General features: G+C 42.6%; 6 protein-coding genes and 1 long non-coding RNA gene across 12 annotated transcripts; 3 read left to right on the top strand and 4 right to left on the bottom strand.

The window, feature by feature from the left end:
- Positions 1–91: 91 nt before the first annotated feature.
- Positions 92–2652, bottom strand: LOC108129322 (uncharacterized). The gene is made up of 3 exons (XM_017247285.3): positions 2243–2652; positions 747–2184; positions 92–681 (listed from the first exon to the last, which is right to left on the bottom strand). Exons 1-3 carry the CDS (start codon positions 2551–2553, stop codon positions 196–198), a joined length of 2235 nt encoding a protein of 744 aa, XP_017102774.2. The 5' UTR covers positions 2554–2652; the 3' UTR covers positions 92–195.
- Positions 2653–20604: 17952 nt separating this feature from the next.
- On the bottom strand, positions 20605–22202 carry Or83c (Odorant receptor 83c). Its single transcript, XM_017247204.3, has 5 exons — positions 21639–22202; positions 21346–21584; positions 21103–21292; positions 20896–21051; positions 20605–20841 (listed from the first exon to the last, which is right to left on the bottom strand). Exons 1-5 carry the CDS (start codon positions 22200–22202, stop codon positions 20794–20796), a joined length of 1197 nt encoding a protein of 398 aa, XP_017102693.2. The 3' UTR covers positions 20605–20793.
- A 13634-nt stretch (positions 22203–35836) lies between these two features.
- On the bottom strand, positions 35837–43385 carry Gasp (Chitin binding Peritrophin-A domain-containing protein Gasp). Of its 2 annotated transcripts, XM_017248018.3 has the most exons (5): positions 43199–43385; positions 37012–37221; positions 36757–36945; positions 36482–36692; positions 35837–36133 (listed from the first exon to the last, which is right to left on the bottom strand). In XM_017248018.3, the coding sequence occupies exons 1-5, from the start codon at positions 43239–43241 to the stop codon at positions 36013–36015; spliced, it is 774 nt and encodes a 257-aa protein (XP_017103507.1). In that variant the 5' UTR covers positions 43242–43385; the 3' UTR covers positions 35837–36012. The 2 variants fall into 2 exon arrangements, with proteins under 2 accessions (XP_017103507.1, XP_070137100.1); XM_070280999.1 differs by lacking the exon at positions 43199–43385 and having other exon boundaries at positions 36482–36690.
- Positions 37851–50328, top strand: Obp83cd (Odorant-binding protein 83cd). Its single transcript, XM_017248328.3, has 4 exons — positions 37851–38322; positions 49293–49443; positions 49499–49828; positions 49890–50328. Exons 2-4 carry the CDS (start codon positions 49393–49395, stop codon positions 50253–50255), a joined length of 747 nt encoding a protein of 248 aa, XP_017103817.2. The 5' UTR covers positions 37851–38322; positions 49293–49392; the 3' UTR covers positions 50256–50328.
- Positions 50329–50334: 6 nt separating this feature from the next.
- LOC108129996 (general odorant-binding protein 99a-like) lies at positions 50335–53213 on the bottom strand. Of its 3 annotated transcripts, none has more exons than XM_017248331.3 (2): positions 51828–53213; positions 50335–51131 (listed from the first exon to the last, which is right to left on the bottom strand). In XM_017248331.3, exons 1-2 carry the CDS (start codon positions 52311–52313, stop codon positions 50439–50441), a joined length of 1179 nt encoding a protein of 392 aa, XP_017103820.2. In that variant the 5' UTR covers positions 52314–53213; the 3' UTR covers positions 50335–50438. The 3 variants fall into 3 exon arrangements, with proteins under 3 accessions (XP_017103820.2, XP_017103818.2, XP_070137101.1); XM_017248329.3 differs by lacking the exon at positions 51828–53213 and adding an exon at positions 51192–51307; XM_070281000.1 differs by lacking the exon at positions 50335–51131 and having other exon boundaries at positions 51811–52193; positions 52257–52415.
- A 1074-nt stretch (positions 53214–54287) lies between these two features.
- Positions 54288–57729, top strand: LOC138926529 (uncharacterized). The gene is made up of 3 exons (XR_011443080.1): positions 54288–54634; positions 56334–56486; positions 56683–57729. It is a non-coding gene; the product is annotated as an uncharacterized lncRNA (long non-coding RNA).
- Positions 57730–61895: 4166 nt separating this feature from the next.
- Vha14-2 (Vacuolar H[+] ATPase 14kD subunit 2) lies at positions 61896–63541 on the top strand. Of its 3 annotated transcripts, none has more exons than XM_070281851.1 (4): positions 61896–62049; positions 62101–62182; positions 62242–62447; positions 62505–63541. In XM_070281851.1, the coding sequence occupies exons 1-4, from the start codon at positions 61981–61983 to the stop codon at positions 62538–62540; spliced, it is 393 nt and encodes a 130-aa protein (XP_070137952.1). In that variant the 5' UTR covers positions 61896–61980; the 3' UTR covers positions 62541–63541. The 3 variants fall into 3 exon arrangements, with proteins under 3 accessions (XP_070137952.1, XP_017102844.2, XP_017102845.2); XM_017247356.3 differs by having other exon boundaries at positions 61897–62049; positions 62508–63541; XM_017247355.3 differs by having other exon boundaries at positions 62242–63541.
- Positions 63542–69126: the final 5585 nt, after the last annotated feature.

The following is a 69126-nucleotide window of genomic DNA, read 5'->3' as shown; positions in this document are numbered from 1 at the left end:
TTCCCGTTTATGCCAGCACAGCACTTTACGGCAAGGGTTTAAAGTGACCATTAGGTCGAACGACCAGCGGAAGACTTAGTCCTCGAAAGCTACAGACTCGGCTGCCGGCTAAGTGGCGTCTTTAATGCTCCGAAATATAGTCAGTGTACAATGTTAGACAATTATTCCGAGGACTGATAGCAAAGACAGTAGGAATTAGGGCATTTTGTTCTTCTGCAGGTAGAAAAATCGATTTCCAGGACCTGGCAAATAAACAGACTCTCGAAACTGGTCAAGATTGAAGGAGTTGGGGTTGTATTCGAACGGCGCCAGCCTGATGGATGAAAAGCGTTCGGTCTTCCGCTCCTCCACTGCCATCACAGACGCTTTCGGCTTGGTTACTATCCCAAGAATGGCCCAGATGTCGCGCTCCTCCTCCTCCTTCTTCTCCTCGACCACAACCGGCGCAGCTTCTTCAGTGGGAGGCAATGGAGGCGGTCGTTTCAGAACGCACTCCTTTCTGGCAGAATCGTAGTCCTCGATCCGTTGGACAATAGGATGACGTCGATCCTTCACGACGGCGCACAGGTTCTCCCCATGATGCATGTTCTTGAATATGTAGTTGTTGCGACGCACTATAATGTCGGCCTCAAACTCCTGATCGTTATCCAATTCGCATTCCCGGCAATCCACATATAATACCTGTAAAAGGCAAGACATGAAACTATTTAGCCAAGTTTGAAAGTCATATTGTTTTTTCAAATTACCCTCTGATTTGTCTCCAAGCTTCTCAAAAGCAGATATCCCTGAGAGACACCGATGTTGATTGATGCCATTTCCAGACTTAAGAGCGGCGCATGATTTCGCAGAAAATATCCGATTTCTCGGCCCAAGGCGCCCACGCCCTTGCCTCCGTCGATCCCAGAAATGTTCAGGGCCAGCACGTGCGGTGTACCGATAATGCCCTGGAAGAGCGTGTGCAAAGCTGCCTCGTTCAGGGGGTTGTGGGCCAAGCCGAGATATTCCAACACACCGTCCTGGTTCTCCTGTGTCATGGCCTTGCTCAACACCGCCGCTGTGTTACTGCCGAGCCTGTTGTACTCCAGCTGGAGCATGCGGAACATAACAGGTCGATCCAACAGGTATCGCAGTGCCTCGTGGCAGTCGTCTGGCATCAGATCATAGCCGAAGTCCAACTCCTCCACAGACTCCATTGCTCGCAGGCTGCGGGCCAGGATTCGTAGTTTCCGAGCATTGAGACGAGAATTCCGAAGCCTGAAGGTTTTGAGGCAGGACAGGCAGCGCAGTCCCCGACCCAGGCGCACCATGTCGCCATATGAAAACTTTATGAGGCGTTTATGATAATTATGAACATCTGGGGGTCCCAAAAACTCCAAGGTGAAGGACACCAAATTCCTAAAGATCCTCACAATACCCAAGTCGATGTGGTGACAGTGCTCGTCGGGATAATTATATCGCTTGATCCTGTCCAACAGCAGCGTCTTGTTTCGGTGATCCGGCTTTGTGTCCTCGTCGTCCTCGGGCTCAGCCTCCACTGGAATATTGAACACATCCTGTATGGGTGGTGACTTTTTCTTCTTTTTCTTTTTTGGTTTCGGTGGGGGATTGGCTAAAGCCTGTCGGGCATCCAAGAGTTTCTGTCGTCGCTCCAAATGCTCCAGTCGCCTTTGGGCAATTTGATCTCGGGCTTCCTGACGGGCAGCATTTCTTTTCCGTCGCTCAGCACGACGGTCATTGCTTTCGTCATTTGCGCTGCCCATCCGCCAGAATTGTATCTCAGGCACCTTAGTAACGCTATCCCCCTCGTCACCCTCCTCCTCATCCAATCCCAGGTCAGTATCCGGTTCGTCGCTGGAGATCGACTCCTCATCGGACGAGGAAGAAGTTATGTCCTGATCGACATCGCTGTCCAGATACTTGGCGAACTTGAAATCGGGAAGTGCCTGCAGCTTCCGCACGTGCATAGAGTTCACATATTCCCATACCTTGCCCGCTAGCCGGGCGAGCTTCATCTCCGGTTGTATGTTCACTGGACAGACCTCCACAAGCTCCACGAACTTCCGACTCACGCCCTCCGATTTCCAGTCGAACTCGTTCCAATGCTTCAGGTGCAGCGTCTTGTCCAGCGTCTTGCTGAGAACCACACGACGCCAAAAACGCTGGTCTTCAATCACATAACACTCCCTAGAAAAAATCCATAATTTAATGGACATCTTTGCGAAAAAGCTCTAGGACTACGCACCTTAGAGGCAACTCCACGTCGAGGGCGTCGTAAAACACTCGCATTAGCTCCGGATTCTCCACCAGCATTGGAGATATGCCGCGAGTGCCCAACTTGGCCAAGCTTTTCACGCACAGGTGCTCCAGGGTATCCAATCCACCTTCGATGAAAGCCTCCGCGAAAATCTCGCGGTTGTGTTCGCTGTGCAGATTCAAGGTGGCCGCGGTGGGCTTAAACAGCTCGTATTCGGCCAAAAGCGTGGGGTCGCTTGGCATCCTAAACTTGCGAGTATAGTGTGGGGTCACCACTTCTTCTTCGTCTTCAAAGTCCATTTTGCTGATCGGATCTTGTGTGTTTTCTTGCAAGTGTTTTCTTCTTCCAAAAAAGGAAGTATTATCTTGAAGTTTTTCTCTGAGACAGTCTTTAGTAAGTGAATAAATCTACAGTGAGCTTGTTGGGAAAAAGACGACTGAAACGCCCACTCGAGGAAAACTTTAAGCATTTGCTAATATTTGCTGCTAATGTCTCGCAACCACTTGCCAAGCACTCGAAGCAAATTTAAATTAAGCAAACGTAATTGAGGAGCGGAAAACAGTTTCTTTTTGTGGCCAGAACGGTGTTTCCGCCCCCGCAAATGTATGGCGCTTTGTTTTGATGGCCAAGATGCCGGGGGCTTCACCTTGCCGGCTATTTTTCTACCTAATGAAATAAAAATAGATGTTGTTAGTGCTGCTCGTTGAGTGAGCTCTTCGGTTTAGTGTGCCTTTGTGCTCGGAGAGCCATCTGCCCCGAGACTCGGAGAGATTTCTATAGAGCATCTACATGGAGCTCTTGGTCTTTCAGAAGGATGTTGCACCGTTGAAAAAAATAAAATATAAATTTCAGGCTTTCAATTTTATTAAAATTAAAGCTTAGGGCGTTCAAAACTTGTTCTTTGTGCAATTGAGGAACCTTTTTGAATATTTTTCATGGCTACTTTTCTTACAATGTTGCCTTTTGAAAACTTTTAGTTTTATTCAACTTATTCAAGGTTGAGTGTCTCTCGCCCCAAACTCCCAATACAAATTAAGTGCATGGCAGGAAGAAATCCGATTCTCTGCACAATCCGCACTTGGCAGGACTTTCGTCCTTCTTCGAAAACGACAACTGCATTGCTAAGTGGAATTTCGGCCATGACTTTTGCTTTCGCTTCGTCAATCACCTTTTTATCTGAAAGGACATTACCAAGCCAGCTCAACTCGGATTCGGTCTTACCAACTTGTCCTTCCTCGCATGTCCTTTATTGCGGATTGTGTGTCTGTGTGTGTGTGGCCAGAAATTTATTACAACCTTTGGGAATTCTTTTAAGTAGTTGCTCGATTCAAAATAATTTTCCATTTATCACTGTGATAACAAAACAGTTTCTCCCCCAACCATGAAGCAGCGCGAAAATGGCAAAATAACATCACAAGCTCCAGTACCGATACCAGTGGCCGGCATTATGAGTGTATGGGTGGAAAAGAGTGCCAATGGGGGCAGGGGATGGGGCAGGATGGGCAGAGGGCGTGGCAATGGCTTGGCCAAAATAAAGTGCTCTTTCGCAAATCTTGCTCTGGCTGTAGTCGCCCTGGGAGTTGAGCTGAAGACTTTCTGCGGTCGTTAGGGAGACTGGCTCTAATGATAAATGCCGGGCAGCAGGTGATTTAAAATAATTTCGGTCAGCGAGTGAAAAATATTTCTGCAAGCTGCTCCTCTTTTCGTGGCTGTTGTTTTTAAATTTTTTGAAAATTTACGACCTGCCGTTCGTCTCCGAAAAAGTTATGTCCATTGCCTCGAGGCGGAAAGGCCAAAAAGTTGGGGCAATTGCTTAACGAACATGTTTGCCACATTTGCCCAAGGGATGTCGAAAATAGGAAATGGTTCTCTTCAGTCCTAAAAAAAAATAGAATAAAAGTAAATTGTAAACTTTCAGTCGCGACACGTCTATTATTTTTTTCTCTCTGTACGGTTGCCACAAAAGAGTTTAGGAGAAACTTTGCTTTTGCATTTGCCGCATTCCCTTTTCGGGTTCTCTCCAAAGATTTTTGGTTAGTTGACTTTACAAAGCCGTTGCCAAAACGCTTGTCAGAGCCAGGCCAGATGGGCAGGTACAAAATGCCAAGTTAGTAGACTGCCAGGTAGTCAACGTCCAGACACCATGCATTTTTCATGGCTGCGGCAAGAAACTTTCATTTGTGTTCGAGCCAACTTTGATGAACTAGACCGACAAGATTACACTTCAAAAATAGGTTTTACTTTCAAGGACATAAACTTTTAGATTATAAGGATTATAGAAAGTTAAAGCAGAGCTAAAAATATTGTAAAATGTTTAGTTTCTTTCAGTGTGCTTGGTCCTTAAGGACAAGTTCAGAACAAACTGCAGCCGCAAGTGCGAGAATTATGTACTCGGCCCATTGAGCAGCGCGTGTTGCGTCATTAGACGCACACAGGATCTCAGGACCTTCAGGAATCAAGTGGACTCCATTGAAAGAGACCAGCCAAGCTATAGCCAAGTGCATTTGCATAATTTACAAAGTTTTCTGCATATTCGGTCGACTTCGTACTCTGTTATAATTTATTTTTGGTGTTGTATGTTTATAGAGTCATCAATTATAAGAGCTGCGCTGGCGGGAAAAGTTTTATTGATTTCTAATGCTGCAGTGGGGCAGACGGAAGCTTCTTGGGCTTGTACATGGTCCATTGTCCACTGACCTCAAATGTTTGAGCAGACTTAGTGCTGCTGCTCTTGAAATTGTGCTTCATCAAGTGATGATATTGGTTTATTGCTGCATTGAGTCGAGTGCTCGATAAATAGCTCAAAAGCCTTGTGAGAGCCTTGACTCGGAACTCGTTGTCCTGGGATGTAAGTGATGCCTTGTTTACGCAGCCTCTTCGGGCCTGGCCAGAACTCTTCATTTGGGCCACATTTTGTTGTGTGCTTAACTAGCTTTCTATGTAGATTGGCGGATTGGTTGGGGGCAAAGGGTCGGTCTGTGGGGAGACCCTTGGAACCTGGCACATAAAATCTAACGACATCGGAGCCGTTCGATAGTGGCTGTCGGCAACATTTACATACTTTTTCGAGGAATTAAAATTCAACCAAAGACAAAAGGACCAACGAAAAGAATCTATAGAAAATGGCAAAAGTTTAGCATAAACTTTTGGCGCTTTACATGCAAAACTTGCAATTGGCAGTGGCCGAGGCGAACATGTTTTCAGTCTGGGACTGCTCCTGATCCTGCTGCTTCCACTGCTGCAACAAAGTTTCCGTAAGCCGATAGGGTTCTTTGTTTTAACGACTTAGTTTGCGGTTGGTCCTCGGAGCTGGCTTCCGAAGTTTCATCGCTTCTCGCTTGTCATTTCAAATCCGATGACCGACGATGACTACACGGAAAAATGTCCCCCATAAGGACAATTGAAAGGTAAGCCCGATTGGGCGAGTAATAAATATTTTACTTAGATAATCGGGCCCCGACTTTGATGGCGCACTTCAGAATAAAGTGCATATCTCACTTTAAGCTTTCATAAAAATACCATTTTATTCCTTTTCAGTTTGCCTTCAGTTAGAAGGGGGGCTTTATAAAAATCAATTTTTAGTAAATAAATCCTTTCAAAACTATTACTGAATGTGTTTTCTTTTATATCTTTTATAGGAAAACTATTCTTACTTTTATGGCCAACCAATCTTTACAGCTTAAAAAGGGAGAGGTTCTTACTGGTAACCGCATTTTTGCATTTGAGGTGCTTCTTGTGGCAAAAACCCTTTTTAAGGCAAAAATTGAACACCTGTCTCAGCTGGCTAATGAGCGAACATGTTCTGCTTAAACGGGGCTTGTGGTTGCATGGATGTGCCATGTTGTAGTTAATTTCAAGCGATGTACTTTCATACGAAGAAGTTGCATATGTATGGTACATACGAGTGTATGAAAACAGAGCCACATGTGTCGCATATTTTTTTCATCATCAAACCTGATGCAATATAATCTTCTTAGCCACAACGCATTTGAAATGTCATGCTCGTTGTCCCCATTGCTGCTTTGTTCGGAATTCCACTGATGAGGGTCGCAGGATAGCAGCTGACGCTCAGCGAGGACGCGGACGAGGACACCAAAGGATTCTCTGCAACGTATACAATAAAGGTCAAAATAATAGGCTTCAGAAGGTTAATATTTTTTTGCTTTCAAAAAAGCTATGTATGTTTATGATGTATTGGGAGTATCTTACAATTTCTTCTTTTAATTATTCCAATATTTTAATAGTTTATTGTAACTTTTGTTGGTTATTTAGTGTAAAATTGAATTCCAAATTCATAAAATAGGCAGATATGAGATTTATTTCTAAAATTTTGAATAGTAGTGTGCCTATACGAGTGTGCGAATAAATGAGTACGTGTGAGTGAGTGTGGTCGGAGCTTTCAATTAAAATTTCAACGTGCACGTAACAACTTTTATTGAAATTACGATTGCAGGCAGGTGCACACAGAGGGACAGAAATGGTGAGAAAGGTGCAAGAGAAATGGCTAAAAAGAGATGCAACGAGTGCAACAGAGAGGGAGAAAGAGAGAGCGAGAGAGGTACGCCCACAGGCATACAAAAGTGCGTCCAGGGGCATTGCATACTTTATGGCATACTTTTCAGCGCAGAGCATGTTACATAGGCATGCCATACGGGTTGGCATTTGGTGAACACGGTTCTAATGAAGCCCGAATCCTGTTGGCACAATCGGACTACTTTTCAAAAGCAAAAAAAAAAGCGCAACAAGCGAATTTGGAATATTCTTCAAATAAATATCAAATTTTAAACGAACATGTTACGGTGCGTATACTTTATAATTATGAGATGAAAATCTATATTATGCATTTTTCGATTTTATTTTCCTGTTAATTAAAATCAGAATAACACATTTTATGAAAAGCAATTCATTTTTCTGTTTGGACTTTCCTTACTATCATGTGTGCATAGTGAGCTCAAATGGCCAGTCATTGCAGCCGGCAGCATTACCTAGGACTATTAATTATGCGGATATTTGATTAATGTGATCCTGGATGGACAACACATTGAAATGGCTACAGTAGGGAAAGTGTGGGGGCAAGTCCATAGGAAACGAACTTCAACTGTCACAATAAAACTTTCCATTCTTCTCGCTTCCTATTCATGTATTCACATAATCCAAGATGAAAAATAGATTTTACCAAAAATTTCACTGCGCAAAATGCTGACAAGGACATTCCGCAAGGCGGATGGTGGGTGGGGCATCTTCCTCCATTTTTTTTTGCGAGTCTGGTGGTTGGCCGACTGAGTGGTTGGCTGCTCGCCTGGGCTGTTACATCAGCTAAATGGTTAAGCGCACTAGTCGAAGTCGGGAGTGGACAAAAAAGACTGCTACAAATTTTATAAAAAACAAAAAGGATTGCAGACCGGCGACTGCTCTAAATGCTCCTGAAATTGCTGTTGGTTTTTGCTTTCGCTGTCTCCCCTTTTTCCCTCATCTCACATTGCTCTTTCTGGGCCGAGTGACTTTGCTACATGACAATGAAAATCTGCATTGCTTTTATTTGGTTGCCTTTTTCAAATACTCTTGGGAAGAAAAGGCATCTCGACTTTTATATTCATTTAAATTTAAAAAGAGAAGTAAATGCTAGGGTTGTTAAAATATTTGAAAGAGTCGTATCTCGACATATATATCGTATATCGACAATAAAAACTGGAACATGTGAATTTTAAGCTGAAATAAAGCTAATTTAACATTAAAACACGCGAGTTCGATGCCAAAATTCATTGGAGGAATAAAAATTATAGCCTTAAAAAATAGTTTAAAAAAATTGATAGTAAGTAAAAATAACTTCTTGATAGTAAGTGCATTTGCAGTATGGCCCACAGCCAGTCTCGATTTCATGGCCTTGTTTTTGTCGGTTTGGGTGCTTCGTTTCGGAAATTGTCATTTTAGTATTCTGTGTTCAGTATTCCCCGTTCTGCTGATTTTCTGCTGCTTCTGCACTTTCCCAGCTTCGTTTTTTCCAGATTTTTTCTTGGCTCTTTTTTATTGTTGTAATGCCAACACCCACCAAGAACCACTCAAGCACCCAACGCCCATGGCCCACCAATCGGTCCATTTGGTTGACATTGCTGAATTAAACCAATCACTACTATTTTCACACTTAACTTGCAATTTGCATAAAATATTACCCAAGACCCAACAGTCAAGCAGCCGTCGCCATGGAAGACGCTGGTGGGCGGGCGCGTGGGAACGCCCAAGTGGGTGGCACGGCGGCAACCTTCGACTGGGGACGAGGCAGAGCCTGGGGTGTGGGACGCAGAGTCCTTGCAAATACACAACCATTGACAGTTGCGTGTGAATTTATTTTATTCCTTTATGTATATTTTACGTTCACACACTCGCACACACGCGCATTTGCATTGAAAATGTATTTCGTGCATTTCCCCCCACAGAGCGGAAAAATATGTGTTGCCTTTTCTTTTTGTCCGCGACGCCTTCAGAGGAGTCCTTTCCTTTCCTTTTTTTTTGTGCTTATCCCATTTCCATTGAAAAGACATGAATTTCGTTGCTGTGGGAATTCGCTAACTCGGATTATCAGGCGAGTTGAAAAGATTTTTAATAACCACAAACAGTTTTTAAGCTCATTCTTAAAGGTTGGAAAAAATTTAAAAATAAATTTACTATAGGTTTCTTTATATATTTAACTTGTTCAGATATTTTTTTCGATATTTTATCAGAGCTCTTGCTTTTTTTTTTTGGTTAATGCGAGTCTATGGTGTGTGCAGTCATTAGTGAATGTGTTTGCCCAAAAACTAAAAACTGAAAACTAGAAACTTAACTAAACTGAACTCGAAACAAAGCTTTACGCTACATTTAACAAATGGGTTAGGCCCAGTTGCTGGCGAGAAGAAAGGGTCTGAGCGTGTGTGTCCTGACAAAGGGCTTTGAGAAAAAGGAGAGTTCCGTGCCCGCGCACAGGACATTAAATGCCCGTTTTGCACATGTCCGAAACAGAGAATCGGCACCGTCTTTACGTTCTGGGTTCCTCTTTTTACGGAAGCCGTTTGTACCCCGTGGGGTGAGTGTGCGGTGCGAGTGTGCGGATGTCCGGATCTGCGAATGGGGGGGTGGCCGTGTGTTTCTGTCGTAGACAAAGGTAAAGTGCGTACGAGTGCGGCGAAAACCGGGTCCGGAAATTTGCATTTGATGTCCGCTTTGGGCAAGTGGCTTTGAACGGTTTGTGGCACTTTTTCCCAGAAACGGTCGAGAACTCTTTGACAGAACGGAAGTGGCTTATGCTACAGTCCGAGAACTGGATTAAGTTCTCAAAGGCTTGTATTAAAATTAATAAAAACACTCGAATGCCTCGTGCATCTCTAAAATATATAAAAACTTGTTTTAGCCTTTGGCTCACAGAAGTTAATAACAGCCGGGACCATTGTGAGCTTTATTTAACAATAAATATGGGAAGAGACATAATTAAAATGCACAAAAAACGACTGGCCAACAGAGATGGTGTCGAGAACTGTTTAAAATGTTGAAAATTGCATTGTTACGCTTACATGCACTCGAGTGCTCTCACACACTCGCGGCGGAGGAGGGAGGACGATGCGATGGAGGAGCTTTTGGCATTGTGTTAACAAATACACTTAGGCAAACACATAATTTCGAGTATTTAACTAAAATAAACAGGATGTAAAACATTTTATTGCATGCGCTGCCCCGCAGCAACAGCATCGCTTTGCATTTTAACATTCCCCCACCCGCCCACACACACCCACTGAAACAGACAATTGCACACATTCTCGCACACCCACTCTCGTTCCCCCAAACACACACACATATCCCTCCATTTGCATTTTAGTCACTTGCACTTTTGGCTGACGATGGCTGCGATGCTGCGTTCAAAGAGCTCAAAGCCACTGAAGCTGCAGCTGCAGCTGGCCATAGGGTCTGTCTATCTGTCTGTCTGTCTGCTTGTCTGTCAGTCAGTCAGTCAGTCAGTCTCCGCTATTTGCCGTCTCTTTCCAGGCTTTTGTCTCTATCTCCTTCAGTGCCTTTCAGGACCTCCCAGCTTCTGGCTGGCACTTATGCACATTTCCATTTGCAATTGTTATTTCCTTCTTTGTGCACATGTATGTGTATGGCCCGAAGTCCTTAGCTGCTTGCTTCAATTTAACACTGAAAAAAATGGGTTTAGTTTTACACAGAGAGCTAGTATTATATTTTTGTGGGGTTTGTTTGAAGTAATAAAAATTCAAGATAATTTCTAAGGACACCATTTGTTATGCTCCTTTATTTTAATTGATGAATTAATATGATTTAGAGATGTAACCCTAGCCCCAACAATTTTTTCTGTGTTCAATATGCCGCTTTAAGAGCACGCGTAAATTCTCATAAAAACTTGGCATGCAGCTAATTAAAAGAGCTGTAAATTACCCAACTGTGCTAGTGTGCTGTCTCTAAACTAAATGCAAATGCAAACGCCAACGTTAACTGGAAGAACGAAACGTTCTAGCTACTTTTGCTGCTTCGCCTGCTTTGGCTGCTGAGGAACGGTCACCTTAATTAAAATGCACAATTTTGCACTTTTGGCCAGCGCCGTTTTGTGCTGCATTTGCATTAAAAGCGGCTCAGAACCCTTGACGACACCATTCCCATGTTGCCCTGCAATTTATTTGCCGTCTACTTTACACTTTGGCCGCTGCCTTCGAATCGCGTTTCGCTAGTGCGGCGAGTGTTTTTTATATTATTTTTATTATTTACAACTTTGTCCGGCACCCATCGCCCCAGCAATTGCGAATTCGGTGGGTGCGGTCGGCGTTCATTTCGCGTATGAGCGAGTTCAGAGCACCCATTCCACCCTAGAGGGGCGGACGCCTCCCTGTGCGACAATATTCACAATTAAAAAGCTCAACACAAAATTTACATTGTCGCTTGATGGTCTGGCGGTCCAAACTCCATTCCATGCCCTGCTCCACGGACCAGAAACCGGGAGAGACATCGTCATCATTGCCATAGTCGTTGTCTACCGCAGGGGTTTCCTCAGATGTGGCAGGAGATGGTTTTGCTAGACATTTGAGCTTTGTTAAAATTTACTAAAAACTATTAGCAGTTCGAAATGGTTTTGTACAGCAAGTGTAATAATGCTGGCGTTATTGAAACCTTTTAAGAAAAAATATAATAATTCTAAGAGTTGTAAAAATGTTAAGTGGTAAGTCTGATTCGATTTAAACCCTTGATATCCTTCACTATTTCGTTGTTTTTTGTGCGGTTCGACTGTGACTTTGGTGCACCATAAAATTGTAACGCCACTTTATGCGTTTTATGCTTTATGACCACAAATGAGTGCACACAATTCACCAGACAGACAGGCTTTGCACGAGTGTGAGTGTGAGTTTGGGTGGTGCTGGGGGTGCGTGTGAGTGCGTGGGTGGCGGTGGTGCAACTTTTATGCACGCTCACATAGAACTTGATTATGCCAGGCTTGGCATTTGCACAGCACTCATTTTTTGTGTTGTATAAATGCTGAACTTTTTAATTTTAATTGTTAAAAGCTTTTTTGTTAACGTGGACACTCGTCTTATTTTCATATATTTTTTGTACTATTTTGGTTGCGTTCCCCATGCAATCCTTGGCCATAAAAATTAAGCAAACATTAAATCCATTTAAACGCGTGCCCGCAATCGCGGCCCCCAGAAAAGTTGGCCATATGGAGTAGAGTGCCACAGTCAAGTTGAATGGAGTCGACTGGCCATGTGCAACAGTTCTCCTTGTCTGATAAATTAAACAACAGAAGCAACCAGCCGGCCTCCAGCCTCCACCAGTGCCACTGGGCTGCTCTTCTCGACTGTGCCACTGCAATTCTGTCGTTAAACTTTCGGCTGGCCATAAACCACGCGAATTGGGCCACGCCCCCTTGCCATCGTATTTCCATAGCCGCCCCTTCCCTTGTCGGAGCACCTGAATCGGAATCTGAATCTGGCTCGTGGCATATTTAAGCGTCGCCTTGCCTGCACTGCCATTCATAGATAAATTGTCGGCGCGTTTAATATGAAAAGTTATGGTAGAGGCAATTAAAATGTGGCAAGCGAGCCGGCTCTTAAAGTGCAACAAACGCCAAATAGTTGGGCCCAAAAGCGAATATAAATCCGTCATGCTGTTGAGTTTTTGCAAAATATTATCCTCATCACGGCCTACAAAAAAAGGGATGAAGAAGAAAAAGTTTTTGTAAATGATATAGGGGCAGTATCAGGCTTGAATCCTCACATCAAATATTTTTATTTTAATGAAATTAATGAATTTATTTGGTGAAATAAAAATGATAGCATGTGTTCTGTTTAAACTAGTTTAAAGTTTATACAAACTTTAATAATAGGAAGGGAAGGGTATTTAATTTTGATGTATTTCCACACCCCTCACCATTGCCTACTTTTTGGGGCCACTTACATTTGCCGTTTGTCTGTTGTCATAATTATCTCGGAGCTCTTCGTTGGCATTCATAACGAATAACTACCCAACTGACAGCCGCAACACACCATATTCCATATAAACGCGCACACATGCTCGTAAGGCAGGCGCGTGCTTACAAATTTCGTAATCCTTTAACAAGCCCGCCAACTTCCGCCCGTTGCTTTGGTCCTTGCGCACGATTGCCGAGGATGTTGCTTCCGTTGCCGCTGGTGCTGGTGATGCTGCTGTTGCTGTTGCTGCTGTCATTGTCTTCGGCCTCATCATCGCATAATTAATCTTCAAAAAATCATCAGCCGTCGCAGGCATTAATCTTTGTTAAAACGTTTCACGCAACTTTTAGTCCATTGTTACACATACGCCGTGTGTGCCGCATACAAACGAGCGAACGAATCGCTATCTGTCTTCTGTCTCCTTCCGTCGGACTATCTCCGTCTCTGCCTCCGTTTCATAATTTTCCAGCCCTTGTCGAGCTAGTGGCGTAATTTAATTTGTGCTCCGAGCCGTGCTTTGTTTTTATTTACTAATTTCTTTTGACAAAAGACTTAAAGCCGGCGAGCACCCCAAACAAAAACAAAGACCTTTTAAGGACCTTTTTTTTGTGTGGATGGAAGTGGTAGTGGGGGAATTCGCGGCATATGCAGTCGAAGTCAACTGAGTTCACTCGACTTGACTTGGCTGCAATGATAAATGATATCTCCGGCATCATAATAATGCAACTGCTGAAGGGCGCGAAAAGGGGCGATGTCAGCAGCTTCGATGCGAGGCGAGGAACGTGTGCGTGGCCTCGGCATTGTAATAGAAAATAAATGAATGATATGTTTTTGACACGTCGCTGCTGTCATTGCTCCCTCTTCATTTTTACGTCGCACAATGTCGTCGGGTCCCGCCTTTAAGTTTTAGTCGAGTCAGTTAAAAAGAAAAGCCATCTCCGACATTGACAAGCAGCATCTGCAACAACACCGACAACAAGTGAAACCATCTCCATCTCCTGCCCTTGCTCCTGCCCCAGCTCCAGCTCCAGCTCCTCATCTTCATCATGCTCAATTTGCGCGAATTGTGTTGTCTTGTCTTGTTTTCTGTCTGCCGACTTGTCTTGGCCCTTTGTTCGTCACTTCCCCAGCTTCCCTCCTCTTTCCGGCAATTGATTTAAATATTTTTGACACTTGTGCCAGATAATTGCTAACATTAATCACGGCCTAGCAGCTGTCGTTTGTGCTCATACTTGCCGGCAACGATATGTACCTCATTGGTTTGTTTATAAAGGTTTGCATTAAAGTAAATATTAAAGATTGGATTGGACATTTATTTCTGTGTATCATCTCATCCTAAACACTTTGCCTTGACCTTTTTAGCCGTCGATGCTGGCAATTAGTCGCAGGTTTCCGACTATCCCACTCGCCTGACTTCACCCCGGCAGCAATCTGTCCGTCGCTTCGGTTGCCACCTCGCCAATTTATCACCAAATCAATCAAAAGCTTTAGGCAAAGTGAGATGAAGCTCCCACACGCCGGTCCACACGCCCCCTAACATGCGAGTGAGTGAAAAATGCCGGCAAGCAAGTCCGAGTGGAAGGTCCTTCGCTGCATTCGCTGCCTTTGATCGTTTACCGTGAAAATTTATTTGATTGCCTGCTATAAGCAACTTCGCCTAATATGATACAAGCCGATCCGCTGCTGCTGCTACTGCCAATCAAATAGCGAATGACTAATGTTGAACGTACACATGGGGGAAATGGTATGGTATTCTATGATAGACAACTCGATTTAAAATTATTACTTTTTAATTGAAATGAGACACAGATAAAATTTACAAACATACATATGTTTATATTCTCCACCTTATAAAGTCGTTGTGGTTCAAAAAGGTACTTGGCATTTGTTTCCCGTGTATGTGCATTTTTGAGGACAGGGGCATGGCTGTCGTCACTGTTAGTTGAGCTTTATTAACTGTCTGTGAAGTTCTGCGAAAAGGCCCACAAAGCGGGTCGGGGCGGGACGAGGATAGGCGGGGGATGCCGAGGCTCAATCTCGGCAGAGCATCTCTATGCCCTGGCTTTGGATTCCAGCCCCGTTTCTGTTTCTGGTCCTGGGTCCCCGATTTTCAACTCAGGTCCTGTGGACTCAGGAATGGCTGTTTGCCGGCCAAATTGCTTGTGATGAAGACAGTCAAGCGTCAATCAGTCAGTCAATGCCTCTGAGCCTGACTGTGTCTGTACCGCCCGCTCCGCCCTGTCTGTCTGTCTGTCTGTCGCCCTCTGCTTTTTCTGAGTCGCATTCCCAGTCGCCGTTTCCGTCGTCTATGTGTGTCCTGTCCAATGTCCTTCTGGCTGTCAGTTAACATGCCTTTTGCGTTTGCCATCTCGGATCTTTACTGTTTGCGAGGGGCGAGCTGGGCGGGGCCAGTCTCGTGGAGAGATAATCACTTTGGGAAATTGCTCATGAATGATTTGTTGGCATAAATCAATTTGATTGATGAGCGTCAATATACTTATATGCCGCTTTGATGTGAGCAATTCCAATACAGTGCACCCACACACATGAGGGTACGCACATCACCAGACATGAGGGCATCTCTTATAGTCGCGGTGCAAATATCAGTTCCAAAATAAATTATAATTAAATTTTACCTTTATTATTTATAACTCATTACTAAGATATACATATTTTATAAGATTTTCTAAACCTCATCATAAGTAACATAATTTATTCAAAATTAAAGGCATATTTGAATACCTTATTTTTTTATCCTCTGCTGGCTATTTTGGCTTCTGACGGTCTGGATTCTGTATTTCGATGGCAACTAATTGATCAATTAAACATCAATTGCTTGGCCACTGAGCTGCGGGTCTTTCGGTTCTTGAATTCCGAAGTTGCTTGGCTTTTTTCTTGCATTTATATGGAGAGGAATGTCCTTCGTAAACCAAGAAACTGGTGAAAACTTTTCGCTATTTCAACTTGAGTTGTTATGACACTTTTAATAACTTTATTATTGCATTTACATAGTAGCAAGCGGGCACGCCAAGCAGCTCCAGCAACACCAACTTGTCCTGGTTAAGTGTGCCGCTGTGAGTCCTGCGAGCCCTGGTTCACTCGTCCTGGTTTCTCTCCCCTTGCATATGTCGGGAGTTTTCTTGAGGTGTGCTGTGTCTGTGTGTGTGTGTTAGCGTGTTTCTTAGCTGTCTACGCAATTAAAAGTTTAATATAATTAAATGGTTTTATGACTTTGACTGTGCACCGAGTTTTGCAGTCACTTGCTCCCTTTTTATACTCCTATACCGAAAAAAAAAATATACTTGAACATTTTTTCTCAAATAATTTAGAAAAATATTTTCTAGCCAAATTTCATTGCTTTTTTTATTTAAGCACTTATCTCCTATAATATTTTTGGTGACTTGCCTTAAATAAGTTTTTTCCCGTGCAATTTTTGACTACTCTCAGACACGTTTTTAGAAGCAGCATCTGAAGACGCTGGCTGGTAAACACGTGCACTTTAAAATCCCCCAAAGCAAATAACAAGCTGATAGCAAACTGGAGCAAACATTTGCTCCTGCTATCCCACGACTCCTGATTCTCCCCTCAAAGTGATTAAGCCATCAAAGTTTGCTTTCGACACGCAGCATTAACGCTTCGACTTTGCTTAGCCGTAGATGTTAGCCAAGTGCAGCGTTCGGGGCCGAGAGCCCGGTAATTACTTGGCCAGCGAGAAGTTTTGGGCCGACATCAGCAGAAATTGGCTAGCAGGAAGAGTCGCCAAATGGGCAAAGAGGGCCCGTCGCAATTTCGTCGCCGTCGTCGTTTTGGAAAGTCAATGTCGATGTCATTGGGACTCCGACTTACGTCCCCCAGTCTCCGCAAATCCTCTGCGAAAACTCAAGCGCCAACGGCACTTACAAATGATGGAAGCCGCCACGCCCTCTTCACATGTGGACGCGAAACTACATACGTTGTTTATATATATATGCCCAAGTCATGAGCAATTTTGGAGCACGTAAATGGCCGAATTGCCGTAGTTAATATTGTACTTTCTATGGATGCTTCACGATTTGAAATAGTACAATTGTTAAGAAATGTTAAAAATCGTTTCAGGTATTCCGCACAAGAATACGATTGTAATTGGCGAAGATATAGCCTTCGATGGGCGCCACACGAATATTCCCCCCATAGGGAATCGATCTAGAAATCGTTTAAGGTATTCCGCTCAAGATTCGGGTGATTATTGGCAAAGATATGGCCTTCGATGGGTGCCATATTTTCGGTCCTAGCATTTTCCCCATTTTTGAAAGGGACCCTCCAGAAAATTTTACAAAAAATGTAAAAAATATTTTGTTTGTAGATTTTTACAGAAATTAGTATAGAATCGATCTAGAAATCGTTTAAGATATTCCGTTAAAGAATCGGATAAATATTGGAAAAGGCCACTTCGGCTTGAGGCCACTTCGGCGTTCAGTGGATTTGCTCCATTTTTGAAGGGAACCATCCAGAAAATTTGACAAAAAATCGAAAAAATATTTCGTTTGTAGATTTTGATTCAGATTGATAGAGAATCCTTCCACAAATCGTTTAAGATATTCCGCTCAAGAATCGGATAATTATTGGCAAAGATATGGCTATCGCTTGAGGCCATTTCGCCGTTCAGTAAATTTTCCCCACTTTTGAAGGGAACCATCCAGAAAATTTGACAAAAAATCGAAAAAATATTTCGTTTGTAAATTTTGATGGAGATTGATAGAGCATCCTTCCACAAATCGATTAAGATATTCCGCTGAAGAATCGGATAATTATTGGAAAAGATATGGCCATCGCTTGATGCAATTTTTCGGTTCAGTGCATTTTCCCCATTTTTGAAGGGGACCATCCAGAAAATGTGACAAAAAATCGAAAAGATATTTCGATTGTAGATTTTAATGCAGATTGATAGAGAATCCTTCCACAAATCGATTAAGGTATTCCGCTCAAGAATATTAATGGGGATGATATGGTTTCCGATGGGCCCATTTTTGAAGGGGACGCTGAAGGGGAAAATTGAAGGTTTTTTAAGTTTTTGGTCTTATTGACATTGTTTTGGAAATAACCAAATACCTTCAATAAATTCTGATACCAATAAAAGACCAATTTAAACAGGCCTTTCAAAAACTATCTTAAATTTATTTCAACCTATTTTTTCCCAGTTTAATCACTGTAATTAATGCAGCATTTAAGGCTTAGTTTCATCCTGCTTTGTTTCAAATACCGTTTCCGAAATATTTGGCTCATTTGCATAAGCATTCTCTAATACACAGACAGACAAACCCTCACAACGCCGCATAATGCAAAAGGCAATTCTGGGAACGGACAGCCTGGCAGGGCCAGTTCGGTCCCAAAAGCGATTGTCCCATCAGAAAAATGCTACAAAAATCATGCATAATATAAATTAATAGCCATCAACTCTTAAATTTCGGTAGCATTTTTAAACCGGGCCTTCCGGGGCTTTTGCCAGCCAACCCCCAACCCCCAACCCCCAACCAGCCACCCGCCACGCCGTTTCATGGCAAATTAGTAGCTCGTGGGCATTTTAATTGCGTCCAGCAGCGGGTTGTGTTTTACGGGGGCTGGAATGGCGGATTGGGGCATAGGATGGTCAGGGTCGGTTATGTGCGTCAAAAAATAAAATGAATTCATTTGTACCCTTTTCAAAGCTGTATAAAAGAAGGCTAAGACGCGGCACGCGGTCCCCCAAATGACTTAACTCATTTAATGTGGCTCTAATGGGATACAATTTAAATTTAATTGATTTGCCCGACAAGCTTTTTATGGCCGCAAGAATTTCTCTAAATTAAAAATGCCTTTTCGCAGTGTTTGTGTGTGGGCTGTTGGGTTTCGTAAAAATGCGCACCGCTTTAAAGGGCGTCAAGATTAATTCATGTTTTGTGCCCTCCATATTGATTAAATATGCAGAGCAACGCCGGGGCCTCAAAGAGTGCCTGACAACAGTTTGCTTGGTTGGATTTTTTTTTATTCGCAGTGGCTCGCTGATTTATTGGTTTAATGCACCCAGGAGCGGCAGCAGCAGCACCACCACCAGCACCACCCGCATAAACAGAGCGCAACAAACCACAGCGGGGGAGTTGGGACAACCTTTGCTGCCCGCCGCCATTTCTTAGCCTGGCAGCTAATTTATGTGCGCACGCGGCAAGAAAATGCTGGCGAAAGGATACGCCAGGAGCCAACCGAGGTCCGGGACAGGACACGGAAAATAATTTTGATTTTTCCACCAAAAAAAATAATATGGATTCTCCTAGGAAGTGGGTCGATACCATGACTTATGTTGATCTGAAATTTTGATTACTACCTAAAATCTCTAAGTGTAAGAGTCTCTTTGTATATTTTATTATTTGAAAACATGCTAATCCTTCATTTAACTCACATCTTAAAACAAGTTTCTCTCGGTGCTCAAAACAGAGTACATTCCCTCATTTTTTGCATAGTGAAAATTATGCTTCCTGAGGAAATTGGGGGAAAGTGGGAGGCTCAGATGTCAGCGAGCGTAAAAATTCGCATTTTAATATTTGCCAGTAAGCTGGGCTGCGTTGGCAGCTGATTTGCCATAGGTCCTTCCGCGCCCGTCTCGAGGTCCTTTTTCCTTCCTTCTCGCTTCACCATTTCACCGGCTCTTTTCTCCTTCGACTTGTTTGCCTGCCACTTTATCTGCGCCCAGCAGCTGGCGTTTGTTTGCGGTTCCATCGCGCGTTGCGTGTTGACTTTTGTGTCTGAGCCACCTTTCAACTGCAACTAATTTATTTTATTTGCCAGCTGACGGCACTGGCCCCTCTCACCTGCCCTGTCCCCTAAATATGATTCAAAACAAGCATTAGAAAATGTATTGCACGGCCCGGGGCTGAGTTGCATTTGATACAAAGTGTTTTGACGTTAAGAGCTGCGAGTTGAGTGTCGAGTGCCCGCCATTCTAGCCAGGCCAGGACAGGCTGCAAATGAGTTTTGTTATCTGAAAGCCAGCAAGCAAACAAATTACATTACTCTTCTGCTGAAAAACTTGCAGCGGCCTGGACTTGATGAGAAACCTCTTCTCAAGTGGCTTTTAGACTTTTCGGCTTCAGAGTAGGAAAATATGTTGACCAAAAAATTTAATAATAATAATCAGCTCAGTTTCACCAGCAGTGTTAGATTATTTGAATTTCAGTTATTAATATTTCAAACAAATTTTAATGCTTCTTTTTGGATAAGAGTAATCATTAACGAAATTTGTACGGCTTTCGGTTTTATGATCATCGGGCATAAATAAGCAAATAAGTACTCAGCCCCTGCGGCCATTATTTAGCGTAATTAAATTGCGCATGGAAAATAGGTAAATTATGGAATGTGAAACGGTCGTAAATTTCCCGCTTGTTGCGCTGAGTTGGCCGTGTCCGTTGACCAAACTGTTGCTCTGCCTCGCACTCTCTTACCAATGCTGCTGCTCCTGCCACTGACCTTCCGACTGTTGATTTTATTAAAATCATTTCCTTTTTTATGCCCATTGGGCAGCAACAACGGTGCACTTAATTACAACTGCATTATAATAACGTTACAATTATTGTTATTATTTTTTACCGAAGCATCCGAGCCATTGTCCCGACCACATTTATAAAATGCCCATTATTCATGGCCTGGTCAGAGGCTATTAATGTCGGCTGGCCAAACATCAGGGATGCGAACGGACGAATTTCAAAATAAATTAAATTTTTATGTGTACATGCGAAATGTATTAAATGTTTTGTGCATAAGAAACTCCTCTTAATGAGACGCACAATTAATGCATTCGAGTCGGGGGCTCCATAAAACCGATGCCATAAATTCAGCTCTCTGCACTGGTAATTAGTGGCCAAGGTTAATGGGCAACAGGACGACGGGTTCATCAGGAGGATGGGAGAAGACAATATCAAAATTCAGCTAAATCGGGATGAAGCAAATAATTTCGTTCATTGCAGAGTTTTTTTATTTTATTCCATATTTGTGCAATCTTGTGATAAAAGCATAATTTTTATTTTGAATTGGTGAAAAGGTTCTGTGTACTACTTGACCACAAATAAAAAAAGATAAGCTTTTTTATTAGCCTCTTTTCATCAGCATAGATGCACTATAAATAAGCTTTATAATCTGTTGAAAAGTATAATGTATTTATGATTAAATATGTATAATCCATATATTTACCTGCAAAGCTGTTCTTACGGACAAGGACCAAACTCCAAGCAGCTTAATATTATGAGGACTCTGCGATTCTCGTAGAGTCATGCCAAAAATCTTCCTCTGTTCGCCTGACAACTCGTACCAGGAAACATTGAAAATGTTTTCATAGACCTCGTCATACTGTAATATAATTAAAATTATCTTTAATTCTATTGAATATTGAATACATACAGAAAATTCGATCTGAGTTCCCATTACGCAGTATACTGACATGCAATAGGCGGCCAAAAGAAAATTGATTGCAGATGGTACGTGCAAACCGTTTAAATTAATGCAAAAAGTGGCCAAGATTTCATAAGCCATGGCCAGAACTTGAGTGGTAATTAGGGGATTGTATAGATTATTCACTCTTTGGCAGTAGCTGTAAGAAAGAGTTAATTTTTTCAAAGTTGTTCCATTGTTACTGATTCTTACTCTGTGAATAGCTGATGCCATTTTATCATTTCTATAAGCAACCTCTGACGATCTTCTTCGCCCCCGATCTGTTCACCGACTGGCAGCAGAGCTCTCTTTTCCTCCTTGAGTTTTAAAACAGAATTCAGCTCCTTTATTTTTAGTTTAAGGATGTCCGAAAAGGTTAAAATTTGTGTCAAACCAAGCATAACAAACAAATCGCCGGCGTAAAAACCAAAACCTCTAACACATATCGTAAGCTGGAAACATCGGTATTAGATATTTTTAAAATACTTTCGAAAATATCAACAAACCAAATGGATCAAGAACGTTAGAAAGTATCCGAAATTCTTCTGAATTGGCAAGCCAGGTATCTCGTACATCAACACAGTCATCCGGGAGTCATTGTAGGCAAACATTGCTAGCGGAGTAAAAACCATTAGAAAATTTGTTACCATATATCCGTATCCAATTCCTTTCATAAATCTCAGCAGTCGATCGATGTTTGCATCTAAAGTGGAGGAATAGGAAGGATTCCTTTTCTCGTACTCATCGTAAATGTCTTGGGTAAACAAGGTCAAGCTTCGCATATCTTTTTGTCTCACAATGCAGGTCAAGAACTTTGCCGTGCCGTGCGTTACTCCTCCTATCATAAGACCGGCTTTCAAACTGACTAGCCAATCACCTCCGTTGTCCACGATCGAGTATATAGTAAAGACCGTAAAGTTAATAATGGCGAAGATCGTGGTCCATGTGCGATAGTTAAATTTTAGTACTGGGGCCAAAATATCCACGCCCAGCAGGTCTGTCAAACTGTTAATATACTTGGCTAGATCGCAAAAGCGATTTGCGGGAGTTGTTGACACAGGATTGCTCATTTTGTTTGTATCTGATTTGAAAAATAAGGGCCTTACCTTTTATAGGGAAATGTTTGTTTTGGTTCCCTTGAATCAGTTGCACATGTCGTTGCAATTATCGTCATTAGAAGCTAATGATGGCTGGGTTATTAAAAGTCTTTTTAATTGATAGAGGGGCAAAGTAATTTCATGAACGGTAATATACCAATATTATTTCTTCATTCAATGTCTTTTTTAAATTTAATTTCTTAAAGTCTTTTTAACAATGTATATCAAATTCTGAGTCAACCAAGACTAAGACTTCCTAGCCCGATGTTAGGTAACGTAATATTAATACAATGTACTACTCCTGCTCTTTGTTGCCCCTTTATCAGAATGTAGAAGCCATTCCCTGGCCACGCCCACAATTATGAGCCTTTGTTTCGAAAGTCCGTCGATGGCATTCATCATACGCACTGTTGTCTAATACACTTCAGAGTGCGGAACGTTATTAGTCAGCCCCCCTGAATAGCCTGGAAGGTATTTCCATTCCCCATTCCCCATTTCGCATTCCCCATTCTCCAGTTCATTGTCTGGTTTTTGTTATTAATTTCCAAGCTATAAATTTTACTTTGCCACATTTCTAAAGGCCAATCCTCAACTAAAACTACTCGCTTGTACTTGGGCCTGGAGATTGGGTCACCGGAGTGGGACTGGGAGTGGGATGAAGCCTCACCTTTTGCACGCTCGAACAGCTTTTGGTTTTTGTCTGTGGTATTTTGTTATTCTGGCCGATCCGGCAGCTTCGCCTTCCATCTGCTGCATCTTTTGTTTATGCCTCACAATGGCCTGCCGCAGGTTTTTACTGCCTGCCATTGTATGTGTCTGTGTGTTAGTGTGTGAGTCGGCTGTGTGTGTGTTTGATTTTTGTGTTTTTTCTTCTCCTTGGCTGCCTGCCTATAAAATGCAATGGAATTTCATATTGTGCGACTATATATATCGGCATCAACATAATGCTCTCGGATAATATTCCCAGGCATTTTTGCGTTGCGGCACGTAAAAAATTCAGGATGTACACACACATGGCCCTACATGCCCTTGCGTTTGATGTTTAATCAATTGAAAATGTGAGTGTGTGCCATTGATGGCGGCGCTTCATCCAGCGTTAAACTCCCACCCCGCTTTTCGCCCAAAAACCTTGCAAACTCTGGCTTGATTGTCTGCCTCGAGTTGGCATATCCACATAATGCTCCTATGCTCAACCTCTGTCACCTCAGCCGGGCTCAGATTTCCAAGCCGACTTCCGCAACTTTCCGCCGGCTGTTTGCCGAGGACAAACTGCAGTCAGGACCTAAGAAAAAACATTAGCAAGATTGCAAGGTGCGAGTGGCAGTGCGTGTGCGGGGCTCACATACACATTTATTCACCATCCGCTTCCTTATTGAAAGGGAATTGAACGCTCGGCATGCAGCTCGGCTCCTTTGGATCCTTTTCGCTTTTGCCGCCTTGCCGCATGCCGCTTGGCGTCTTGCCGCCTGAATGGCGCAAAGGGGAATAAAAATTACAATATCGCCGGCAATGCAATGGAAATGGAAGGCAAACAACAGGCACAACTACAACCGCACGCAGAAGCACTTGAAAAAATAGTTTTAAAATTAAAATTTAGTTTTGGAAAAATAAACGAAGTCTCCTTCTGTATTTATGAAAACCAAGCTAAGGGTAAACTTTTACTATCCTTACTTTTAATTCAAAAATTTTTATCTGTGCACTTGCACACAAAGGAAAATTGTGAGCCCCAAGCTGCCTACCAAGGCATTCATGCATGCGTGTGGGTGTATGGGTGCGTGGGAGAGTGTTTCTTGTATTGAAACTTCCTTTAATGGCTTCCGGTTATCATTATTGGCACAAGGCATTGTCCGTCCCGCTCTTGCGGCTGCGTGTCTATAAAGATTAAACGCATTGTTCTTTGTTGATTCTTTTCGTCATGCAAAGAAATTAATATTCGCAATCCATTATCGTTTCTAATAGCTCACATACGGCCATCTCTACACACAGCCACACCAATTCACATACAAACACCTCCAGTTCTTTAACACAATGGAGAATATTTAATAACCTTAATGGGCGGCTTAAAGCCTTAAAGCGTATCGCAACCTTTGACCGATGTCCCACTGCCCCCTAATGCATAATCAATCAATCGAACGCTTTAAGCTCCTGACTAATATGCAGCAAAAAGGGCCCTGGCCTGGGCAATCTTTTAAAGTGTCCTTGCTCCTGGGCCACACAGATACCGGATACAGATACACACATTGATAGATGGGCGGGCTCCAGTACGTCAGCGTCATTCTCTCCGGCTAATGATGACAAATTTTTTATGGGCATTATGAGTGCCAGTGACTTAAAGCGTGTGGGACAGGCTAAGTACAGAGAGAAAAATATGGTTTTAGTAAAGGTCTTCAATCCCTTTATTCAAAAAAATATTAAATGAGTCATAAATGTGGGAAAACAATTTAAGAAAAATAATAGATGTGGTTTCCTAATTTTGTTATTACACATTATCATTTTTTGTACAGTGTAGCTAAAGAATTGTGGGCTTGTTGTCTGTTTTCCGTTTCCCCCCATTGGCCAACCCTTGGCCAGACTGGGGCTCTTTATTAATTTGACAGCATCAACAGGAGCTGGCTGACTTGGCACGCTAATGATTGAAATGAACTCCGGCATGGTCGCCGGTCTTCTGTCCCCGGACTCCCACTCCCCCTACTCTTCGGTGCCCTGGTCTCTAGAGCAGGAAAAGCCAGTGAAACGCCTACCGTCTAACAAACCGGCAGCAGCTTGATTGATGGTTATCACTCACTGGACGCCGAGAAGAGCCACTACAAGGACGTCAGATTAAATGCTGTAGGTGTGTCATAACTTTTTCTCTGTGCCTGGCACTCGCCCGACTCCCAATCCCAATCCATTGTCCTGTATTGCTTCTTTGTTTGGGGGACATTTGGGCACTTGTCATCTCCTGACACAAATGCCGCACCCAGACGCTAAGTATGCAAAAGTAAGGATCACAAAAAGCAGAGTGCAAATATGGATTCCAAAAATATATCCTGCCATGTCACTTGCGAGTTGTAAAAGGAAACGAAAATAAACCGCCATTGGTCATGTTTGAAAGCAAATAAAGCCAATTAACGAATGCAAACATCCCACATATTTTTTATATGGTTTATTTTTATTTTTTATCGAATCAGCTAACTGGCAGGTGAAGACAATTTAAATTAATTGAAAAAATATTGTTAAAGGATATAACATTTCTCATTTGCACGCTGACAGCTTTAATACCTAACTCTTTGGGAAACAAACATTTTATTCTTTGGAAATGATTTCTTGTGTAATCTGATTAGCTAAAATCCAAGGAAATCATATTGCTAGGCAAAACCATGTTCAGCATACTGTATATTTATGCTTAAAAATAACATCCTTGTATCCCTTTCATGCTTGTCCCAGCACGTGGATAAGGATTTGATGGGTCTCCATTTTTTTTGGTGGTGGAGGTCAGAGAAAGCCACCTTTGATGCCATCGAGCAAGACCCCGAGCAATTGTAGGCCAAAAAAAAGCCCAGCTTTTGGCTCAAACATAGGTTAAGAGTAAAATTCCTACAGTATAAGCCAAGAATTGGGAGAAAGAGAATTTTTCGGGGCTGGAAAATCTCTCATCGAGTGGAAAGCGTTTTTTCAGACAGTAAGCCATGTGAGGAAATTCGCTCTTAACTAGAAGAGAAATTTCCGCTGAATGGAAAGTATAAGAGTGAAAAATTAAACTTGACTCGAAATAAGGAAGGAAATTTTTCTTCCTCATGGTTTCAAAATGGTCTAATGACTTAAAAGTCTTACTTGTTGCTAAACTTTAAAAATTTTCAAAATCTCTAGATTTTCTTGTAAAATAAAATTTATTTTAAATTTCCTAATATTTTAAATAAACAAAGCGTAAATATTTTGCTTCCATTTCCATCACCATGTGTTCTTCATGAGTCCACAATCAAGGACATCGATGGGCACTGGACGGCAGAACGGAAACGGAAAAAATGAGATTTATGACGTGTACAATGGCAGCCTGGGAGCCAGTCCGATGGCCAGGTGGAAACTGTGGGTGGAGGTGCGAAGGGCGAAGGTGGGCCACTTATAAATAAAAGTATGTGTGTGTACATACCATAAATGTTGGGTGAATTATTAAAATAAAAGTGAAACGGAAACGTAACAAAGGTTCGGCGGCAGCATTTATGACAGGAAAACGCGAAACGCAACACAAAGAGATTGCTGTGGCACGCATCTAAAACGAGATATGCCACGCCGGAAATAAGCGCCCCATACAGCAGCACAGCTTTCGTACACACACGATAATGTTTACGCACTGGCAAATCAAGATCCCCTATAAGTAGGCTTCATTTGCCAAGCAAATGTTGCCCAACAAAAAAAACAAAAAAGTCTTGAGAAAAAAAATGGATACTCTTTATCCGGGATGCTTATAATATTTTTATAGGATTTCTTTCAAAAAGTATGGAATTTATGTGTATAAAATGGGTGTTTAATAAATTAAAATATATTTTTTGTTAGGCACTTTTATTAAAAATCATGCATATTTTTGTTAAAGCTAAGAGGAAATATGAGATCCTAAAGCAGAAATCCCTGGAGCTATCATGAAGTATTCTTGTTGGCCCAAATATCCGTGTCCTGCAGAATATGCTCTCCAAGATAAGCCATTAGTGCGGACTGCCTTAAAGAGTACGCCACGGTGGGCAGGCTTACTAGCCGAACTAAATACGTGGAGTACAAATGTATGCATGTAAACAAGCGCCCACTTAAGCAACCTGCTACGCCTTCGCCAAACTGCTCCTCTTACCAATCAGCCAGAAGTCCCTCCCGCCTCTACCCTGTGTATTAATGTTCATTGAAGCGATCAAAATCAAGTCGACTACGGCTAATGCTACGCACATTTCAGAGTTTTTTCTTGCAATATATACACGCTGGCCCGATCCTACCCGTCGATGGCCCAAACTGCCTGTGTGAACTTTCGCTTGTTATTTGCAATTTGCCTCGACAACAATAACAACAAAAACAAAATAAACAACAACTGAATTCTGGGTAAGAGGAAGCCGCCAGCCAGTTCGCTTCTGATTTTATATGTGTGCAGGAATTTCTGTTTGTTTTTGCCACTCGTCTTTCGATTTCGTCTTCGACGGCTTGGCTTTCGTTTTTTAAGGTCGTTTACAGCAAACATTTCGTTTGCCAAACGGATGGAGGCGTTGTAAGCTTCAGGGGGCGACTTGATTCTTCCCCCCTCTGAGGGGCATGCCGGAAGATGGGGCGGAGAAATGTATTATTATGGGGCATGTTGTTAACTACCCATACGCAAAACGCACTTTTTTTGGCCTTGTCGGGGTCTGCGAGCCGTAGCATAAAACGGATTTGTGAAATCGCTTGGAAAAAATATAATCAAAATTGTTTTCAAATGACTTACAATTGCTAGCAACGATACACTCAAGGAAAATGGGTTAAATAATGGCTACAAGTACAATATCGTAGATTTTAAAAAATATTTAGGATTTAGATTTATTTATTGGAAATATCTCACTTAAAAATAAATTTAAAAAATATATATTCAAGAATCACAAGGACAGTTTCTTATTTTATGCTGAGTGCTTTTGTGGGCGTTGCTGGGGGGACTAAACATAGAGTCGAGGAATGTAATTATGCGTCTGTGGCTGGGGTGTCAACTGTCAGCCAATCGCCGTAACTTAAGCCACGCATTTGCCGCTGACAACTGGAAAAATTGCCGTTTTTATGGGCCACTCCATTGGGAGATTGGTGGCCAGTTGGCTGACCCAAGGAATGTGCCAGCGTTTCTCTTCCCCCTGGCCAGAACTAGAATTTTCGGTATGCGTCGAGTTAATAGCAAAAGCACCGATACTACACTCCATTGTTAGACAGAGTCCGTGGCAATTACTTTGCGGTCCATTATTTGCTTCTGCCAAGGAACAAGGATCCGGAGGAAATAAAGTAAAGTGCGAAATACACTTCGGGGATCATTAGAGTTACGGTTCCCTAGGCGTAGGTTGGTCAGCTTCTTTATTTTGGTTGTATGATAAAATCTGAGATGCCTGGTTTTGGGAAACTTTGATATTTCAAATATATATATTTTGATGTAAAAACCATAAACTTAGCAGAGATAGTTGTATCTTTGTATCTTCCAGCCTGGATTTGTTGTCAGCTTTAATATTTTATGATGGCCAACATTGAACCCTCCACGAAGAGCACATAAATTTGCCGAAACGTAGCCAATGTATCGTTCCTTGAAATCGGGGGAGTTAGGTGGACCAACAATGCAGCGAAAATGTTATAGAAAAATGCCACACTCAGATGTGCTCCAGAAACTTCAGAGTCTCCGCTTTTGCAGCATAAAAAACAGAGCGGAGAAGACAAAAAGTATGTACACATCATCATTGTCAATTGCCGGATGTGGAGGGTTGAGGCCGGGTGGCAGGCAGAAAAGGGTGGCAGGCACCAAAGAGAGCAATCGCTGCCGCTGTATTCATTGTTGCCACGTAATTGCATTTCGCTATCGCAGATATTTATAGCTCCACTCGGTCAAGAGCAGAAAAAGCAATGGCAATAGCAATACCAATGGCAGGAGCAGTAGCAGAAGCAAAAGCAGCAGCAACAGCAACTGTAGTTGTGGCAGTGGCAGTGGGCAATGCTTTGGCAGCAACAGATTTTTCCCAGCAAATGCGGTCAACCGCAAAAGCGCAGCGGCAAAGTCGTTACAAGGATAAGGGCGTTAGAGCGCATTGCTTCTTGTTGCTGGGGCCGGACGGGCATTAGTCCTGGCCAGGCAAATAAAAATAAGCAGAGTCTGGATCCGTTGCCATTGTCGTGGAGCGTATTGAACACCAAGCCATTGTCATGGCATTTCGCGTTAAAGAAGGATACGGCATAGCATCCCGAGGCTGTGAATGCACTCGAAAAAATTCTAAAAAATGTTGATCTGATTAAATATGTATGCAAATTCTTTACCTTAAAACTATTAACTAAATAATATATTGAAAACTGTTTTAAATTACCGATTAAGAATGTACATAGATTTTTTTAGTGTATATAGTTTTAGTATTTTTTAGTATTTGGGCAACATGGAAGTTGCAAGTATACTATTTTTTACTGCTTTCGCTGCCACTTATTCGTTGAAGCACTTGCGACTGTGCCGCATTAGTGGCCCGCTCAACAATGGCCACTGGAAGCCAATTTTTATTGAATCAAGCCAGCCTGGCTATGATGACCGATGAATGAGACGGCTTGAGCCACTATCCTGGCCTGCAGTCAGTGTGATAAGCTCAGCCGGAGGTCAAAGTAAACCAGAACGAGTGAAAGTAGAAGTTAAGGGACCGTAAATGCCAGATTTAATATTTATTTTTATATAAAAGATCAAATACAAACATATACTAAGATATTAATTTTAGTAAAAGTATGTTGCAAAAGTACCTAAAAAAGCTTTCAAATCTTGACTTCATAACTATATTTTAATATATCTTAATAAGAAGTGTTGACTTGGGAATTTTCCTGCTAACTGATTAACTTTAAAAATCTGTTACCATATTTTTCATAATCATGTCCATCCGAATTGCACTTTACTTGATTACCTGTCCTTCATTCGGTTAGAGGAGCTGTTTATTTTCAGAACCATATTCTGGCTTCCATTTGCCGTCTTTGATGTTTGAAATGAAAATGCGACCTCTGGCTTGTTGGCCGCCACAAGCGACGATTGGTAAATAAATTTGGCACACACCACACTAACACTCACAGTCTGGGAAACGCACACCCATATAAGCCGGCCCGGGCCATACACACATTCTACACACATGTATGTAAATGTTATTGCAAGCATAATTTTCTTTGCTGCCATTTGCCGTGTATTGCTGTTGCTGCTGCCGTTGTATTGTGTCGCTTTGTTGTTGCAGTTGCAGTTTTTGCACGTTATACGAGCCATTTGCAGCAGCAACTACAAGCGACTGCAATGCGGCAGTTGTTGTTGCCGCCAGCCGGGTGTCCTGAACGGGTGTCCTGAGCTGAGCTGAAGTGAACTAAACAGAGCCAACGTCGGAAAAGTCGGTGTCGGAAAATCGGAGTTGTCGGAGCTGGAGTAATTGCCATCACGTCGCTGGCCAGGAAAAGTCGGTCTAGAAACCAGGCAAGACGGGTCAGGACCCAACAGGATCGAAACGAAAAGGATACTAGTCCAAGGGAAAAAATGTATTCAATTTTTCAAATTGCCTTGGCTCTATACATTTTTAGCAAGCACTGTAAAAATATATGTTTTCGTTTTTTGAAGAATTGTTTGTTTCAAGTTTAACAATAATAGTAAGTATTCCTATTAATTTAAATGCAAAATTTCAGTTTCTTTAATATATACAATTTTATTACATTTAATGTAACTTTTTTTCTTTCTGCATGAGGTATGGTGTCTATAGAAATATTCTAAAAATAACAATGCATAATTTACGTCTGGCCGAGTCCACAACTAATGTAGCAGCAGCTGGCAATGGGAAAAATGCAACTGCCATCTGCCTAAATAATAAATAAAAAAGGATATGTGAGAGCTGGCTGTAGTGTTGTTGTAGTAGTTTGTAGTTGCCATTGCCATTGTCATTAGCCGTTGGGCAAATAATTTACTTTACCACATTTACTTCGATAACTAACCATTGTGTTGTTGTTGCATCCACTACCACTGCTGCTGTCGATGCCGATGCCGAGCCGATGCAGTTGTTGTTCTTGTTGGTCCAGGCGTCTGTCCGCCATTGTGACCACACTCACACTCACCCAAAACCGAGAGACCCACACACACAGTAGAACTCACACAATATCACACACAGATATCTATTGATAGCCAGGCGGGGGGCGACGGTTGGTTGTGTTCCACTTATTGATTTCAATTAACATGCAACAGCATGTCTTCCCGCTGCAACATGCAACATGGAACCCCCCTTTGTGCTGCTGCTGCTTTTCAATCTTTTCATAGGCTAATGTTACACTTGTGCGTCGTTAGAGCTTGCCCTTTGCCACGCCCCCACCCCCTTTGTGTGCCACACTGGCTATTGTCGACTGGCAGATACTTGCAACTAGCAGATGGCAGCTGGCAGCTTTCCGCTCCAAGCCGAGTCCTCAATAATTATCAATTTTGTTGCCCGGCCTTTGTTTATTTACTTGTTTTTTGGTTTAAGGCATTTTGCTGCTATTTGCTTGGCAAACAGTGCGTATGCGTGTTGTGTTTTGCGGTCAGCCGTATATGGCTACAGTGTCTAGTAAATTGTGGCCAAGAGGCCCTTGGCCATCTGCCAGATGAAAAATCCGGGCTTTACTCAACTGATTAAAATATATGCGAGCGGAGGCAAAATGTTTTCCAATATATGATGAAAATGCTTGCCAGGTTTGCAAGTGATAGGCGAAGAGATAAAAATGCTTTATAGTTTATTCGCAAAAACATTTAATTTATTTCGCCTTTACATAGTTGTTAACTTAAAACTTAAACTGTATATACATTGAAGTTATTCAAAAAGGAAAGAGGGAGTAACTGGGGTAATGCTTATGCCTTGCGGGTGCGGTTTCTTGAGTATTTCGTTAAATAAGTTAAATTTGACTTTTGCGGCCATTGTGGTAACCATTGAATTCCGCGAAATTCTCTCCACCTCGTCAAAGGTTTCTTAGAAACTCGTCGAGCCATAAAGCCAACTGGCATATTCCATAACTTCGATTCGATCCAGGACAAATGTAATTGACTCCACGGCTCGGCGATTCCACTTAAAGAGGCTGCGGTCCACTTTCGACTATTTTCCATCGGGTTATTATTGGGGGGGGTTATTCTGTGCTCAGTCTTTAAAGTCAACTGTTCGATTCTTATGTATTCTGTGTGCATACTGTATGCTTTATGCCTAGTGTGTGTGTCTTCGTGTGTGGCAAGCATTTTAAGCCCACTGTTATTGTGGTTTCCTTCTGATCCTTCTCCATCCTTTGGCTCCTTGGGCCACCTCCGCTCTTGCCATCTTGCATTGACTTTCGGCCCTCAAACTGCCATGACTTAAATTTTGTATTTCAGTGTGTTTCCTGTGTACGTGGGTGTTGTGTGTTTGTTGTGTGTGTATTTATATGTATTTTTAATAGCCCAATTTTTTCAAAGCCTTCAGGTCTACATCGCCATAGTAATCCTCGCTGTAAAAGGGAGAAACGGGAAGTATTAAATAAATAAAAATTCCTTGTTAAATAGCATTCAAAGGGAAATTTCGTTTTTAGGGGTTTCCTTGGCCTGGCTCTGATTTGTTTAATTAAATTGTTTTGTCTTCTGGCAGTCATGCTCTGTGGAATTTATGCCATGCATGTGCTATATATGTAAGTATTTTTTGGGATGTGAGTATGAGAACTTGGCTGACAAGTCGACAGAATTTGATTAGGCACCGCAAAAGGATCTTATCTTTCTGCGACTAACTTCTGTTTCATTTCTCCCTTAGGACTGGTTTTTTGTTGCGTCCCGACTGCCGGTTTGTGTTGTAAATTGACAAAGGAAATATTTATTAAAACCGTAATTAAAAATAATATTGTTAAAATCCTGTTTGCGAACACTGTGGACACGAGGCGCTGGCCCCCGCACACAAGGATTTGTGGCCTGGCCAGATAAAATGGAATAGCGCAAACAGGCGCCGGGCGGCGGAAGGAGGCGGAGGAGTGTAAAGCAACAGGACGTCAAGGATTAAAAGACGCTAGCTGGTTTGGCTGCTGCCTTCTGGCCGCAATAACAACATTATCAGCGAACAACAAATTGCCTTTAAAGCGCAGGCAACAAGGACAAGTGCGATGGCGATGATCAGGAGCACGCCTCTCGCTGGCAGGACATGCATGTCCTGTAACTATAACACACTCGAAGAAAATAAACTATACACTACCATAAAGTGACCAGCTTTTTAACTAAAAAATATAACATTTCTTGTATCAGTGGATAGGCTATTTTATATTCCAAAAGTCACTGAAATCGGTATCATTTGCCCCTCATTTTTCTCAGTGCTTGTTAACTTGGCTTCATATAAAATGGACGCTGTGTGTGCGGATCTGGGCAGCGAATGACAAAAAGCGCAAGGCTATTAAATTAAATTAAATGGAATTGACCAAAAACCAAGGACAGTACTGGGTTCTTGTTGAGCTTATTGTTGCGGCTTATTCGCCGTCCTGATGAAGGAGCGATTCGTGATTCTAAGGGCAGTGGCTGCCGTGCGGGGGTAAGCTGCAAAATATGGCTCTTGTTTAGTGGACCAAAATTGTTTTCCTTTATTTACTTTTCTCTTTTTTTAGCAGCTCTTGACTAGAGCTTCCTGCCCTTCGCTCCTTATATAATATATATTGACAAGCAGTGGCCAGCTCATAACTTTTGCCTCAGAAAGCTAACCTGCTATCTAGTTTTATGTTCTTCCTGTGCGTTTATATCATCATTAAAATTAATTAGAGTCAAATGTTAAAAGGATTTCATTGCCAGGACAGTCCTGGGCGAAGGATGGAGGCAGTGGGATGGGGATATTATCCATCAAGAGTTACTTTCCTTTAGTCTAACCGGAGTCGGTTTGGTTGCCAGAGAAATGTCATTTCTCCCGGCAAGTGACAGTATCCAAGTTACTTTAAATGCACGGGAAATAAGCTTCTGATAAAAACCTATAAAAATGTGTTTAATTAAAAAGTGGTTGAGCTACTGGCCTTTTGAAAATAATCACTTCTAGAGCATAATATTTTTTTTTCTTAAGTGCTTAAGTTAATTTAAACTATTTTTGTTTGCAAAACACACTTATGTATGTTACTCTCGGCAAGCTGCGTCCTTGTTGTTTTTTTTAAACCAACTAACCTCAGTTGGCCACAAAAATAAGCAGGACATACAGCCAGCAGCGGAGAGTCGAGTTGCTGGAAGCAACTTTTAATTGAAGATTGCTTACTTGCTGCACTTAACTGCCATGCAACAGTAGCAGCAACAAAGGCAGCCAGAGAGCATTCCAAAATATATTAAAGTAAAAGATGACATCCAGCGGTTAGTATGTGGTTCACTGTGCGAGCAAGGACGGGGTGCGGGTAAAGGCATTAAGAGCTGAGCCAGGAACAACATCAAACTGAATGGATGCAGGCGACTTTATGCTCACATTTGCCCCAAAATTCCGAGAGCTCTTTACGCGGCTTTCTATGCCAAAAAGAGCTTATTCGACACACAAAAAGCCATACATACTACGGGTGTATACACACACCCCCATGCCGGGCCAGGAGAAAATGTCCTTTAGCCGCCCAACTTGTGCCTTGAGTTTGTATAGTTTTATAATTTTTATTTAATTAGTTTTAAAACTTTTTTGCAGTGTGCGTCTGTGTGAGTGCTAGCCATAAATGCGCACAAGCCCAGGTTCACCCACACAACAAAAAAAAGGGAGACATTGTCATGCAGACAAAAAAAATGTTAATAGAAAGTGAAACCTTACATTAAAATTGTTAACTATTTTCCTATAAAAGGGACTACATATTTTTAACTATTCTCTGTTTGAAATATGGATTTCTACATCATACAACTTTACAATTTTCGCTCTGTGCTAGTCAAAAGTTAAAGTTACCGGCTTTTATGAGTTAGTGAAGGCAAAGGCGAAGCCCTACCCCATTTTAAGCCCCACAACTGGGGACCCTCCCTTTCGCCTTTATGGAGGTGCCACTGCCCAAGCCTTGTCCTTCCCCTTGCGCCTGTTCCTTTTCCCTTTTTCCTTAGACCCCCAACTCCTGTGTATGTGTTTCTGGTTCTGCCTGCAATTGTGTTGATAATTTGAAAATTCATTTAAAGTTTTTGTATCGCGTTTTTGTTTATAGAATCTAATGAATAATTAACAAAGTTCTTGTGCATTTGAAAAGACGTCAGCGATGGCAACGATGGCAAAGACTTCCTGGTCGTTACGAAATGCGAGCCAACTTTTCATTTGCGGCAAATATGGCTGGCGTTGCAAAAGTTTCATGTTTACTTATTATTTACAGACTCTAACGACAAGTCAGCCAAAGTAAAAAAAATCCCAAAAAAAATAAAAAAAAAAAACGTTCAGCATCCGCACACACAGACATCCCACAAATTATAAATAATTTACGGAAAATTCTATTTCCCCCAAAACTTTCGCGACTGAAGAGCTCTTTAAAATGATAAAAAGTTAATAAGTTAGGTGATTTAAAGAATGATTATGAAAAGAACTTTGGTTGTTTTTTTTTTGTTTATATATTTTTTTGTTTTTTATGTATAAAATAAAATTATAAGCTTATAAACAAGGATCACTTAAATGTACAAATCTCTAAAATTTACGCTTCATTTTGAACGATTTCTATCATTCTTCGATGTTCTTCTCTAATTTCGTTTACAAAATTTTGTGTCATTTTCTGCGAGCGTGGCAATTTTGATATGTCTTTATATTTGTTAATCAAGGTATTTGGAAAACGGAAACACAAAGAGATAGCAACAGGTTGACTCAGACGAAACGATAAAGATTTATAAATTAGAAACACAGTTCGGAAGTCAACTGAGAAGTACGAAAATGGCAGAGATATAGGTTTTGATGCGTTTCGAATTAGGATTTGAGGCTGGCTGAGTATTTTCATTTTCTTTTTGTGATGTGATAGGATTTTGGCAGGATGTTTGGGAACTAGGGATCTGAGTTGATTGATCTTGTTGTTTTGTTTTTTTTTGTTGGGGCTGTAGTTGTAGTTGCTGTTGTTGTTGTTTAGTTATTGTTGTTAAAGTTGTAGGTTGTTGTTGTAGTTGAATTTATTATGTTTATGAGGAGGAGGCAGCTTTGGTTTTGGGCGCGCCCTTAGTGCGACCTTCACTGTTCAATCCAGCTAGAAGCTCGCTCTTGCGGATGCTCTTCAAATCCAGATCGCCGTAGTAGTCCTCGCTGTAATTGTAAATGGGACCAAGGTAAAGAGATATGTCAGAAAAGGCCAGAGCAATGGATATGTGAGATGCGATATGTATTAAGTAGACAGTAGTGGTGGATAGTGACAGTATAGAGTGTAGAGGTATGGTGTTTCATGTAGTTCTGGGTGCTTAGTGGTGAAAGCGTGGCAAGAAATAAGATTCCATAATCTGCATTCTACAGAACTAACTATCGTTTTTGAATTGTCGACCTCGACCTCCTAATTCTTTTCAAGCTGTTTCGGCAATGAACTCTTTTGCGTGCAAAGCATAACCAAATCAGGTGCCAGTCCAAAAAAAAAGATCAAGAAAAGGGTTGTAAACTCACCATCCGGGAACATCCTCGGGATCCTCGCAGTTGCCAGTGCCATCGCTGTCACCAATCTTGAAAACTGTGCCAATGGGGCATCCGTATTCGCGAGCCACACCCTCCAGGCAGATGTAGTACTTGCGGCAGTCCTCGGGGTGGGCATGACGCGAGAAGGAACCGGCGTTGGCCAACTCACCGGCGGCAGGGCAGGAGAATCCGTTGGCAACCTCTGCAAGGAAGATGGCAAAGAACATTAGTCTATATTCATTATTAAAAGGAGTCCCAAAACATACCTTCGTTCTTGCACTCGGGAACCTGATCGGCCCACATGCAGACGCGGGCATCGCGATCGTAGGCCAATCCGGGAGAGCACTGATACCTGGAGGGCTCGCCGTTCCAGCAGTTCCAGAACACGTCGCACTTGTTCTCATCGGGGAAAATGCCGTACAGGCGGGCGCAGTGGGGAGTGGTGATTGGGGGCTCTGTAAAAGTATATTTTATGTAATTAATAACTTTATCTACTTCCTTGTAAAATTTTAAGAACATACCCAGCTCTGTGCGATCACCACAGTCAACGTTGTGCAGATAGTCGCAGTTCTCGGTGAGGTATTTGCTGTCTGTGGCATCGAAGGCCAGACCATTGCCGCAGGTCTTCAGCTCAGAGACGCCATTGTCGCACTTCCAGTATTTGTCACAGGATGTGTCATGTGGATAGAATCCGAAATCGTCAGGGCATTTAAAGCTACTTTGGGCCACAGCTGAAAGAAATAATAATAATTAAATAAGTAAATAAGTCCTTCTTAAATAATGCCATGCATTTGTTAAGCTTTAATTGGTGACCAAAAGGAATCCCTATGAGAACAAACAAATTCCCAGAAAAATATGATAGACAAAAAAGGAAATCCCGCAGCGTCTCAAGCCAAGCAGATGCAGATACAGATATACACGTATACGTGGAGATGCCTTTTCTTATTATGACGGCAAGGAGCGGACGACAAAGACGACGATGATGATGACGCTGGGCACGGCCATTTGTCATCTGGCCCAAAAGGCATTCACTTTAAAAAGTCTGATGTCTGACGGAGAGGCGACGGTTGCCAATAAATCTCGAAGACAACTTTCAGCACAGCCAGACACACACGGATCGCTGACAGCTCAGGGCCAACTGCATTTACTTTTGTTTCGCGTGCTATGTTTTTTATCTTGGTCCTCTCCCTCGTTTTTCGGGTATGAAATTACACCGAAACCTGCCACAGAGAGTTGAAGCACCTGAAACCTGCCACCAAGGACTTATCCCCACTCCATTTCCATCTCCAGCTACATCTCCATCTCCTCGTGACCTCCCTTGTTTTTTTTTTATTTTTTTGTGTGCTGTTTGAGCGGCATCCGAACTCAGTGCAACCACAAAGCGTAACGAACTAAATTGCATTTATACAACTAACTAATGCGGTATTTGCCGGCACTAGAACGCACTTCTGTATATTTGGGATGGCAAATCAAATGGCAGCAGTCAAAAAATAATTACCCACGTGTAACCTGGCATTGAAAGAAATTCCTCGTAAAATGAACAAAATAACTCGCACCCCGCCGGGAGTGCCCCATGTGTGATAATCTAATTGCAAAGCCACAGAGTTGCGGTCACGTTTCATTTCCAATGTTGAATGTTCAATCAGAAGTGCGCATCGATTGCCTAAGCCGTCGGCTCTACCCTGTACCTCATCCATCGCCAGCTGGCATAAAGAGTCTGGGCAACCGCATCCGTGCAACAATTGAATGGCAAAAAGAACCCAAACAGGGATACAGAAAAATCCACTGATTCCCTTGTGCCTGCATAAACATCATGCAATTTACATTTGTTTGTGAGTAAACTAATCAAATATTAAATTTTAGATGCATTTATGCAGTGATGCAGTATCCAAGCGCCCAAGTAAGCGCCGAATAAATCAAAACGTTGCCATCGATAATATTATATGGGGAGTTTAATTAAAAACTGCAATTTTCGCTGCGTATTTATTTTTACCGAATAATCGCAGTGCTATTTCATATACCCGTACAAGCCAAACCAATATGATGGCTGGCTTAGTCAGTCATTTAGCCATTCCCGAAACGCAAAAACAACATTTCTGTTTATTCGTTCTACGCCTCGCGCTTTGAATTTGTTTATTGTAATTTTGTTAATTACGCAGTTTGTTCGAATTCTGATTTAAATTTGGCTTTAATATCGCAGCTGGCCCGTTTGACGGACTTAATAAATTCGAGGAATTCCAATTTATTACCGTTTATTGTTATGGTTATCTTGTGGCGGTGGGGGCACGGCGGGCAGGGCAGTCTGCGACATCAATTAGCCGGCCACTTCATGGTTCGAGCGCAGCCATTCCCGAGCACTTAGCCAGCCAGCTCAGCTAACATTCACCGGGTTATAATAACTTTGTTGGACTAGCGCGACCGTTGCACCTGCAACTGTGCGGAAAAAGTGCAATCTGACATTGTTGCCATTGTTGCAGCCGCAGGAATGGACCGCATCCCTAATGCCTTCGCACACAGACACATGCCCTCGGTGATGATTGTGCACTTACTGCGCTGTGTGCCCTGTGTGTGCTTTGTCGCCACATGTTTTCCGAGCAATTACTTAGGCACCTGGCTCACAGTGCGTATGCGCTATATTTCTCCTAGCCTAATGTTGCAGTAAGCAAACAAGGAAAGTATGGGTTTAATTCTAAACTTTCAATTTCCTCACATATACATTTGTATGTTAGAGAGGGGATTGTTTTATTGAAAGCTTTTGACCAGAATTTTAATGAATTCAAAGAATTTCAATGACTCATTCAACGGATTGTGGTGTGCAATTAATTTAAAATAGATTTCTGCAAACTATAATGCCTTTCGATCACATCACGCGCCACTTGGCCCATTATCTAACCAGAGTAGAGTTTCTGTGGACATGACATAACATCCAGATTGACGTAGAAAACCGCAAGAACCAGCCAGAAACTTCAAGCCGAACGAAAATGAAAGCAATACCCAGACTAGCCCACATTCTCGATTAAAAACCGGTTCGGTCAGATTCAGATTCTAGACCAACTACTAACCCACTCCGAAGTCTGAGGTCTGCGGACTGAAGCCTGGCTGACTGAAATCTGGGTGTCTTTTGTTCTCGACCATGCCGACCATGCCGGCCATGCCGGCCACGCCGCCGGGCACGGAGCGGCACACCTTGGAAATAAATAGTTTGGCACTGGCATGCCGGCCAGTGCAATACTCGTATATGGATAATGCCGACCGACCACGTGAGCCAGGGAATTATTTATAAGCTAGTTAGACTGATTGCCTGGTGTTGCATGTTATTTAATTTACTGTTTGGCCATAATTGTTTTATCTATCAGCTCTGCGAGCTTAATTACATTTTTTGCTCCTTTGGTGCAAACAATGCGGATGGGCGGTGTCTATGTACATACTGTATGAGCTGCTGTGAGTCTGTTTATGCGCATTTAAATAAAACAATACATTTTTATTGACATTTTAACAGTTCAACCGACATTTGTGTTGGTCTTATTGGTTGATTGCACACCATTGGGTGACCCCCAGTCGCTGTACCAATAGCTGTTTATCATTTGTACATCCGCTCGTCCATTAACATAATCATTTAATTAACCAAAAATGTACACAGCCCACTCTCACAAATTACAAACTTTATTAAGCGGCCTAGAGGCTGTGGCAAAAACCCGATATAATGAAATTAATTTATGTTTCACTTAACTGACAGACACTGTCAAGATGCAAATACGGTAATGCAAATAAATTCATAATTTGAAATTAACAAATGAATGCGTTAGCAAATTTGCAAATTGCATATTCGTTTTCAATAATTCATTGCCACATTTTGTAATTAGATGCAAATACAAAGCCTCAGACTGAAGTCCGCCGCCACCCATCCGGAGAAAAGTATCTTTTTCGAGCATTCCTGCTGCTTATCATTGCTGCTTTGAATCCAACTCGTATCATGACAAATGGTGGCAAATTCCAGCTCAGTTGTCAGCCCATAAATACGAGTATCTAATGGTTGGGAGCAATGAACTGGGCATGGGCTTTCGACATGGCAGCTAACATGTCCAGAAGGACCTCCGACTCATAATCGCTCCTGGCTCCTACGGTTGCAATCTCAGGTTGCTTGTTTTTGTCTGGCACTTGTGTAGGGAAAAGTACAAGTATGTATCTATCATTTGGTGTGGCAAATTTCTGGCCTCTTACTGTGGCTCCACCGCCGATGGCTGGTGGTGGTGTTATTTTTATCGTTGTTTGCATTGTTGTCTGCCAAGGCATTGCCGCCGTATAAATCAAGAAAATTGCTGACATTTAAGCACGTTTCGTTGGGGAGCCTTTTGGCCTGTGCTTGGTATTTACCCGGCAACAACAGCACTCGAGCATTTCCGCTAAATGTTGCTGTTTCTGTTGGCGTCTTCCAAAAACTGTTTTTGCATACGACGCGCCGACAACAACGTAATGATATTTAAATATTTACCTACATTGTTGCCGGCATGCACCGTATGTGGGTTAATCTGCGTTTGAATTGTTTTGTCTATTGTTTGTCTATTTTTTCGATAGTTGTCGAGTGAGGAATTGCAGTGAGAAAAAGGTACTAGTATTCTTCAAAGAATGGTCATGTCTTGCCGCCATTCAAATCATCATTTTTATTAATTTTTTTTCCAGTGCTGAAGTGACTGTGTGTCATATGTTGGCACAAGGCATCGCCATCTCCAATAGTTTCGACTTGTCACAGATTGAGCAATAAATCCGTTTAGACCAAGAATGCAACTTAGCCCCTTTACATATATTTACCATTGAATAGATATGATTTTTTCAAATTTAACGCATCGCCGCTGCCGCTTTTTGGGAAAATTGATTTGCAATGCCTCGCGTGCCCCGCCAAAAGTGGCATGCAAATTGAGTTTTAAAAGCGTTGTGTTGGCTTTCCCTGTTGTTGGCCATAAATCAGCATAGATAGCCAGCTTGTGTGTGTGCTCTAATGCAACCTATACAATGCCAATAGGGCCACCCATTCCTCCCCTCAGTTGCATGTCGACTAAGGCCCTTTTCATTTGATTTTGTTGCCACAAAATAAAAACTTTTCAAGCGTGACTTGCTGCTGTTGCCGCTGTTTGTGTGCCTGCTGTGTGGCAATAGAAAATAGCAAAATTTATTTTGTATGTCTTTTGCCACATTCTTTTTTTGCAGCTGCGGTTTGGTGTTAGTTTTCGATACCAAGCCGCAAGCAAAAAAAGAAATAATCAAAAGTCGCAACAAAATGCGGAAATTTATTGTGTGCGGCTCCCGTTTTCTCGTTTTTCGGAAATCTTTGGAACGCTTAAATTGTTTATAGCTGTGATTAGCTGTGATGCTTGTTGTAACTTTTTCGACCCCCGAGATTTAGCCAAAATTTAGTGGCCATTGGCCAACATTAAATTCCGGCATTCAAGCCGCACCACAAATGAACAAGTGAACAGCCAAGTGGCTGGCGAACAAATGAGCAAGTGCCATTGCATAATTAATGGCAACTTGAACTTGACAATGCTCGGCGGCTTTGCATCGACATGGGCCCATTAAAACATTTATGTTTCGGCCCGTTGTTAACTTTAATAACTCTGAAATTGCTCGTAATTAAATATTGAGCAGCGAAATTGCTTTTGCGGCCATGCACGAATTGGCAGCAGAAATGCAGGCACGCAATTCGCAAAAATTTTTTAAGTTGAATAACCAAAAAAGAGAACGGGTTTTGGGGAGCGGCTTCGGCCGTTGCGTAGTTAAGATTTCCCAGCCTAGCCCACCCCTAGCCCATCCCATCCATTAAGCATCTTTGTAGCGTTAATCTAAAAAGCATTTCAATGTCAATGTCAGAATTCGGCACTGGACAGTGATTTGCAAATTTTTTTGCAAATATTTTGTGGTTTTTTGATTAGTTGCCACACCTCTTCGGGGTAGTTGGAATTGAAATTTAAACAGAAATCCGAAACGGATTGGTTGGCGCTCCAGTTTCGTAACCGTCTGGGATTAGATAACCTGCAGCTCGGCCGCTCTGCAGCTCGAATCTAAATATCGCTTACAACACAGCCACAGATCGGTTGCAAAATCGAGCTGCAACAGAGCCAGACGATCGTACATACATAGGCTGTTGTAACTTCTCCCAGCTTTTTTAGGCGGCGTCGATGAGGTGATGAAATCGAACCGCACCAATAGATGCGGAGATACATCTACAGGCAAAGATACAGATACGGATGCAGGTACTGACTGCCACATCGCAAATGCATCTACTCTCGACTTGTGTGGAAAATGCAAGCTAACGTGCCTGGGTTGGGCCAACTTGCTCAATTACATTTCCCTCTGGCCTAGCTCTTCGACATGGACTTCGACAACGACTTCGATTTGGATTTCGACTTCGATTGCGAGCTCCACTTCGATGTGGATGGATGCCAGGTAAAAGTGGAGCAGTGATAGTTGATTTACTCGTCGTTGCACAAGCACACTCTCGATTTTTGCACACTAACTTTTCAACACAACACTCAAGTGTCCTTCATGTTGCGCAAGCGGAAAAGTGGTTTTCTTTTTCCCCTTTCCTCTCTCATTTGAAATTTGAAATTTGAATTTTTATTTGGAATTGGAGTTGGAGCTGGAGCTGAAGCTTGTGATGGATTCCAGGACTGTGGACTGTTGAATTTCACTTAGCTAGCTAAAGATACATACCGGCTCCGAATAATGCCACAAACACGACGAGAAACTTCTTCATTTTGCGAGCGATTTGTGTGCGTTATAGCTTGTTGTTGCTATTGATTTTTATAACTTTTAAGGGGCCGTGAGACGGAACCGCACTTGAACAAAACTGAAACTGAAAACTCGGCTCAAAAACCCGCTGGTACCGACGACTTGGAGTATGTGTGGCTGGCTGCTGGCGCGGGAGCTTTTTATACCGCTGCGCATGCGCGACGTCGCGAACAATCCGACGCCGACAGCAGCTGCGACGCCGGCGCAGATGGCCGCCGAGGCAGCGACATTGCAACGGTATATTCGTAGAAGCCATTTTCGGCCTCTCTCTTTCACTCTCTCTCACTTTTTCGACTTGTTTTGTATGCAGCAGGCGGCATTAGCGCCGGCAGCGCTGTCTCAGTCGCTGTTACTGCCGCTGTCGCCGTCGACGCGAGCGCTGGCGTTAGCGCGGCGTCGACGTCTATTGTTGTGGCCCAAACCATTTGTCAATTGATCGGCCGCGCAGCCCGCGCTTTGCATTTTTCCTTTTCTTTATTATTTTTATGTACCTTGTTTTTATTTTTATGTTTTTTAATTTTTAAGGTGGGAGCTGCAAATGGAATTTTTGCCCGAAAGTTCAGTTTTCAGTGCACTGCTAGTGAGTGTGATTGTTGGTGTGTGTGTGTGTGGGCCAGGCTCGCAGCCAATTTGTATCTGAGGGCACGGCATCTAGCAATCCGCAAGATACTTAGATTCATGGCTGAACTTCACCTTTTTTCTGCTTCTACGATGTGAGTCATGAGCGCGGAATTTTCTATCCAATTGGAGCATTGCGCATACGCCGCATGGGCTAAAAGTTAATCAACTCTATTAGCATGATTTCCTAATGCGACGGTCAACCGGTGTTCGTCCGTCCGGTGGCAATGCAATTTAAATTATGCACTACTCAGCCCCCACCCTCGGGCGTCGCCATCCCGTAGAGTAAATAAACAAACAGCCAGACCATACAGCCCATAGTCACTCAACTGGCTGGCATTTAAAACAGGCCGTCATCTCGAATGCAGTGCGTTCCAGTAAAAGGTAGGCCAGCCAGTTGTTGTAGCTGCATTTTATTTGCTCTTTTTCTTTTTTCCATTTTTTCATTTTAATTTTCGATTTTTTTTTTTAGCTATTAAAAGTGACCCAGCTCGGCGGTCAACGGCTGCCACTCAGCGGCGCCTTCGAGTGGCAAGAAGCTAAAATTACAAAAAAGCGTGCAATTAAATGCAGAAATGTGATTCAAGGTTTCGGAATGCAGGAAGAATATGAAATTACAGTCAGCGACTGCTGCAGAACAATTACAACAAGATTGTGATGGCAAGTCGAACTTGGTGCACAGAGAAAATGTTTCTTAGGTATTTTGTTCTTAAAATTTAATAAAATTATAAGTTTAACGTTTTACATCATACCTTAATTTGCTTTAAGTTAAATTAATTAAAATCATGGTATTACGTATACGTAATATTTTAATGTTAAAGTTTTCCTACATTTTCCAATCAGTTTTCTTTCTTTCTACATGTCTCTTGATTATTTCATGTAAGCCCATTCTTGGTTTTTCTTTCCGTGTTTCAGTCGAGTTCAGTAGAGTTCGCCTGAGTTTAGTCGAGCTCTGAGGTGGCTGCGTTATTGAAGTGGAGGCTAGAAGACTTGCGACTGGCTGCCTACATGCCCAGACAGCGAACCAGTTTTAGAAGTGCAAAAGCAACAGCAGCAATCCAGGCAGCAGCCATTGCAGCAACAACAATCCCCACTGCAACTGCAACGATAGCAGCAAAAAGCAAACTGAGCCACCTTGTCAGTTATGCTTTCGCTTTCAATAGCCCCTGCCACTGGGTGTCGCTCTATTTGCGGCAGTTACTCATAGCCAGTTGCATTTTTTTTTTGTGTTTCTCCTTCTGGGGTTATTACTGGTTTTCTTTGTTTCAGGACCAGAGCCTAGATTTTTGGGGTTCTCCTAGGGTCGGGAAACTTGTTTGCCGCACAGCTGTATCTGTTGGTTTAATTTTCGGTTCTGTTTTTTGGGGGAATGCAACAAGGCGTTTCCATCAAATTGAATGCCAAATTATGCCAGAGCTGTTTGAATTTGTGCTAGCCAGTTAAATGCGGCTTTAGCCTATCATAGTAATTTGTGAACGCCAAATTAAAAATATGTGAAAAATGCAAAAATTACATCAGATTGCCCCGGAGATTGTGAGTGGTTTTAATTGTTGATTTTTGCAGGCCATTTGTGGGTGGGTGCGGCATTTTAGTCTGCAAACGCCATCGCCACCGCCATCGCATGTGCAACGCGGAAGAAAAGTTGTTTGGCCTGCCACCACCACCCTCCTCTGATTCGCGCCCCTCTCACACCCTCCATTTGAAATGTAACCACTCTCCACACGTGTTAAATGCATGCCATTTGTATGCTATCTCACAGATACAAACTCATCGAGCCAAGAAATATAAGTGAGTGATTGTGAGTGGCGGTAAATTTTTAGTCTGGCTTTTTTGGCCAAGAACCCGCTCGACGAGCCAGCATTTGGCAAGTGCACTTGTGAAACGGTAATTTGTCGTAAAGTCGAGTTCGTGACTGGAATCTTTCGAATCACGCACAACTGCAGTCTGCAATTGAAGGTCCGTTAGAACGGTTTTCATGTAATTAAGCCTATTTGAATATGCGATGCCACTCTGATTCACTCCACCGGCGACCTAGTTGGGTGGGTGTGGTTGAAAGTTAGACCGTTAATTGCTCGGGGAGGCTAGGTGTCATTCCCATATCACCTGTGAAGGTGGAGTGAACAGCAAAAGCAAACTAAGGTTACATGCAAATGCTCGAGTTACTAAGATAGTGACAAGGTCTAATCCCGATCTGACCTAGACAAATATTGTCGCTAGATTTATAACTAATGTATTTAAAACCATATCTGATTAAAATAAAAATTTTAAGTAATATTAAATACATAATCGTGTTGAAAAGACATTGAATATGTCACTAATTATATTATATTTTGTGTTAATTGATGACCTTAGCTTTAAGCCCAACAATTGTTGACCATCCTGCTCTTTAGTTTTAGCAACAAGATAATTGTTTAGGCCAACTCCACTGGCTCTGGACAATTTTACTCAAGTGTGTGCTCACCTTGCCTTCCGTTAATTTTATGACACTAGCTTTATGACAGCTGATGGCTGTATCTTTACATAAGCCAATTTCGATTGCCAACCCCTCGGGACCGGACCTAGCACGGTGGCGACTGAAATGCCCCGGGTCAGTGGAAAACTGCAGCTGAAACTGCAGCCGCCAAGAGTTTTATTCAAACGTAACGGCATGATTTCAATATATTGAACAATAGCATTTCTCATTTCACAGTTTACAGTTTTCATTTATTAACTAATTTCGGATTTATGTAATCTGTAAAGTGGCAGGCCTCAGTCTCAGTCTCTGTCTTGGCCGATTACACGCAACCACAGTCCGAGGTCAATGATCAGTGAAATTTACTTTCAAAATCTGTTGAAAAGTGCTTACTGCCAGAGCTAATGTTTCGCCCCCTTTCGAGTCGGAAGCTTGAGATATTACCTGTGAGATTAATTTGTAAGATCAAAAACTTGAAGAGCTCAAGATGTAAAGAGCTGAAGAGCTGTTTTTGGGTGTTCCAAAATTGGGCGCATCATCAGGCCCAACCCCGGCCCATCGTCATTTGGAACAACATCATTATCATTGGCAGTTGGTAGTGGTAGTTACCTGTTGGTGGTTGCCAGTTGGCAGCACACACCTTCATTAGGCGGGCTGCATTTTACCACACTTGAAATCGCAACACAATGAATAAATCTGCATAATTAATTCCCACCTAACAAAGATGCCGAGTTAATGAGCTGGATGCTTTGCACCGAATTGAAGGCAACAAACACGCACAGGTTGTTGACTTCTTCAATGTTTCCCCCAGCTCACTTTCGATTTCGGCTACGGGTTCGGTTTTTGGCCAGATGTTGGGCACACACATAAAATCCACATGCCGCCTAGATGTATTTTTAATTATGGCCATTTCACGAGGGACTCATCGCACCCACACCCCCTGGCACTTGAAATACCACAAAACCCGTAAAACATAAAAGCAGCAGCAGCAGAAGCAACCCCGTTAAGTGGAGCTTTGATTTGCATGCGAAATGTGCCAAAAATTGCACAACCCTCGCCGCAATAAGTTGATGTATTTTTAATTATATTTGCCAGGCCCAATTTGTAAATGTCATTAAACGCAGCTGGCCTGCATTTAGTGGCAAGTTCAGTTTAGTTCCCCAACGGAGCCAAGGACACAAGCGAACCCATTGTTATCGCCTCGAACATCTCACCGCTTTTATCAAAAGGCCCGGTTAATGTATAAAACACGAATCGAATCGCATCGAATGGGCTCGGATCGGCTCGAATTCGATTTTAGTTTCAGTTTCTCACCCATAAAACACTGTTGCCAAAAAGAAGACAGCGCAAAACGAATGAACGCACCCTGGCGGAAACTGGGTTATAACCTTGAAATCTTGCATACAAAAGAAACGCTTTAAAATTCCAGCTTCTCAATCCACAAAAAAATCACCCAGCGGGCAAAGGCGGGAAAGAAAGCCAAATTAATGTGACAGGTCGCAGCCCTGCCAAAATTTATTCAAATCTATGCTGCCGGGGCGCTATGAAAATGCTAAACACTGGCTATGGGATTGGAGCGAATGGTTTTGAAATCGCAATGCCAGAAAAATGCGACGTGTGTTGCCAAAGTTGCAGCCAGGCGGCTGCATTTCCAATTGCCAAAGGTCAGGCCCCAGTGCATCTCCACGCACCTCCAGTTCCAGCCAAGTCCAGTTTATGGCCGATGGTGGTGCTGATTGGGGTACTGGTGGGGCTGCTGCTGTGTGTCGTCATCGTTGTCATCGCGGTTGCCCCACCGAAAGCCGTTTGGCAACCACTTGCGGGACGGGCCAGAAAACAATTAACTATATAACGAAAATTTGTTCAAATTGTGACTGTGCGAGAGTGAAAGAAGAGAGGAAATCGACAAACTGGATTTATAATTTTACGGCCAAACACGCAAGAAAACGAGCCAAGGTCATTGCGAAGAAATTGTGAGGGGAAACTTGCACAGAAAACAATTTCTTATATTTTTTCCTTTAAGCTCCTTTATATTCTCCTTACAATTTCTTATATTTTTTCCTTTAAGCTCCCCTAAGCTCGATATTCCCCTTTGCTGAAAGCCTTATTATTTTGAAGCTTCATTTGAATTTCATAATTATAGGTACTGATTAATATGTTTGTTTTTTTTTTGTGGCTTGGATTCGTGGAAGTGGAAGCTGTTGTTTTTGTTTACTGTTTGGCCAATCTGGCAGAACCACTTTGGAGCTATTTGCTGTTTTGCTGTTTTGGCCACTTGCAATTGCGCCGATGAAGATCTCTTCACTGGACTGGGATGATGCGACGTGTTTTGTTAAACATGTTTTGCTTATTCGTGGTGCTCTATACCCGATACCCGGTACCGGAGACCGATTCCGAATCCGGTTGCTTAAAAATGTGTAAAGTGGGACGATGTCGCTCCTTTACAAGCCAGTGAGCCAAAGCAGAAAAGACATTATTAAAAGCCCCGACAAGTGGTCGGGCAAAATGCCAAAACCAAAACACAAAATCAATTAACAGCATTCAATAGCACAATTCCATCGAGTGATGGTAGTTGGTGTAAACAGTTGTGGCACGGTTGGCAGGTGTTGATCAATAAAAATGCAACTGGGCAGCGGGCCCATCGCTTACGATCTGCTCGAATCAGTGATCGTTGCGTAATTCCGCCGGAGGTTCTTTGCGCAAGCTGTCCCGAAAACTTGAACTGCTCGCCTTGATTAGGGCTCCCTTATCATGACCAGGCAGCACAGCAGCTTCAGTTTGAACTTGAGTCTGAAAAATTGGGTTATCAATTGCTAAGCGACTAAGGCAGCGGATCACTGAAAACAAACATGACAACTATGAAGGGGACTAACTTGAAACCAATTTAATAAATTACACACTAGCACTTTATTTTCATAGGAATTTATTTCTCTGTACAATTGATAGTGATTATGAGGTGGTTAATTGAATTTTTGGCAAAGATTCAGTATTCAATCGAGCATAGAACACGACGGAAACTTCTGGAAGAGTAATAATTTCTCAAATCATGGAGCTAAGAAAAGGAGTCCTTCTTCATTTGTGTCTGTTGCTTCTAGTGGTGGGTACTATATTTAAAATATTAAAAAAAAACCTATTAGCAATACAATTTACAGGTTGAAAGTCTTGCTTTACTTAACCGCGAAGCTGAATCTATTAACAAATGTGTACAAAATTATGGAGGACTCACCCCGGAGACTGGCGAGAGACTGTCGCGTTTCAAGGAATGGTCCGAGGGCTACGAGGAGATTCCGTGCTTCACCCAGTGCTACCTCAATGAAATGTTTGAGTTTTACGACGTGTATACTGGCTTCAACCGGACAGGTGTTATCAAGGCCTTTGGAGAGCCAGTCTACAATGCATGTGCCCAAAAATTGCAGTTGCCTTGGGGTTCTCGCTCCAGTAATTGCACTCATGCCTATGTGGGATTTCATTGCTTAACAAAAGTGAGTAGAAAGCTTTCAATTAGAGTCCTGAAAGATGGCTAATTGGTTCAACCGCTCTCAGATGGAGAACCACCCGTTTATGCTGATAGAGGGCATGCCGAACCTCGCCCCAATAGCCAAGGAGGCGATGAAGGACTGCCTCCAGGCGGTGGATCTGCAAGAATGGGATCGCTTCCAGGCCTTTGCCGGTTTTCCAGTTTCTGAGCCCATTCCCTGCTTCACCCGATGCTTCCTTGACAAATTGGGACTGTTTGACCAGAAAACGCGACGCTGGCGGGTACCGGCCATGCAACAGCTACTGGGTGTTCCCGCCCAGGGGGGCGCCTACGGCATGTGCCACCGACACAGGGGCCGCAACATCTGCCAAACTTACTACAAGCAGTTCACCTGTTACGCCATGGCAAAATCAAACCAAAATGTATCCTAGGGAACACGCAACTTGATGGATCCGACGAGACAAATTTCAAGAATAAAGACAAGATATATGGTTACAAAATGATTACATGTTTAAGCCGTTCAAGCTTTCTTATATTTACAAAATATGCGAACTAAATATCCATTTGTATGATTCTCCATTTCTGATATGAGTATAAAAGATTCGTAAATAATATTAAGTAGTTTCTTTGCTCTCCTTAGCCAAATAATTTCCGTTGAGGCGCTCCCAGCACCTGTATTCCTGATACATCCAGACGCACTTGTCGGACGCCTCTTTGCGATCTTTATCGCTTAGCCGGCACTCACTGTAGTCCAGATCCGACTGGGATTTACTCTCGTCGTGACTAGGTCCAAAGGCCTGTTGCCAGTTGGAGAGCCGCCAGTTGCCATCCAAGTCGTAGAAGCCCATGGCATCCGAAAAGCACTGAAATAGACACGGAATTGGCTCCTTTGGATTCAGTTTGCTGTACTCCATTAGCTGCACATTGGTGGCATTCAGTTGGCGGGAGCACTGCAGCAAGGTGCCCAAACTGGTGCCGGCATGCAGCTCGGCCTGCTTGAGGCACCGCAGACCCCTGTACGCGAAATCGCATCCGTTGGTGGACTTTCGGCGCAATTCAAAACGGCAGTAGTTGTAAACATCCGCGCCCAGGTCGTCGGTCAGTTTCTGGCCCTTCCAGCGATTGTTGGTGATGTCGAACCAGCCTTTTTCGCTGGCCAGACACCGCATCAAACATGGCAGCTCCTCCCGCGTCCACGATGTATAGTGCTCCAGCTTCTGCAGGTCTCCGGCAATCCGCTCTGGGGTACTCAGTTCCCGGAGGCACTTCTCCAGCATCTGGGCGTCGGCCGCCAGGTCGGCTAGAACCTGTAGTTATTGTGCATGTCAGTGAATATTAAAGGTGTAGACACCCTTGAGTTTTCGCACCTGACTGCTGAGCAGCAAAATGACCAACAAAGTCCCCCACGGAAAACCCATCTAACTGCGGGCAATGCACAAACCAAACTACGAGCTACGAAAACATCCGCCGGGCGGAGTCAATGATCAGCGGCCGGCAATGCAGCGGAGGCGGAGGTTATCGGGAGTCCGGAGATAATGCCCGCGGGTTCAACGAATGCCAGTTCAAGCGCCGCGCCGGAGAGTGAATGCACAGAGCAGAATAGAATTCAATTGAATGAAAAGAGCGTTCCACGGACGGGCCTTGGACTAGGTCAGTTCCGGGCAGACATTATTTTGAACAGTGTATTCCGTATTAGAATTAATTATAAGAGAATCTTTTTATTAAAATACAGTACGCTTTATTTAATATTTCCTATAAAATGTGTTTTAAAAAGTAGTTCTCTTGTAATCAAATAAATCTTATCAGAAATGTCGGCAATGTCTCCTAAAGACTTTCGAATTTAATTATACATTTCTAATAATGATTTTCATTATACCTTCTTTACTAATTAAACAAAAACTCAAATATTTCAAGAAATGAAAATGCAATCCAGGTAAGGGTTTTTATTTACAAAAACTATTCTTTAAGTAAAAAAAAAATATCACATTAAGTTAGGTAAAAACCTTGCGCACCACATGGCGGTTGATGGGCAGCCAGCAGGAGAAGACGCGGTTGGCCCAGGTGCAGGTGTCGGACTCGGCTTCGTTGTGGTCGATGCACTTCTCCAGGCCGTGGCGGACCGATTCGAGGTCCTTGTGGCCCTTGGAGGTGAACTGGGTGATCATAGCGTTCTCATTGTAGCCCTTGCTTTCTGTGAACAGGCCCAGCTTCTCCACGAAACACTTTACGAAGCAGTTAGTGCGACGGTGGGCGGGGAACTCGAACTTGACGAACTTCTCGTAGATATCGTCCGGCACGTAGAAGTCTTCGCGGCACTCTTCGAGAGCCTTCTCGGCATCGGCGGGAGTCTTCACCTGGAACTTGGCCGCCTGCAAAGTAATTTGAGGATAAGGTGTCGGTTCCATCAGCAAGGGCAACCACTGGGCACTGACCTGGCAAACGGCTAACACGGCGAAGGCTGCGATCAGGAGGAGCGTGTGGGACTGCATTTCTGTCTTGGACGAGGGCTCAGGTGCGAATGTGGCAACGGGTCGGGTCGGCAACTAAGTCAAGCCAAGATTTTCCATTATCTTTATATGCTCTCGCCAGTGGGCCCACACCAATATACAAATCTCGCATCGGACCAGATTATGAACTGGAGCTGGTACAGTAAGGATATTCATAAAGGAAGTAGGTTTGATTTTAAGGAGATTTTATTATTTAATGGTAAAATTTATACATGAATTATAATAAATATTATTGCCCTTATTAAAGTTTGTGACATTAGTGGACATTTTAGGCAACGTTCACTGTGATAACACGCCAAACCCGTTACTGACAAGTCCGCCCGCTGGTGCGGTGGTGCGATGGTACCGCCTGGTGGTTAGCTCTTGTTGTGTGCTGATGTGGTGCCTTGGTGGTGCGGCACCCTTGCGTCAGTTTGCTCTAAAAAAAACTAAATACGAAACAAACAAATCGGCTAAGTGAAGCAGTCGCAGCCGTGGCGGAGGGAAACTGGAAACTGGTTTATCTGAAGTCGGCCGAAGTCTACTCCGCTGTCAGTCGCATTGTTGTTGGGCCAAGTTGGGGCCTGGACGGTTATATAATCGGCAACGGCGCGGCCGTATAATGGTTACGTTTTGCTTAAGCCAATTAAACGATTTGTTTTCCTTCCACAAATTCACTTGGCCTGTGCCACACATTTGCAACCATGCCCCATGTCGCTGTGAAAAATGTGCCCCAGCCCGTTTGCCATTTATTGTTTGGCTGGATGTCGTTTAAGCCTTTTGTTTTTTGGCTCTGCTGCAAATTCTAACACCTCGGTGTCAGCGTGCTGCACACTTCCGCATCCCGGACTGATTTTTTCACACCGTTATTTGCTCACCTGCCACAAACACGCTCGCGTCGACTAAAAAATAAAATACTTTGTTTGTTTACTGCTTTTTGTGTCACGCGCCAGCTGCCCCCGAAAATAAATTAAATAAATTATTCAATTGAATTTATTTATTACCGACCAATTTGGCCGCTCAACAGACTTTTGCATTTGTGTAATTAACGGCAGTTCGTGGAATATTGCGGAATATTGTCCACCTAGCAAAGGGCCTTTCGGGCCAGGTCGGAATTTGTGGAGCTGGTTCGAGGTGCCCAGTCAACCAAACATCCTGGCCAATATTCCGGCTACTCCCACGTCCCTTATTCCCCCAGGCAGCGTCGGTTTTGTTTGCCCTTTACTTTCGCGGCATGTCAATGACATTGGCTTGGGCTCTTGAACCCATCTTTTAAAATGCACTTTGAAAAATATATATTCATCCAACTTCTCTCAACAGAAATATATTTTTAAAATGGTTTTCCATTTAATATTTGATTAAATCTAAAAGATTGTCAGCCCAAGGAATTGCCAATTGTTGTCACTTATTTAATTTAATAATTTTTCATATGTTTTTCGGTTTATTGGCTAAACCAAAAGTAAAAGGCCCCTTAGGGTCCTGGGTCCAGCCTTGGCCCACGTATTGACTTTAGATTATCAGAAGTGTAAACTGATATGCTCAACATGTGAAAGCCACCTGGCAACAAAGTTAAGTAATTGGGCAAATTCCTGCTGACTGTTTTTAGCCTAAAGGCAGTTTTAAGTATCTTCGTGCAAGCAAAATATGATTTTAAAATATATAATTTTCTTACTGAAAGACAGCCAATTTTTTTTAATGAATGTGGGAGTTATTGTATTATTGCCTGCTGGAAAAAATGTGTGCATTGCTAGGATGGAATACAATTTTTAAACAAATATTTGAATTTTATAAAACGTCGACACATGGCGAGTTCGTGATGCCTGACATTTGCAGATCCCGCCTGAATGCTATTTTTTGGTCCGGCTTGCGTTTTAACTTTTGCTGCCATAAATTGAACCAAAGTGCAACTGCCCGCCAGCATATATTTATTTAAAAGTGCTAAAATATTTGCGAAACGCTTCAGAATTGCATTTCGTTCAGGATGCATCTGCACCACCACGGTTCACCGTTTTATTTTCTTTTACCTTCTGCCGTGGGCGGAAACTTTTAAAATATTGAATATTTATCAAATTCCTAAGCTCCGGTCATGCCCCATTCAATAATTGCGTTAATATGCCGTCAACAAAAAATGCCAACAATATTTAATTAAATCCCAGGCAGGTCATAATTGATTTTCCAGCATTTGCCGTGGTTCGAATCTAAAAAAAATTGGCTAACCACATGAGTCGGCCAGTTCGGTAATGGAAACCAACTACTAAACGTGTGGTGCAAATGTTCAGCTTACAGCAAAAAAAGGAACCATGGCAAACAAAATCAGAGTTGCGGTGTGTTTTGTGTACAGGATTTACGCAGTATATAATTAGGTCAATTCCTGATTGAATTTGTCCCATTTGATCAAACCAGAGATGGGAGTTGCTTTCTGACTTTAAAGCATTCAGGAGCCACGCTTCAATAGGCAGCGAGAAAACATCATAACATTTTATTATTGTTGTCCTTGGGTGTCCTCCAAAACCCAAACAACTTCCAGCTCAATTAAAAAAAAACCAAAACAAAAGCAACAGAAACGAAAGCAAATGCCAAAAAGTTACAAGCAAAAAATGGCCCGATGCTTTGAGAGTTTTTGTGGGTGGTTTTTGTTTTGTTACACGAGTGTAGTACAACCAAATGTAAATTCAATTGCTGCCCATGTGAATGCGGCAGGCTGTGTGCCACAGGATGTCCGGCTGGCAGCCATTTTTAGGCATATCGCACTTGCCTTGACCGGCATCCAAACTAAACAATAAAATTTCATGGCCTTCGGCCCGAAATGCTGCAACAGCTACAACACTTGCCGGGCAAAATGCACTTTCAATAACCGGGAGAGGCTTCCAATTCCAGCGTCCCCGAATCCGATCCCATAAATCACAAATTGAGCTGCGGCGTCCACTCACTTGGGCCCGGAGTTCCCTGTCTGGAGCTCGTATATTATGAGCTCATATTAAAACATTTTACACACAATTTCGCCTGCAGTCGCCTGGTGAGCAATGGCAGCTTCTACTCGAGGCATGAATTATTATGCACCTAGGCGTATACGCAATGTTTAATTTTCAACTCGAGCAGCGAGCTCGCTGCTCACATAAATTCCTAGGGCGGCCGACAAACGACTTGTTCAATTTCTCCCCACATAGATACATACATACATCTATTCCCCATACTGCTCTTGTCTCCAGACGAACTAGATGCGGAAGCCCCATGAATGCACTTGGAGAAATGGTAATCAGAAGGCAGCACACTTTGTATTTTAAACGTGAATAAATTCTAAAAGGGTCTAGTTTTGTTTCAAGTGCAGGCTTTCATTGGGCGAGTTCAAAAATATATGAGACGTTGGGACTGAGGAGGCGAGTGACTTTTTTTTGCTATGGCCAGTCTACGAGTTCTGCTGTTGGCGGGCCACGTACACATGTCGAAAACTAACTGCAGCCTCCGCTTCCTCCTGGCACCCTTTCGGCCCCTTTGTCCTCGGAGTCATCAGGAGCTGCAAAAATTTCAGCCATTTGTCCTGCATGCTTGCGGCATAAAAATATGCCAGGGCCAGCATTTTCATGCGGGTCATCTACTTGGAGCCCTTGCTTCAAACTCCGACTCCGAGTCCAGCGTTTGAAAGTCAGGCTACGTGTGTGTCTGTGCCTCTAGAGATTTTTCAGCTCTCTATTTTTCCTATTCCTGTTTTTTTTTTTTTGGGAGGCCAGCTCTGTGCTGCAACTTTTCGGGGCATGGCAAAAATCACACAAAAACATAGGAAAATGAAACTACTCCTAGTTGGCTAGAAAATAACAAAGGGACGAAGGGCAGCCCGTTTAGCAAATGGACTCTGGCTAAAAATGCTGCTGGCACTTTTGCAAAACATTTGAAATACAAATAAAAATCCAAAGCATGTGTGACAAGAGGGGATGGGGTGAAGATTCTGTGGAGACGGGGTCGGGTCGGTCACTGAAATCATTTTCAATGCAAAATAAAATTTCATTTTGTTTTACTTTTCGCCAGCGTCCAGATTGTCCACCGCCTGTCTGCAAGCCGAACATGTTTGTTTACGCTTCATCATGTCGTCGTTAGTTGCTCTGGACCCCGGGCCCTGGACCCTTTGGATGTCCTCTGGATGTCCTGGATGAGCCAATGGCACGATGACATTTTAATATGGCAAGTAACTTTTGTTTAGTCTCGGCACCAGGACTCAGCAGCTAGCAGCTCGAGCTGCTTCATCGCAATTTGAACAGAGATTTCCAGCTGACGACGCCGAATGATGATTCGGGCTAATTCAATTTTATTAAATATTTTTTTTCTACGCCATTCGCATTCATTTCCATTCTGCAATATATTATTTTTCTTCTTTTAGGTAAATTGCTGCCTGATTTGTTATGAATCGAAATCAAAAGGTAATGTAGCGCATAAAATCAGAGTCATACAGACATGAAACACATATCGCTAACCATGCCACCTCCTCTGGGGCCGCACCTTTCGTCTTGCCGCCTGTCTGCGTCTGTTGCACGTTCAATTTTTCATTACTCATGCCTCAATCAATCACAAAAAATGCGATTTTATTTCGTTTTGATGCGTATTATAAGCGTTGATCTGATGTGAGTGTGGGTATTTCATTTTCTTTCGTTTCTGCAAACGTTTCTTTCACGGTTCGCGTGTTGGAAACACTGAGTGCCGAACACTGAATGTCGGGAAGGCGTTGCTGGTCCACATGTGGTATGCGTATTATATTTTGCATTTTTGCCTCAGTTAGCAGCAAGCAGCAGGCAGCTGGCAGCATGTGTGTGTGCATAAATTGAAATTTATATTAATTTAAATGGGCAATTAAGCGGCAGATATTTGAAAAGGTTTTAGCGTAATCTCTTATAATACACCCAAATCACTGCCGACAAACACTCTCATTTATATGGCCGAGCTATTAAAAGCGAGTTACCGATTTCTGCCCTGTCATTCCATCGAAAGTCAATGAAAATGCGAAACGTTGCATAAGTAAAACTCTTTTCTGTTGCTTTGGAGGGATTTACAGAAGCAAGACTTGGGTTTGCGGCGTTATAAAAAATAACTACAAATTCTGAGAACAACCTTTAGGTACTTGACTCTTATCTGGCCACCATGGATTTCAATCTCCGGCATACTCATCATGGGAAACTATTCGCAGAGGCGACTTTAGAAATGCCGATTCATTAAAGTTTTTAAACACGCTTGCTGATTTTTATCTGCCACTCCTACACATACCGAAATAATGTTCCTCAAATAGCTCGTAAATATACAATAGGGGAATTTTTGGATTAAAGTATTTCAGTGGTTTTCTGACAAATAATTTTGTAAATAATTAAAATCCAACTTAAAGTCTTCTTTAAATACTATTTTTATGCAGTTTTTTTTTCGTCTGGTGTATACCTAGGCTTTTTCTAATGCCAGCACTCCCAGTGGTTTTGAAAGGTAAGGAGTAACACCACCTCCTTGGGACTTCCTTGACTCCTTTCCCTGCTTCCGCACTCTCCTGACTATATACACTTTTCAGTCAAAATCCGAGTGGCAGTGAAGAGTGACGTGTCGATCGGTTCTTAGCTTCTTTTGCCTTTTGGTCTCCTACGCGTGTGTCAGAAATCGCTGGCTCGGAGGACTGGCAACAACTTTTGGCGTCGCTGTTGTCGCCGCTTTGACAACGCCTTTTGTGATTGGAATACAAAATAAGATACAGCACAATGAACGTACGAATCTTTACAAACCGAGAGAGAACACATCCAACACACACACCACACAACACACAAAACACAACACAAATCAAACGCATCTGCAGCCGTCAGACAGCTGCTGGGAATTTGGAAAGAAGTCTTTATCTGTATTTGTATCTGTATCTGAATCTGTATCTGCGGCTGCGGCTGGCTGTATGTATCTTCGAACTGTCAATGTATCTTGTAGTTGACTGTGACTGCCTGGTAATTACGTGACGTTTTTTTGATAAATTGTGATTCGTGGCGTGATTTGCGGGCGGCCATTACTTGAGAGACTAATGTGCGGCATGCTCTCAGAATTGGAACAAACGCCAAAACGGTTTGATTTTAATGCATTTCTATTAACGGTTTCGCCCGCTGCCAACACCCGCTATGCCCGTTGGCCAAAAAGACCAAAATGCCGCCACTCCAGCCCGGTTCGGTTCAGTTCAGTTCAGCTCGGTTCGGTTCCATTGAGCCCCGGCCACATGGTGACCCAGTTCGTCAATGGAATCGACAAATACGCCAAATGCGGCAAATGCGGGGAGCGTTCGGCAGAGGTTATCAACCCAATGAGCTGCGTTCAATGCATTGACACGATTTTTGGCTCCGGCCCTGCATAATAACCAACTGCACATTAACAGTTAACACCCGCGCAATCCCAGCTACACTGTGCCAAAAACTGGGTGCTCTCAGAAAGCCATAGAGGCACAAACTTAAAATAATGAAAATCAGACAGTTTATATGAAGATGTCTTATTTAAAGGTGTGTGATGTTTTGTTAAATTCTGATATGCGATTTTGGCCTGTGTAGGCATTTTGGCATGTGGTCACAGAACCTTTACCAATTAGGCCTGGAGTGGGGTACCGAGTGCAGTGCTTCCGGCTGCCTTCCGGTCATCCTGCCTATCCCAGCACTCGGAAATTCTGCCCGGTATGCTATCATTTGCGGCTTTAGCTGCTGACGCTGCTGCCTTTGCTTTTGTTTATTATATTGTCATTATGCTAATTTTATTTTGCTGTGCGATTGATTGGGAGCCGCGAAAAGAGAGTGAACATATATGTACTAGTCTGCTGGGCAATGGTGGCAAGTGAATAGTGAATGGCAGGCAGATATATCGAGCGATGTTGTCGCCGTGACGTTAATGTCGATGTCATGTACGACTTGGTCCGCCTGCATTTGACATTTTGCACATGGCTTTCCTTGCGATTTCTTTGCTCGCAGTTGTTGTGCCTCTGCGAATGTTTGCCTTTCAATAAAAATTGTTAAATAATCAACATCAGTGGCAGAAAACATCAAACTCCAGTAGCAGCAGCAGTAGCAGTAGCCCCCCGATACGAACATTGAAAGGTTCATTTCATTTGGTTCGAGAAGAAGAAAGCGTATTGCGAATTTTGCTCGCTTTGACTTGATTTGCGTGATGTGCATGCGAAGCAACATCACATCAACATCAGCAGCGACAAGTCGGGGGGCATAGTCGATTATATAATCGCGCAAATGTTATGGTATTTTAAGCACTAAATAAATAACAGGCGTGCTTGCACTTAACCATGCTTTTGAAATGCCTTCCAAAAGTTCAGACCTGGCCGAAATGGAAGGGCGAAAGGCGAATAAAAAAATAAGGAAAAAATCATTAGAAACAAAGCCCGGCCAGAAGGCAATCGTGAGAAGCGCTCCGGGGAGAAAGAATTTGTCGGAGGAGTAGTATCTGATGTTGCACAAACCGAATACCTGACGATCCCCTAGACATCTGCTAAATGAATGGCTTATGAATGCTTCAACGAGTAAGCTGTCAGCGCCACACTTAACAGGCTTGGTTTTCTAAAAATTAATAATTTTTGAAATACTTGATAGTAAAAGAAACCAACTTGAGAACATCAGTAAAGCTCTCACCTCCGTCGCTTTAAAACTAGGCAAAAAGAGAAAATAAGAACCCGTCAAAGGGACCATAGAACTGGGCTCTTGAAATTAAAATTAAAATTTTTCCACCGCCCAAAAGAGGAAAAATAGGCAAAACGTGCCGGGCATAAGTGAAAATTTCAAACCGCAGCATACTAAATGTCGCCATGACCATATTTAAGAAGCCAGGCCAGCAAAAGTCATTTGAAACATTGTTGTTGCTGCCGTTCCTGGAGCGTTTGCTGTTGCTATTGCTATTGGTGTGTCTGATGTTGCCAGTAGTCAATAAACTAAAACCGGTAGCATAAAATGCCGGTTGTGGTCGAAGCCATGAGTTCGAGACTGGCCAGGCCAACTCGCTGGATTTCGATGACTCCGGCATTAGCAAACTCGATGTGTGGAAAAAGGTCAGCGGGCCAAAAGCACCGATTGTTTGGCTGGCTGGGATGGGATGGGTACGTCGATTGGGTTCGGGTTTTGGATTTCGAGTTCCCATTTCGTATGGGATTGCAGTGGAGTGGCTGCAATTTCTGTCTGTGTTTGTTTTTGTGTGTGCCATTACAGTATTGCCACTCAGCTATAAGTTCAATGCACCCGGGTGTAGCATGTTGGCACTGCAACATATTTTATTAAATTGTGGATAATATTAAAAATTATATTTATATGTTTATGATCCTATAGGTCAATGCTGAAAGGGATGTCCTTTGAATCAATTAAGAGAGATAAAGATACTTTCCTCTTCTTAACAAAACAAGTTTTTTTTAACAAAAAATAAACCATTTTGTTCAAGACCCTTACATAATATTGCATATTAATGATCTATTTAATAGGTTAAGTTGGTAGCAAACTTGTTCAAAGACTATAACTTTTGTCGCTGTGTATTTGTGTGGTGCTGCTGCTGCTGATCCAACTGTCAATTAATGGCAAATGTCAGGGGCTGGCTTTGAAGCATTAATCATAATTAGTTATGCCACACGCCGGCAACAACAACTCCGTCCATAGCCATTGATATGTAAACTGTAAACTGTAAACAATTAGAGCTGATTTGAAAAATGTTAACTGGAGTTGAGTGCGAGTTGGGGTTCAGTTCAAGTGGCTGGCTTTCTGTCGAAAGTCTTGCTGGGCAATTAGCCGCATTTAGGGATTGCCATGCCCGTTGCCATGCAACTACGTACCTATATACGTACGTAACTCAAAACGCCAAACGCAAATGAGTTAAAATGGTGCACATAACCGGCTTTTGGGTCTCAGCCAGGGATTTGGATTCGGTGCGATTCACTTGAAAAGAAGACAATGCCCACAAAGGTGATCTGTGCGTCAAGTTCGTGGGCGGAGTTGACGTTTTCTGTTTCGTTTGCTAAGCCCTTTGGGAAGTTATCTAATCCAATTAGGAGCTGTCGCAGCATGAACAGCATTATGTAAGCTGGAGTGGGTGGGGCGGCAAGTGTTTGGGACACATGCTTTGCTGTTTGCCGGCTATTGTTTTCGATTGAGTTTTGAGTAGAAACTGACAAAAATTGTTATAAAATTGCACTGCAATGGACAGCCAAAACAGCAATAGCAACAGCAACAGAAGCTGCAAAAAAAAAAAGCCAAAACTGAAGCAAAAGCAAACATTTTAAACAATTATAAAACTTGTTTCACGCTTGACAAAACTACAAACAGCGAAGTGCAGCCAGCGTTTTGCCATCAAATGCGGCGTAGCTGTCAAGTGCAGTTTTCCCCGTTTCCAGCACGCTTTTCCATCCAGCTCAGTTGCCGCACTAATTTTTCCAAATCCATTTCCCCCAAACAATTGTTTTGTCATCGGAAGCTGATGGACTTATATTTTATTCATATACCATTCCATATCCATCTTGCCGCAGGCCTTTTTTGAAATAAGTGCAATTTAATATTATTAATATATTAATCTGCTTATTGTTAAAAGCATTTTGTAAATACACATCTTGAATATTTAATATCACTCATTCACTGACTTTCATATCAAATATTTTCATTTTTGATATCGGTTCAGACTATTTATTTAGAGTTTATCAGCCATGAGCGACTACAAAATGTCGATGGATTCTGAAGTTTTTGGAAAACTGATGGCTGTAATTGGAGATGAGGTGGGTCTCTCAAAGAAACAAAGAATAAATAATAAATTAAGTTTTTTTAAGGACACCTGTGTGGGCTTCCTGCTTGGTGGTATTGGCGAAGTCAAAGAGGATCGTGAAGCCAATTTTATGGTTGTTGAAAGGGGTAAAAAAATTTTTCCTTGCTTCCAGCTCCATTTTTTATCAACCCTTGTTATCTTTTAGATACTACAGCTGCACAGATTGAAACTTGTTTTAAAAACTTTTTACAACGTCCGGATATAGCCATTATCCTTATAAACCAGATGTACGCAGATATGATTCGACCCACTGTCGACGCTCATGTTCTGCCAGCACCAACTGTAGTGGAAATTCCCTCAAAACAGCAGCCCTACGATGCCTCCAAGGACTCGATCCTGAAGCGAGCCCATGTGAGTTATCCAGAATTCGTGAAACTTTTGCATCTCCTCTTAAGCCTCGAACGCCAGCAGGGCATTTTCAAAATACCAGAGAAGCGCCGCTAGGCGCTGAACTTGTGCAATCAGTTTGGGATCGAAGTGAGAGTTTAATGAAAGATTTGCATAGTTCCAAAAATGCAGCCAAATGTTCCAAATGTAGCCAATGCTACAAAGTACAAAAAACAAACTAACACTTTCCCAGCACTGAGAAAATAAAGCTTATACGTATATGTACGTATATACATATATCGAGAAACTATTCAGCTTTTGCGTTTTAAGGAAATTGCCAAAAAACGGCAGCAGCCACAATTCGAAAAAGAGGGGAACAACAAAAATGCGTTGCTCTTGCAACAAAATTGAAAACATCAACCACACAAAAGCAACAAACACAACATTAGAAAAGAGCGGCAATAGTGGCCGTAACAAAAGTAACAACAAAGTAAACGAAAACGATACAAATAAACGCTGAAATGCCAATACATGGGAGCAAAAATTCAAGGAGCAAAAGGAGCACTACGAAATACAATACGCCGGCAAAATAAAAAATTCAGATAAAAAAAACGCAGAAGAAAAAATTTGAAAAGAACAACAAAAAAGTAACAAAATAAAAACTCTTAAAAAGACAGCACAATTTACGTTGTCTGGATGGATCTTTGGACGGGGCGGAACTGCTGGGGAAAGTCGGGGGAAAAGCGTCTTCTTATGGGCTGCTTAGCGCAACAAAAGCATGCGAAAACAATATTCGAGCAAAGTATTTTGCGCCAACTTTTCGCACCAAGAAGTTAGCGCCGAGAATGCATTCAGAAAGTTCTGCTCCAGTGACAAGTTTGCCAAAAAGGGTTGTTGTAGTTTCAGCCATAGATGTAGATGTATCTGTATCTGCAGCCCTGGTGGTTCGGCGAAAGCTCAGCCTATAAGTAGGCAACACTCCTCAAGACCATCTATTGAAGAAGCCATTTTCCACTGCCAGCAAAGCCGAAAAATATTTTATATTTATACAAAAAGGAAATATATATTGCAAATGTTAATAAATTAGAATACTTGACTATTATTTTCCTAAGATTTAATTTACCTCTTCAACACCTTAAAAAATCTTTCATTAAAATGGTTTGAATAACCCATTGTGGGTTAATGAGCCGTAAATTTTGGTGAACATCATTCTGGCCAAGTGTCAAAACCTTGACGCTTTTCTATACCTGCCGGACATCAAAATGGTTTTGACATCAAAATGGTGTGGCTTATTTTAGACTAATTAGTCCAAGTCTGGCAAGCTGTCAGCTGCCAAGTTCAATCGGGATATGCCCAAACCGAACATTTGGTAGAAACAACCGAACAGATTTTGGTAGAGGATCGGATAACATCTGTTGTTTATCGGGATTCTGTGTCAATATGCAGTAATATATTACTCTTAAATCAAATATAATTCAACCCAGGGATGGATTACAGAATTGAGAAACAAATAAAATAAAAACAAGACAATACCCTTTTTAAGTTTAAAGGCCCAACTTTTGACACACAGCGACAAGTTTTGCGCCTTTTAGCAGTTTAGAGAAGAGAAAGAAAACTAAATAAATAAGCGACTAACTGACTGACTGAAGACAGGAGAAATACGGAGGAACTGCAGCGAAACTTTTCCGCCAGGCAATGGGGAACATAAATAAATGAAATTATTCAAAAGTAGTTTGGAATTCTCGTGACAGCGCATAAAAACAAACAGCTGAATGCAATTTGGCTGATTCTAAGCCATGCGAGAAAGAAAAGTGAAAATAAATGCAGGCAGGCAGACGAGATGACGAGAATGGTCGGAGTCAGAATCAGACAGATTGCGGCAGTGAGACAAAAGCCAGAGCCTCCGCACTCAGCACCAGTCTCAGCTTCAGATTCCGCCAGAGCAAATGAATTGCATAGAGCCAAAAACGCATAGACTTCGTCCAATGGAGACTGGCATAATTATAATTGGAACTGGGATCCGACCATAGAGAACCAAGAGCTGAGCTGGGACATCTGAAATCTGATGGAAGGCGAAAGATGGAGTAATCAGTCTCTGGCCTCAGTGCGGAGGCTGATGCAACATTTTTGGCAATTCAATTTCGGAAATGAAATCGAGACACATGGGCAAGGCTCCAATGGACCAGCTGTTTGTCAAATTGAGCAAAAGATGCCGGGTCAGAATTAACAAATGGAATTGTTCCTGGCCAAATTAACAGACATCTGAGGGCTTTCGGCAAACGCACTGTCTTTGGCCGGCAATCGTAAAATTATTGCGTTTGCAAACTGGATGGTTCAATCAGGGTCCCCTGGACACACACGTACAGGTCACATACATATAGTTGACGAGCCCCGAGAGCCACACCCTCTTGGATTGCTCTTGACATCGTCAGTGGCTGCGACGTGCTCGAAAACAAAGTTAATTAAATGATCTGATCTCCATTATTCCCTAAGAGCTAATCTCAATTACAAAATTGAAATGAGCAGGACACTTTCGAAAGCCAAGGGTGGGATTTGAATATTATGTTTATAAATTTATGTTTAACTTACTTTATATTTTTGATGTTTAATATAAATTTTTTTTTTTAATTTGAAAGAATAGCCATTAAAGGAATAAATAGTTTATGATTTTCTGCCGAATGTCTTCTTTATTCTATTTAATATACCTTCTTTCAACTTAATATTTCCTTCGGTGTATGCGTTGGCCAAAGAGCCACAGACCCACATGGACACAAATCGATGAAACTTGGTCAAAATGTAACTCGAATGTCAAAGAAAACAAGGAAAGTGAAGCTCACAAACGAATGGAGCAGATTAAAGTGCAGCAGCTCTGGCCGGAGATTAGCTGCAGGGAATCGGTCACTATATAGTCCTGGCAGGATTAGTTAGTTTCGACCATAGTTTGACCCTCCTTCTTGCCGCAGTGAAATGCAATCGACACGGCACAAAGCGTTTCATTAACCATTGCAAATTGGCAGCAATTCATTGAAAGGCATTCAAATCGTGTGCTTCGGTATGTCAATATGTGGATGTGCGTTCTCAATTTGCTTGTGGCACGTAGCGTATGGATAATATGTATATATGTAGGGGCGGGTAGTCGAACTCAATTCTCCGAATCACTGAGCTAAACAAAATCATTGAAATTGCTATTGTCTGGGCCACTGAGTGGATAAGCACACTCTGATATATGGCGAATATAGTATGCGAAACTTGTAGCATATGGCCGCTGGTCACTTGCCGTGCCCGTCTTTCAGCAGCCCGTCTCGACCATTGTCCAGCCGCCCAGATTGGATTACTTGATTTGCCAGCCAAGTGTCTAATTTATTACTTTGCATTTAAATTAACTCCCATTTTCATCGAGGCAAACATCGATGGCAGTTTCGCAATCTTAAGTCTAGAAATTATTTGCACTTTACAAAAAAACGAAGTAGAAGGTTACAAAAACTAAAAAAAGGATATACAAATAGTTTTATTTTGATTTTTTAAAGCTAAGCATAAATAGCATTTCCTTAAACAATTTTAAACCTTCTGGGGTAACCGGAATCCATGTAAGACTCAATCCCAGAAAGTTTACGTTGTGTTCCAAGTGTAAACTCTCCTGATTGGAGGCGTGGCGACTGCATGTTCCGGGGCGGCTATCACTTTGGCTAATTTGTATTCAAAACACAGAAAGCAGTGTCAGTGTTTCAATTGATTGAATGAGTCTGGTCTGACCTCTCCCCGGTCGGAGGCCCCGGATGGTCTGAAGACAGACACAGATGCTCGGAGATTACCCACCGGAGCAGAGTTCACCTGGTTCGCTTGGACTCGGACTAATTGGAAGTGACAAATGGAAGCTCGCCTCTGCGCCCCGTTGTTTGTATTGGCGTCATTTCGGGCATAAAATTTGTTTCCGTAGACTGCGAGTTCTGGCTTTAAAGCACAAGTGCATAAGTGTACGGAACTCTCCGGGAATTCGCTATTAATTTGCCATTGTGTTGCCAACGGAAACTGCACTCGAGCACTGCACTAATTTGGCGAGCGGTTCCAACTCCAGAGTTGCCGTTTCTAACTGGGAAAACTATTCTTTTGTTATCGTCAGCATTAAATAAACTATGGAACCCTCTGAAAATAAACCACAGCACATTTTTGGATCCACTTCATATGCATAACAAATGAATAACTTTCGTATTATCGCAAAAGCAGGTCTGCAATAACAAACCAACAAAGCGCACAAAAAACAGTAAACACAGATAAACAATTGAAATGCGATAAAAAAAAAAATAAGAATAATAATGGCAAATGAATACAAGCGTGTATGGTGCACAAAGGATAAAAGACGCAAAAGTATGGTTTATTCAAATAACAATTGCCAAATACTTATTTAACAAAAATAAAAGGCATCAGCGCAACTTTCTGGCTTTGGGCTTTGTCGGTGGCGGCGGCCGCGGCCGCAAAATGTGCAAAAATTTGTATAAAAATGCCAGAGCAAAGTGTGCCACACACACACACACATTCTGGAACAGGACCCACCCACCCACACTCCCGCAAGTGCAACAATAAAATACCAGCGAGCCGCTGACTTGTGGGTGGTTATTCTTTTTTTTTGGGTAGTGCTCCTGCTCACCATCATTTTGGGGTAATGCAAAATTACGTTATAACGGCATAAATTTAAATAAATGCCGGTCTCAGGATTTTTATGCATTTTTACCGCATAACAAATACTTTTGTTGCCCCCACGCCACCAGCATTCTGCCCTAATGTGGCCACACCACCCCCGCGTACACTTACCAGCTCACATGCATGAACATGGGGTTAAAATAATAACAGAAAGGGTATTGAGGATCTAATGTAATCTCATGTTAAAATATATGTAAAATATTTGTAACATTGTGAGTCAATATATATTAATTTATTTTTTCAAATGGATAGTCCTTTATTAAAATAGAGCCCCCAACATATCAAGATATATTTTAGCGACCCAGTCTGTGTTTTCTAACAATTTGTAGGCGGCTGAAATTGCGGCTGCTGCAGTCAGCTAGTGAAATTTCCTTCCGTTTTCGCCAGGACGCGAAATGCTTTCATTGGCATGCCAGCAACTCTCTTTGTGAATGTCTGTGAATGTGTGTGTAATCTTAGCGGTGTAGGTGTGGGTGTGCGTGTAAGTATGCGAGTGCGGTTGTGAATCCCCTGGCTGTTATTTGTATGCCCCTAAAATTATGCAAAGTAATCCTGTCTCGCCCGCTAGCAAAATCCGCGTCGATATTTGCAATTGTTAACGTAATAAGCGGTTTTAAGTGCGAGCTGCACCTGTCCTGCCACCACTATTCCACCATTCTCCTCGCTCCTTTCCACTTCTTTGGGCATATCCTTCATCCTTCGGTCTCTGTTGCCAGAGCAAATATTTGGCCACCTTAAGCGGAGGCGATGTGCTGCAAAAAGCTGCCCAATTAAATGGTCAGCTGCAATTCCTTGCAGTGTAGCAGTTTCACAGTGGCTTTTTGTCTCGCCCCGCCCCTTTCCCCCTTGCTCAGACCCCCTTCCCTTCACTCCTTCGCCGCGGATGTGGCTGCGCCATGCTTTTCGGTTTACGTAGTAAATTAACTTCCGTTTTATTTGTAAGATTTCCTTTCGCTTTGCTCGTCGTTCGCTTGCCTTTTTTTGGGGGCTGTCCTTGTCCTGAACTTCCATGCCCCTTGCCCCTGTCACCGCCCTCCCGCCACGTCCTCTTAAGGGTCTTAACTGTGGTTTAAATCCTTTCGATAGTTTTTGTTAAAAAACTATACAACATTATAAATTTGTCTTTAACAAAAGTAACTTGTTTAGAGGAACCAAACATTTTTTTTTCGCTGCAAGTAGCTTGAACTAATAGCTATGAGTACCTTCCTCCTCACATTCTTTTGTTAAAAGATTATTTCAATGAACTGTTCATATTTTCCACAGTGCACTGTACCATCCTTTCCAGGTTTCATGTGCTTTTGTTCCACTATTTGGGTTATGCTTGGTCTGGTTGCCCGCTCTGCTTTTGTATATTTTTAAGCGCTTTTTCATTCAATTTACAAAATTGAAGTGGGAATTGAGAAATAAATTCCGTTTTCGTTTCGTTTCGCTGTGCCGTCTAGCCTCCGAATATCGTTTGGCGCTGGAGCCACTCTAGAGCTCTGGCGGCCTCGCGTGCAGCGGATGTGGCCAAAGCCCCAGAAACCCCAGACCTCCAGTCGAAATTAGGTGAAATGCAAACGTTTAGCTTAATGAACTAATTGAGGCGGCTGACGGCGAGTGAAGGTCGGCAGCCCGCCGGAAACGAGGGCATTTAAAAGCTGCATAAAGCGCATTTCCGCGGTCCGTCCGGCCATGTCCCTAGGGCCGTATCCGTATTCGTATTCGTATCCGTATCTCGTATCTCGGCCCTTGCATCTCCCTTCGCCTTTGCGGCTGCAAGATAAATAGCTGCAGTCGCCGTAAATCTCATGCAAATTTTTTACTGGCCTGACATTTATGCAGGAGCCGGAGCGTCCGCAAAAGTGAAAAGGGAAAGGACTAACCAAGGACTTAGCGAGAGTCTGCGTTGCCTTGGCAATGTGATTGGCTTATCTAAGACGGGACTGCGGATTCGGAGGCAAAAGCAAAGGCAACAATCTCCTTCTTCATTCAACCGGACAATCGTGAAGTCCACTCATTTGGC

This window comes from Drosophila bipectinata, chromosome 3R (genome assembly GCF_030179905.1).
Source record: "Drosophila bipectinata strain 14024-0381.07 chromosome 3R, DbipHiC1v2, whole genome shotgun sequence".
In the NCBI taxonomy this organism is placed as follows: Eukaryota; Metazoa; Arthropoda; class Insecta; order Diptera; family Drosophilidae; genus Drosophila; species Drosophila bipectinata.
Note: the sequence above shows the minus strand (reverse complement) of the source record. Positions and strands in the feature narration are given on the sequence as shown.

Excerpts from the sequence above, each read along its gene's own strand:
- Obp83cd (XM_017248328.3), top strand. The coding sequence starts at position 49,393 with ATGGAGCTAAGAAAAGGAGTCCTTCTTCATTTGTGTCTGTTGCTTCTA. Across the intron at positions 49,444-49,498 it reads TGTGTCTGTTGCTTCTAGTG|GTTGAAAGTCTTGCTTTACT; the intron begins GTGGGTACTATA and ends TACAATTTACAG. Across the intron at positions 49,829-49,889 it reads GATTTCATTGCTTAACAAAA|ATGGAGAACCACCCGTTTAT; the intron begins GTGAGTAGAAAG and ends AACCGCTCTCAG.
- Vha14-2 (XM_017247355.3), top strand. The coding sequence starts at position 61,981 with ATGAGCGACTACAAAATGTCGATGGATTCTGAAGTTTTTGGAAAACTG. Across the intron at positions 62,050-62,100 it reads TGGCTGTAATTGGAGATGAG|GACACCTGTGTGGGCTTCCT; the intron begins GTGGGTCTCTCA and ends AGTTTTTTTAAG. Across the intron at positions 62,183-62,241 it reads TTTTATGGTTGTTGAAAGGG|ATACTACAGCTGCACAGATT; the intron begins GTAAAAAAATTT and ends GTTATCTTTTAG.
- Gasp (XM_017248018.3), bottom strand. The coding sequence starts at position 43,241 with ATGAAGAAGTTTCTCGTCGTGTTTGTGGCATTATTCGGAGCCG. Across the intron at positions 36,946-37,011 it reads TGGTGATCGCACAGAGCTGG|AGCCCCCAATCACCACTCCC; the intron begins GTATGTTCTTAA and ends ATACTTTTACAG. Across the intron at positions 36,693-36,756 it reads TCCCGAGTGCAAGAACGAAG|AGGTTGCCAACGGATTCTCC; the intron begins GTATGTTTTGGG and ends TCTTCCTTGCAG.
- Or83c (XM_017247204.3), bottom strand. The coding sequence starts at position 22,202 with ATGAGCAATCCTGTGTCAACAACTCCCGCAAATCGCTTTTGCGATCTA. Across the intron at positions 21,293-21,345 it reads TGGCATCAGCTATTCACAGA|CTACTGCCAAAGAGTGAATA; the intron begins GTAAGAATCAGT and ends TCTTTCTTACAG. Across the intron at positions 21,052-21,102 it reads GAACTCAGATCGAATTTTCT|TATGACGAGGTCTATGAAAA; the intron begins GTATGTATTCAA and ends ATTATATTACAG.
- LOC108129996 (XM_017248331.3), bottom strand. The coding sequence starts at position 52,313 with ATGCAGTCCCACACGCTCCTCCTGATCGCAGCCTTCGCCGTGTTAGCC. Across the intron at positions 51,132-51,827 it reads ACCGCCATGTGGTGCGCAAG|GTTCTAGCCGACCTGGCGGC; the intron begins GTTTTTACCTAA and ends CAATAACTACAG.
- LOC108129322 (XM_017247285.3), bottom strand. The coding sequence starts at position 2,553 with ATGGACTTTGAAGACGAAGAAGAAGTGGTGACCCCACACTATACTCGC. Across the intron at positions 2,185-2,242 it reads GACGTGGAGTTGCCTCTAAG|GGAGTGTTATGTGATTGAAG; the intron begins GTGCGTAGTCCT and ends GATTTTTTCTAG. Across the intron at positions 682-746 it reads GCTTGGAGACAAATCAGAGG|GTATTATATGTGGATTGCCG; the intron begins GTAATTTGAAAA and ends TGCCTTTTACAG.